The following is a 72,089-nucleotide window of genomic DNA, read 5'->3' on the forward strand; positions in this document are numbered from 1 at the left end:
GTTGTTGAAATGTTAAGGTTAATAGTTTATGAGTAGTAGGGATGACTGCGACATCAGCAGCTGGGATGAAGCGGAAGACGTGTGTAACACACATAGACACACAGCGAACGCACACACATGTACACTCACGCTTTTCATGCATAGGCACATTATACACACTTACATGCGCCCTACACAGACATAAACAGTCAACACACACAATGTTATATGCACACACAGGCCCCATATACATACAAACACTCACACTCAACTCTCTCTCTCTCTCTCTCTCTGACACACACAATGACCCCCCCCCCCCCCCCCCAACACACACACACACCGACACACACTTGTACATACGCTCCCGAGACTCCCTATATACACACAAGCACCGCGCCCAACACACACACGCCCAACACACACACACCCAACACACACACGCCCAACACACACACGCCCAACACACACACACCCAACACAATGTGTGACCTTGCTGATTGTGTTTCATCACACACCTTCATCGTACACACAAGCACACTCGCTCGCTATCAAACATAATTTCTCACTATATACCTTCATCTGACACACATGAACAGTCAATCACTATCAAACTTAATCTCACTACACACCTACATTGTACACCCAACTCACTCACTATCAAACTTAATCTCACTACACACGTACACTGTACACCCAACTCACTCACTATCAAACTTAATCTCACTACACACGTAAACTGTACACCCAACTCACTCACTATCAAACTTAATCTCACTACACACGTAAACTGTACACCCAACTCACTCACTATCAAACTTAATCTCACTACACACGCACACTGTACACCCAACTCACTCACTATCAAACTTAATCTCACTACACACGTAAACTGTACACCCAACTCACTCACTATCAAACTTAATCTCACTACACATGTACACTGTACACCCAACTCACTCACTATCAAACTTAATCTCACTACACACGTACACTGTACACACAAGCACACTCACTATCAAACTTAATCTCACTACACACGTACACTGTACACCCAACTCACTCACTATCAAACTTAATCTCACTACACACGCACACTGTACACCCAACTCACTCACTATCAAACTTAATCTCACTACACACGCACACTGTACACCCAACTCACTCACTATCAAACTTAATCTCACTACACACGTACACTGTACACCCAACTCACTCACTATCAAACTTAATCTCACTACACATGTACACTGTACACCCAACTCAGTCACTCTAAGTCAGATTCAGCTAATTAAGGTAAGCAATTGAACAACTACTTTAATAAGAAATGTATCAACTGTACAATATATTACTAGTTGAACCTTGTTGATGACGAAATGCAGAATGATAATTCCTTCATCGTGGCAGAGAAACGTAAATATATAGTATTACGGTAATGAGAAGGATCCTGTCCACACAGACATCTCAGATGGTGTGCTCTGGTGGGGAAAGCAGGAACAGTTACATACGTCACTTTGGAGAACAGGACTAAACACTAGTACACAATGTGTGAACCGATATGCTGGGGACGTGCAACGCCAAGATTTGTTGTAGTTACAACGACGGCCATGTGAGCGACACCATGATCCATGTCGTATTACAGCAAGCGTGGATTCTTCGCTGAGCGTGTCATTTTGCGACCGTCTACGTCCCCACGACAACACAACGTCTTCAACTTATAGGGACAACTTGTTATTATTATTTACGTAATCTAGAAATTATGATTTAAACTAATAACTATTGCCTTAGAGACTTGTACAAGTCTAACTATCTCTGTACGCACTCGTAATACATCTTTGGCTTTGTCATACAAGAAATATATAAATTTGTGTGTGGTAATGAATTTTAGATGTTTGTCAATAAGCTGGAATCCAGCGGGGAACACAGCTAGTCTAAACGAAATCAAGTATATATAAATATCGACTGAAGACGTCCCGTGTTTGAACGTGGGGGCCGGGCGACTTCAGGTACACGGCGGCAGGCTCAATAGCGTTGTTTTATCGAGATTCTTCTTGGAAATGCATAATCACGACAGACGTTATGCTGTCTTTGTGTAACGTTCCCAAATGTAAAGTGGCTAAATGGGAGAAAAGAAATACACTCGTGTGTGGGATCTCCTATTGTTGCGTTTATATTTCATTAATAGGCTAATACATTAATCATTAAGCCGCTCGTACACTGCAGTGGTATTTGACAATAGCCGTTACAGCGTGGAGGCAGGAGTGGTCGAATGAGCAATCACCAGGGTACAGACATCCATTCATATGTAACAAGTTACCATGGCGATTCGATTTCGGCGTGTTCAGTTCAAATTCAATTCTGTTAAATCACACGACAGCGTAGTCGGCTATGACAGGCCAGCGGATCAAGCAGAAAAGGCGATGTTTCACACGTCTTATATCAACTTTCGTAAAAGTTCAACTCAACATCGATCTCGACTACTAAACCTACTGTGTTTCGTTAAGTTAGCCATTCCGTGTGTCGCAACACGAATACATGTGGCATGCGGTATGGTCGATTTCACTTGTTCGGCTTCTGATTGGCTCTGAACTCCTCAACAGATTAATCAATTTCTCTCAGACACGTGTTCGCTCGCGGTTCTGGTTCTTTAGTTAAGAAGACTTTGTTTTCTGTAGGAGGGTTTGTGCCAGCCCTCCAAGAATGTCATCTCCCACAATAAACACTATCCGCTTAGCATTGGTGAGAAACGCGAAGCGACACAGTTATCGCTGAGCTTCTCAGTGTACGCTGCCAATCCCGTCCCCTGCGATGCGAACGCTCTATTCAAGTCATTTGTGATAGTCTATTGACGGAGTTCAGACACCAGTTAGCTGTGCTCGCCGTGAAATGGGTGTTTGTATGTTTGACCACGTGGTGTTATCGCTTATGGATATTACAGAACTCGCGAAATCTCAAGGAAATTACCGCAGTGGAAAATTGACTTAATCACTGTAGGCATTAAGTGGATACCGGCCCGCAGAAAGAAGGAAAACACCGATAGATTACTAAAGCGATATCAGCCGAGTCGGCGGTGCACGTGAAATAGACAGGCGAGCGGCGTGCAATTGACATGGGGCGATCCAACTTGGAAACCACGTACTATAGGGGTTGTTTGTGAAATGTACACGTGCTGGATCAGCTGTGACTCTGGTATGGAACCTTTATGGTGCTATATTCTGTGAATGTCAATTTCAGACATGGAGTACCGCGTGGATGTACTTCTTCTCATTTCGTTCATATCGGAGACAATTACAGGTAAGAGATGAGTGTTGATAACTGTCATCACTAGTTTGTGTTCATGTCAATGTCCATGTATTCCAGCTACCCGTCGTGTCTGCACTACGCACTGGATCCAACCTATTTCACTTTCAGCGCATGTTTGGTCGTAACTATCACTAGTATCAGACGCCTCGCGTCGACACGCGGTTTCATTCATAAGGCAATAGAGCTCCTCTACACAAAGACACGCAATTTGTTAACTAGAACTGGGCCGTGGGACGACGATTTGAATAATCTTAAAACAATCGAAAATTGACTGTCAGATTGCAAGCATTGCTTGTCTGCTGTTGAGGCTGCCTCGATCGGCTGTGAACGTCTAGAGTTAAGTCCCAACAGGTAGACTTTCTCATGAGACCTAGCTGTGGATATATATGAACTATATTTTTTATCTATTCCCATATATGTATTTACATAAATAATGAACTAGACTGGGAATGATTCTGAGAAAATACATCATATTTCATATCCATGACGTTCTTTTTGACAACATACAAATAGGAATTCGGATAGCTTATTTCGCACAATCAGCTGGACACAGCTGAAACCTTAATATTTATTCGTTATTGCTTTGTTCACATTAATGTCACTTCCCGGAATATTATTAAATGGAAGTCCTGTTGGTTTGTTGCAGACTTTCAATTGTAGCAAGATTACCTATCCCGATGGGGCTCGGCACATTCTAGTATGGTGAACACACGAGGTATGCCCTCGTCGACCCCAAGAAGGGTCATCGACAGAATATCCCCAAAACATATGGCCTTAGTTGTAAAGGCGTGAGAACCATCTCATCTCACAGAAAGCATTCCTTTTCTTATTTAACTAATTACTCAATTTGTAAAATTCCGAGGGTGAAAGGAGTGCTTGTAATTCAAGTATCAGGACCGAAGCGTTTCCGCCCGGACTGTTGACGTTACGTACTGACATTCAGTGATGGGGGGTTGAAGTCTTTGTCTCTAAGATTCGTGTATTTCGATTTGTGTTCGTGTTAGATTTTCTCTAATGTATAACAGAAAGTAACTCGGATAGACTCAGCACTGAAGATCTCTGAACTTTGCCAAAGTATAGAAGGCTTACTTGGGGGATATTGGATGTGTTTGTTTCTAGGTCTGTGTGATGAAGTAACACCCTCAAGGAAGAGGCAACACACGTGATGCTAGTTACTGTGTCCTATCATTATCTATTCAAATAATTAAATATATATCTTAATAATCACTAGAGGTGTTAGTTACAATACGATGTTTCCTAACCGAATTGTTGACGAGCAGCAGGATCCGCTGACGGTAGGATCGAACCCAGATTCTCTCTGTCAGCATTATGGGTTTCATTGTATGAATGTTTTGACGTATTGTAACCTTTTATAATCGCATAATTTTGAGCTTTCCTCCCACGTTAAGCTTACACGCGGTGATTGGAATAGTGTTGAAAGCGGCGTTAAATCCAACCTACTGCTAAAGCCATTTATATGGCTTCTACCATGATCCGAACAGTTTAAATGTCTCTTTTGGCAGCAATATACAGTGTATTTCATAGGTAAGCCGCTGCTCTTATAACGCTAATGTGTCCCACCTAACAAAACCGATTTATTGAACTGGGTATATGAGAAACCGACACCTCGCTGTTGACACACATTACCGTTCCTTTGAACATGGCATTTGGCGACACTTGTCGCCTACAGCGGAGCTAGGCATCCCGGGATATTGATGCCTACATCGTGAATGAAACTCCCAATGTAAATACGCTGCACTACTGCGCGTCTATTGATCTCAATATTGCAATAACAACGCGAGCATAGAAACATAGATAGTTTGTGTATACCAATGCATTGAACGATACGTTTATGTCGATGTACACGCCTTTTCCATGGCCGTTCTTTTTTGCGTCCTCGCATATTTATTACTTATTGCAAGAACGGTTACATTAATTCATACGAAATGCCGACGAAGTAATCTTACGTTATGGCTGCCTTTGATATATGCACATGTATATGTCAGATGGGCGTTGGTTAGAGGTGCTTGACCTGCTTAGGCCGACAACTATGGTGTAACGCGATAATGTCAGAGGGTTTGGATATTATTGTCACGTGTTTAATTGTTGCGAAATGAAAACAGCGATAATTATGTGTGTAAATGTAACTGAATCTGAATGAGGATTGTTTCTGGTTTAGTATGCAAATGACACAGCATGAAGAAAACAGTCCGCATCAGTTACAAATATTCATAACTCAGAGAAGCTGTTTTATTGCCACTCATAATGTCGAGCTGGGTGATATTCATACATCCCATACAGCGATAGTATGCTGCGCAGCGCGTTTATCTAAAAATAACCTGTCGTTTAAGTTCCATTTTCCACTTGAGCTGTTTTCCAACTCACCCAAGGATACACACTGATACACATTGATACATAATGATACATTAGATATAGAATCATTCTGAATGATTCGGTGCTACCTACACCATGCGACAGACACGCTGCGGCTCAGTGCAACACAAAACTATAAATGATACACATTGTTACCCAGTTGTACACAGTGTTATATATTCAGTTGTACACAAAAATATAGTTGTATACAGTTGTACATATACAGAATGTTACACTGTGAAACGCATGATAAACAATGATACACTGTGATACATATGATACACAATGATACACATGATACACAAAGGTAACCATGTTGTACATTGGTTAACAATGATACAAAATGCTACAAAGTGCAGAGTTGCGTCCCTTGGACACGCCAGAAACCTATGATTGTCGGTTTGAATCCCGGTTCACCCCGATTATGTTTCTAGGTTGTAAGGCACTATACCCGTGCTCGTGGGTTTCACCGAAGTGGTTAACGTCTGAGACCTGCATCACTTCGGGCTTTCCTCCCACATTTAGCTGACATGCCATGATATAACTGGAATACCGTTTAAAGCGGCGTTAAACCCAACTCACTCACTCATTCACTCACTATAATGTTTGCTTCACTTGTCGTTTTCAAACATCGTCGAGGACAGTATGTTGTGTGTACTTTGTGGATGTTTGTAAAAAGCACGAAATCCATGCACAGCTATACCAACACACGCAGGAGTTGTACATTGGATGTATTGACCGACCTGGGCAGCAGCTGCAGCAGTGAGAGTGTCTCCGCTCAATCCACACACATACCGTGAACGAGCATCTGATAAGGACACCAATACAAATGATTCTGACATATTACACATTCGCATGCATCTGTCCTTGACCCTGAATGAGATTGGGATGACCTGCGTCTTCACTTTCACCTCATCCATGAAGATTTGACATATTGATGTTCTCAGTGATAGGGTGTACTGAAGCTATTCTACCACCACGTGACCTCACCCTGACACCCGGTGTCGACCCCCTGGTGCCAGCTGCCATGATGGACGGCTCACAGACGTTCCTGTTCCACGCACTACCAGGATACAATCTCTATGGAAATTCCATACATAATTTCGATGAGATGAGCTCCGAATAACCATCGCAAACGTAACAGTGAATGACTTGGCGTGGTCGACTGTCGGTAAACATTGTGTTCTGTAATGAAAAGAGAATGACATAACGTGCACTAAAATTTCTTTAAAACAGTTTTAAAATGAAAATTGTAGATACACGTCAAGGTCTCCTCTTCAAACATGGAACTAATGATAAGCCCCAGTTGTTAAAGACCACATTAATATGATTGTTTGCGGCTCTATCAATGAAATCAATATTTTAACCATGGAAGGTAATGCAGAAGCTTGTAAACACTGGACAAATTCTCATGTTTGTTTGTTTGTTGTTTAACGCCGCATTCAGCAATATTCAAGCTATATGGCGGCTGTCTGTAAATAATCGAGCCTGGGCCAGACATTCCAGTGATTGACATCTCGAGCATCACACAATTGGGATACGATGACACGCATCAACCAATTCAGCGAGCCTGACCACCCGATCCCGTTAGTCGCATCTTATGACAAGCATAGTCGCCTTTTACGGCAAGCATGGGTTGCTGAAGACCATTTTACTCCGGTTCTGAACGGACACCAAATTTTCACAAATTGAAGCATTGAGTTCATGTCCACAAAATCGTAAAGCTCCATTACCAGTTGCCAGTAGCTGCACGTATGATTGGGGGGATGTGACAGCAGTACAAGGCCACTAGAACAGTTGCCAGTAGCTGCACGTATGATTGGGGGGATGTGACAGCAGTACAAGGCCACTAGAACAGTTGCCAGTAGCTGCACGTATGATTGGGGGGATGTGACAGCAGTACAAGGCCACTAGAACAGTTGCCAGTAGCTGCACGTATGACTGGGGGGATGTGACAGCAGTACAAGGCCACTAGAACAGTTGCCAGTAGCTGCACGTATGATTGGGGGGATGTGACAGCAGTACAAGGCCACTAGAACAGTTGCCAGTAGCTGCACGTATGATTGAGGGGATGTGACAGCAGTACAAGGCCACTAGAACAGTTGCCAGTAGCTGCACGTATGACTGGGGGGATGTGACAGCAGTACAAGGCCACCAGAACAGTTGCCAGTAGCTGCACGTATGATTGGGGGATGTGACAGCAGTACAAGGCCACTAGAACAGTTGTCACTGCTCGAGGACCAGGTCGTCCCTGGGTCATCACACAGAGACAGGACAGGTACCTTGTGAACCGACCCGTGGAGATCCGGGGTAGAATAGGTCTTCAGCAACCGATGCTTGCCGTAAACGGCGACTAACGGGATCGGGCGGTCAGACTCGCCGACTTGGTTGATGCATGTCATCGTATGCCAATTGTGTGGATCGATGCTCATGATGCTGCCAATCACTGGATTGTCTGGTCCAGTCTCGATTATGTCCAGTCCGCCGTCATGTAGCTGGAATATTGCTGAGTGCGGCGTTTAACAACAAACAAACAAACAAACATTGTGAAACGTGCCCTACCTGACTGATCTCCGATGTCGCATTACGTAGTTACGTGTATTCATAGTTTAAGTGAGTGTACCTGATGCTGTACTGTATCCACTGAACTGGTTCAACCTATCGATGACCCTATCTGTTGCCTGTATATCTTCTTTTTTTTAATATCCTTGGAAATAATTCATAATACATTCAATTTCAGTCAGTTTGTCTTCATTTGTCATATAAATTAGTTTTTTTTATCCCCGTATTTCAATAGTTGCTTTGAGTACATGGAGGTCTTCAATGAGACAGCTGCACAGTGCAGCACCCACCTCATTACTATGCAATAGAATGCCTCATTTGGTGTAAACGTACCGTTTATATGGTAGCATTTGTAACTGCCGAGGAGATGACAAGGCGTCTGGTACATGTAATGATAAAATATCAACACATGTATATTCCACATGGTATTGTACTGTGTGTTTGTCGGGTAGTGTCGGACGTACGTCAAAGACTATAGGTACATCAAAGATTATAGGTAAGTCAAAGACTATAGGTACGTCAAAGACTATAGGTAGGTCAAAGACTATAGGTATATAGGTACGTCAAAGACTATAGGTACGTCAAAGACTAAAGGTACGTCAAAGACTATAGGTATATAGGTATGTCAAAGACTATAGGTACGTCAAAGACTATAGGTATATAGGTACGTCAAAGACTATAGGTACGTCAAAGACTATAGGTACGTCAAAGACTAAAGGTACATCAAAGACTATAGGTATATAGGTATGTCAAAGACTATAGGTACGTCAAAGACTATAGGTATTTTGATTGTCATTAGACAAGTGCGATATGTATATTCAGATCACATAGCGTTATTTGAGACAGAAACGTATGGACTAAACTCGAGAATGTTAAGCTCCTTTCGCCTTACCTATCTGCTGGTTTGTCCATCAACCATGTTGGCATGCAAGTATCAATGTCCAAACAACACCCAGCACTCAGTCATGTTGCCAAGGATCCTTATCTAAAACATCACCTTACAATCAGTCATGTTGTCAAGGGTTTATATCTCAAACAACACCAAGTACTCAATCATGTTGCCAAGGATCCTTATCTAAACAGCATCTTACAATCAGTCATGTTGTCAAGGGTTTATATCTAAAACAACACCCAGTACTCTGTCATTTTGCCAAGGATCCTTATCTAAAACAACACGTTACAATCAGTCATGTTGTCAAGGATTTATATTTCAAACAACACCCAGCACTGTCATGTTGCCAAGGATTTATATCTAAAACAACGACCTAACAATCAGTCATGGTGTCAAGGGTTTATATCTCAAACAACACCCAGTACTCAGTCATGTTGCCAAGGATCCTTATCTAAAACAAACACCTTACAATCAGTCATGTTGTCAAGGATTTATATTTCAAACAACACCCAGCACTGTCATGTTGCCAAGGATTTATATCAAAACAACACCTAACAATCAGTCATGTTGCCAAGGTTTTTTTATGCAAATAACACCCTACAATCAGTCATATTGCCAAGGGTCGATATGTAAAACAACATCCAAACATCAGTCATTTTATTGTGCCTGTATATCTTTAACAGCACCAAAACATCAGCCATGTTGTCAAGTCCTGATATCTGAGCAATGTTTAAATATAGGTAATGTTTCAATGTCTTTATATATAAACAATATCCAACCTTCAGTAACGTTGCCAAGTATTTATATCTGTTCCAGAAGAGGCGTTAAAGCTAGCGGAGTTGCACTATTTCCATGAAACATAGACACTGCGTGAAATTAACTTGCCCAACGATTCCCCAAGGATGGTTGTCACGTCTTCAATATACAGTCGTGATTTATGTCTTGTGCATCTGCCAGACAGAGTATAACGTCTTCGTGTGTTTATCGAGGAGGAATTGTCCCGACGTGGATGTTAAGTATTCATATCTTATGTAACATGACTGTTGTGGGCACATGTGTGTTTCGTTGCATCATAATCAGGAATGGTTTCAGCCCGTGATCGTTGAAGGCATGTATTTGATATCTGCAGGCAGAACCTCTGACTTGCTGGCTCATGCATATGTATCGTAACACCGGGGCGACAACTCGTTGTATTGTGCCACATTAAGGGGCACATTATTTTGTGATACTAAGGGACATAATTGTGCGACACTGAGGGACAAAGTATTGTGCGATGCTAAAGAACATAGTATTGTGCGATGCTAAAGAACATAGTATTGTGCGACGCTAAGGGAAATAGTATGATGCAACGCTGAGGTACTTATTTTTTTGCGACTCAAAGAGAAATAGCATTGTGCGACTCTAAGAGGCACAGCATTGTGCGACGCGAAAGGCCATAGTATTTGTGCGACATTAAGGGGCACACTATTTTTTAATACCAAGGGACATACTTGTGCAACACTGAGGGACATAGTATTGTGCGACACTAAGGCACATAGTATTGTGCAACACTGAGGGACATAGTATTGTGCGACACTAAGGCACATAGTATTGTGCAACGCTGAGGTACTTAGTATTGTGCGACTCAAAGAGGCAGCATTGTGCGACGCGAAGGGACTTAGTATTCTGCGAAGCTAAGAGACTTAGTATTGTGCGACGCTAAGGGACATACTTGAGCGACTCTACGGGCCATAGTATTGTGCGACGCTAAGGGACTTAGTATTCTGCGAAACTAAGAGACTTAGTATTGTGCGACGCTAAGGGACTTAGTATTGTGCGACGCTGAGGGATGTACGATTGTACGACACCTTTGGACTTGGTATTGTGCGACGCTAAGGGACATAGTATTGTGTAGATGTACCGTGGGATGCAGGGGGACAGACGCAACTAGTAGATGTACCGCATGCATATTGTAACGCGATGCGTGCAGATTCCTCACAAATCACACTGACAAAGAAGTGCCCTGAACAGCTGACCGCATGACGAGGCCCTTGTTGTGCAGGACTCCCTACCGTGGGGACCCAACGGGCTTGTGTGGCACGCTCCACTCGGTCAGCGTGATCCAGTAACCTGCCCGTGTCAGTAACCCGTATACTGTCATCGACCTGTGAACGTCTATCTGAACATTGTGATTGCAGACAACATCAGTGATTAGACGGAGGTGAAAGAGGAAACAACTTTCCCGATTCATTGGGGTCACTCTTGCAATGCTCGTGAGATGCTTTATTCTTGGCTTCAGACATATGTACGAGTTTTTATATGAATCCCTAGTGGTTGACAGTAGGCATTAACTTCGCTGAGTGCAAACTTCAAAGAAACCGGGACATATATGTTTCATCTATATGTATATATGTGTATGGGTCGAGACGTCTAACCTCGTTATCTTGTAGATTTAACCATGAAGAGGTTCGAAAGAATATAGACCCCACACCTGCCTCCCATATATAACCCAATCTGTTTCTGGTCCAGGTTTACTTCATGAAAACTTCACCACTTCACGGTTTTGTGCAGTAGGCATCCACCAACAAGCAAACTTTTCCCTTCAGCTTCCATGAAAGATGAAGTCGTGCCTTTTTACATTACCGTGTGTGTGTGTTTGTGTGTGTGTGTGTGTGTGTGTGTGTGTGTGTCGCCGTGAGCTTTCGCTATATCATCCACAATGCACGCACCGAAGTGGTTCTTTCTGAAAACAGATGGGAACACGACGCGACTAATTACCTGCTTAACGTGATTGAATGGCTCCTAGAAGTAACAGATTACAATTCTTGACAATGAAATCCCGACGTATGTTATCCATTAATAACGTTTGGTATTCTGACTTTTAATAGTTTGACAATTTATACGACAACTCGAGTATCATTACATGATAAATAGATTACGATAGAAGACCTTGCTAGCGTCCCCTCACACGTCCGTCATGGAGTTTAGATAAACAGGGTAATTATCTGCCTTTAAAGTCTGTTCTCTTCAGACACGGGAGTGTCAAATGTTCTCCCGTCTCTTAAGATACCTATCTCATGTTTGTTCTGTAGATTAACCATTCTCTGTCAATCCTAGATCATTCAAACTGTCAATAGCGGCTGTTAGCTGGTCGCTGCAAATTGCACTGTAATCTATGTTGGTAATTTTGCCTGCCATCTAAATTCGTCCACATATTTGTCTTGTAGATAGCACTATTAGTATCTCCTCAGAGCGCAGTGCTGGTGTAGATCTATTTTAAGTGGAATCAAGGCAGATCAGCTGGGCAGGTAGTAAGAGTCAATACGGCACATTCCTCCTGCATAGAGGCTATAATAAGGAGAAGGGTTGAAGTAGGAAGGTAGATAGACCCGTCACCTGCATGTATGTAAGTCGGTAGGCGAATTGTCAATTGAATACCCAACTGCCATAACCTTTCTCCGCCTTACAATCTGTTTTGCTTTCAAGCAAGCTACTTGGTATGCGGGAGAGTGGTCTTACTGATATCACCTTGCACGTGGCCGACTCCGTCGATAACCACGCGGTAAGAAGTTTTCACTCTGTGATTTGGTGCCTATGCCTAGCCATATGATATGTGGATAAGTCGCTCCCAGGTACATCCCCGAATAAGTGGGGAAAGTAATACAGCGCCGTAACTTCATATGCATTATCACGAACAAGCTAATAACGTATGAACAACTTCCACTCTGACCACGTCCTCAGTTACAGCTTATAAGACATGATGTGTGGCGCCGGGAAAACAACTGGAATCTAGCTAGCTATACATATATAGCTACACAACTGTATCGTGAATGTTAACTATGTAATATAACTTTTATCTAGTGTTGACTAATAATTATAACTCTTAATAACTGTATCTTGAATGTTCACAATTATATATAACTATTAATAACTATATCTTCAATGTCCTGTTTCAGATACATAATAACCATATTGGGAATGTTCCCTATTGAATATAACTATTGATAGCTATGTTTCGAATGTTCACTATTAAATATAACTATTAATATCTATACTTTGAATGTTCACTATTACTATTGATATCTATGTCTAAAATGTTCACTATTAAATATAACTATTAATATATTTGCCTTGAATCTTCACTATTAAATATAACTATTAATATCTATACTTTGAATGTTCACTATTAAACATAACTATTAATATCTATGTCTTAAATGTTAACTATTAAATATAACTATTGATATATTTGCCTTGAATTTTCGCTATTGAGCATAACTATTAATATCTATAATATCTATGCCTTCAATGTTCACTATCAATAAACGCTATGTTCGGGATAATTGCTAATCCTAGCTAATTTAATTTCCCTTGAACTGTGAAACTAATTACAAACAAGGTAGAATATGGGCAGCATTCCGTGGACCTCAGTTCCCGCCGTGATCCGTATTGTACAAGTTCAGACAGATCAACGGGGACCTTGGGAGAAAGTATCCCCCCCCCCCCCCCCCCCCCCCCCCCGATATGCCATGCCGGTTAAAGGAGCTGCCTAAACTGGGACATACATACACAGACCCACAGAGACTCGTAGATACATTTAAAATACAAAACATATATTACTTAAAATACCCAAGTATATATATATATATATACATATATATGCACATGCATCATCCATATGGAATCTGCCGGCGCTTAATTGTAATAGCATATCAGATTTGGGCAACGCAAAAGATAAGATCTGGATGTGCTGACATACTGTTTGTCCAGGACATAGCGTTAATTTAAGGTAGAGCCATGGTTCATGTGGGAAGAAGTTTTGCCCTGCTTTTCCTTCTCGATACAGTCTGTACAGTCAAAACGAGATCTTCATAAGGTACATCCTCGTGGCCACCATGTACATGTAGTCAGTGATTCTGTCATTAAGGGGATGTTCCACATAGGGTTCAACGGCATAATTATTTTTTAACAACTTGTATGTCCTCGGGTTATTTCTTCCTTGATTGGTCGTTGGCTGATTAAGTACTGTACCATCGTGCCTTGAAGGCGTGGTGCGGTGCTCATGCTATCAATCACTGGTATGTGATCCGGACTCGGTGATGTAATGGGACAAAGGTGTGATAATGCTTACTACAGCGTTTGTTGAAACAAACATAACTTTGACAATGGGCAGGACCGGTGGAGCCGTATCGCCTGTCAGCGAGACATGTCCCGTCAATGACAGTTTTTTCCGTGCAACTCATCTCCGATTTGAGAAGCGATAAATACCTGGGACTCTCCCGCCCTATTACCGTCACTTTGGTGATCGTTTTGTGAGAAAGCAATTTCTATTATTGTCTGTGATACAATGGATTTTTATCTTCTTCCTATAGTCTTGTAAACACAATATCTAACACACTAACGGTTGTCTGGAAGTATTTATCTTTGTTTGATAAAAACGAAGCAACAAACAAGCCAACAGCAGTGGAACACATGGGTCCATCGTCTCAAGGCCGCACAGAGCAATACCCTAGCTACCCGAAGGCGACCTGTAAATATTCGAGTCTGGACAAGAAACAAAACCATTGAGATCATGAGCACGTCCCGGGATGAAAATACAAGCACTTTTATCAATCACATTAATATTATTTGTCCTTATTATGAGCAATCATAGCCCCGATCAAGGCAAGAGTTAATGTAACGAAAAGCTACTGAATCACATGCACGACTGTTCAAAGTGACGTTAAACCCACTTCACTGATATAAACACGACCTGACAGCAGTTTGCGCAACCCTGTCCAACCTGATTCTTTATAGGCATATAGAGACAACGCCACCAGGGAATACCATCATGCTTTAATCCTACTTCAGCCCAAACACCTCTCGTTCTAAAACAGCGTGCCTTGTCATTGTGAGGCCGCAGCCCACTTAGCGGCCGTTCCTCATGACGTGATGGTGTCAAGTCAGCACCGCTTGTCACGTCTACACGCAGTGAATGTGTCTCACCGACAGACAGGTCAACTCCCCTGCCCCGTCCCACGTGCCCTGTCTGTCGTGTTTGTAAACACAGGGCCTACTACCTGACACGTGCATTAGGGAATGAACAGTCGCTCTTGAAGACAGAACTGTGTCAACACTTCAGGAAGGCTGCTTTGCACACTTGTAAGCTTCTGGTTAAAAACGTATGTTCCGTGACAAATTACAAACGGATGTCATCGTGTGCCTCTGTCTTAGTCGGCATGTCTCTGGGGGTACATGGCAAGGAGTAATGAGGGCACTGTTCAGACAGACAGGGTGTTATGCGGGCACTGTTCAGACAGACAGGATGTTATGCGGGCACTGTTCAGATATACAGGATGTTATCAGGGCACAGTTCAGACAGACAGGATGTCATGCGGGCACTGTTCAGACAGAGAGGGCGTTATGCGGGCACTGTTTAGACAGACAGGATGTTATGCGGGCACTGTTCAGACAGACAGGATGTCATGCGGGCACTGTTCAGACAGACATGATGTCATGCGGGCACTGTTCAGACAGAGAGGGTGTTATGCGGGCACTGTTCAGACAGACATTGTCTTTGCAGGCAGTGTTCAGACAGACAGGATGTTATGCGGGCACTGTTCAGACAGACAGGATGTTATACGGGCACTGTTCAGACAGACATTGTCTTTGCGGGCACTGTTCAGACAGACAGGATGTTATTGCGGGCACAGTTCAGACAGACAGGATGTTATGCGGGCAGTGTTCAGACAGACAGGATGTTATGCGGGCAGTGTTCAGACAGACAGGGTGCTATGCGGGCACTGTTTAGACAGACATTGTCTTTGCGGGCACTGTTCAGACAGACAGGATGTTATGCGGGCACTGTTCAGACAGACAGGAAGTTATGCGGGCACTGTTCAGACAGACAGGATGTTATGCGGGCACTGTTCAGACAGACAAGGTACTATGCGGGCACTGTTTAGACAGACATTGTCTTTGCGGGCGCTGTTCAGACAGACAGGGTGCTATGCGGGCACTGTTTAGACAGACATTGTCTTTGAGGGCAGTGTTCAGACAGACAGGATGTTATGCGGGCACTGTTCAGACAGACAGGATGTTATGCGGGCACTGTTCAGACAGACAGGATGTTATGCGGGCACTGTTCAGACAGACAGGATGTTATGCGGGCACTGTTCGGACAGACATTGTCTTTGCGGGCGCTGTTTAGACAGACAGGGTGTCATGCTGGTGTTGTTCAGACAGGATTTCATGTGGGCACTGTGATTTGTCCACACAGAGGGGTGTTATGAAGACGGAGGGGTTGTTCTCAAAGGATGATAGTGTACATAACCACAGAGACGGGGAAATATACAGACATTGTTCGATACATAAGGTGTTTATGCAATGTTAGGACGCTGTTATGAAGACACATAATGAATACATCTTGTCTCACATTTGGATACTGAATGTTGCCAAACAACCGCTGAATAATATTAAAACCGAGAACATCATATTCAAGGTGCTGGCATTTCTACACCAGAAACCCATTAGTCTTGTCTACGACGAGGTAGACAAGACGTGTCAGTTATGGTGAAATGTGCTGCTGGACGAAAATACAGTCACGAGCTATCACGGTGATGGGAGTGTCATCTTTCCGTGACGTATGTGTGCCGACACATTGACTTGGAACATTGATACCTAATTATTGAAACTATGTGTCTAATATCCAAATCGAAATGCGCACAGATCACATCGTGACGTCACAACTCCCAAAGACACGCACAATGCTTTGCCTTTCATATTCTTCCCTCTTGATTAGTGTGGACACTTTCTTGTGACCAATTCCATTGATTTCCCTCACAAAGCGCCTTAAAGCAATGCAAACACTAGTTAAAATTACCCAGCAAAGAAACTCGTCCCCTTTGATACCCCAACCCATGGTGTTTTTTCTACCCCGTGTAAAGCGCCTCGGTTATCTGATCTTGCAGATTACATGTTTTCGTCAAACTTCTGCCAAAGAAGCCGCTACAGAAACACATGTAGGAACGGCGGCCTGATCACAAGGTTCTAAGTTCCACTGCAGGCCATCCATGTTTTTCTCGTCCTGAAATAGTTGAAATTCCTTTCATGCTAGTACTGAAGTTGCCTGTACTCCTCCAATCGCATGCCACAACTAGCAAATGTCATTCGGAATTATACTTACATGTACCTAACCGTAATATATCAAGGACTGTGTGCTGACAACAGTAAGCGTCGGAATGTCGCTTTATCAACTCTCTGCTTCACTCAATTGGTCGACGGTCGCAATTTACATATTTACACACAGTAACCCATTATCTTCCGTTAATATCATGTATTTATCGTGTCTGTGGAAATGTAAGTCACACAGTCTTCTGAATAATATATAATGACCTTTATAACGCTCCGCGGTTTGAAAGACAAAACGTGTTGTTTAATTCAACCAGATTTAAAATGAAGTCTTTGAATGCCATTAAGATGTGATACAAATATGGACGAGATTTTATGGATGTCATCTTCTTTATTATGAAGAACACAACGTTTAGAATACTTGTTTTTCATCAATTACACCCGATGAAGTAATGGATATATATATATAAATATACATATTATACACTTCGAAACGTTGTGTTCATCAGAATAAAGAAGTTGACATCCATAAATTCTCTTCCTTAAATTTGAAATGGATCAAAACCCAGGCCTATTCTCTATCGCTGTCCTCAATGAAGACGTTGCTGCCCAAGCAGACAGATATATATAAACCTCATTAAATCTTCAAGGTAATAAGGCGATCCATGGCGTCAGTGTTTGTCTCCGGAACTGCCGAGTCGATGCATTCTGCTGGAAGCACTCGGTAAACCTGAACTACAACTAATGAAGCAGTGATGCGGGGCACTGGCTTGGATAACTAGTCAAATGAAGCAATTCCTCTGTGGGAGGGCAAGGTCACAATACGTCACTGACGTCTGTCCGCCATCTTGATTTACGTCGCGTGAGGTCAGGTCGGCCGTTCTGAAGGGCTGTTCTCAGTTTTATACTAAAATTATTATATTTGTCATATGATTGATATAGTTTATCATTTGAGTCACGAATGTGTTATCAGTGTATGATTTATTGCCTGTGTCTTCCTAAATGTAGCCTCCCATCAGTTAATCTTGTTACACCGACAATATTGATCAGCAAACGACGGTTTGGTGATCTTAAGGGGGTAACTGCCTCGAACTGCTGATAAAATTGGATGATATGAGTTGTCTATGTGTATACCGCTAGTTTAGTAGCAGATAACGATTCTCCTTCTAAAAACTGATAAGATACAGCTCTGTTATCAATGCGGACACCTCCCCAATCCACTGCAGGTACTTTGATCGTCATCATCATATGTTTGTCTTAGAATTCAACCACTTTCTGTCCTGGTTCCTACACGTCTCCTTCTGTCCTGGTTCCTACACGTCTCCTTCTGTCCTGGTTCCTACACGTCTCCTTCTGTCCTGGTTCCTACACGTCTCCTTCTGTCCTGGTTCCTACACGTCTCCTTCTGTCCTGGTTCATATATACACGTTTCCTACTGTCCTGGTTCCTACACGTCTCCTTCTGTCCTGGTTCCTACACGGCTCCTTCTGTCCTGGTTCCTACACGTCTCCTTCTGTCCTGGTTCCTACACGTCTCCTTTTGTCCTGGTTCCGACACGGCTCCTTCTGTCCTGGTTCCTACACGTCTCCTTCTGTCCTGGTTCCTACACGTCTCCTTCTGTCCTGGTTCCTACACGTCTCCTTTTGTCCTGGTTCCTACACGTCTCCTTCTGTCCTGGTTCCGACACGGCTCCTTCTGTCCTGGTTCCGACACGTCTCCTTTTGTCCTGGTTCCTACACGTCTCCCTCTGTCCTGGTTCCTACACGGCTCCTTCTGTCCTGGGTGTCGTTGTACAAAACAACCTTAGCGCTACGACTATCGCAAGTCTATGTTAAAGTATGGGAGTTAAGATCACCTTAGCGCTAAGATCGCTTTGTACAATGGCACCCTGGTTCCTACACGTCTCCTTCTGTCCTGGTTCCTACACGTCTCCTTCTGTCCTTCTGTCCTGGCTCTTACACGTCTCCTTCTGTCCTGGTTCCTACACGTCTCCCTCTGTCCTCATGTCTCTCTGTCCTGTTTCCTACACGTCTCCCTTGTGCACACAATGGCGACAGTTTACATAGCCTTGCTCCAAAGTTCCATCGAAAGATCAGTCTGTGGATGTGTAGTAATTCTATCCTCCTTAAAGGCAAGTCTAGATAGGTGGACAGTTTAAGAACTCCAGTCTCTTATGGGGACAATTTGTTCTTATTATTTACATAGTCTAGAAAGTATGATTTAAAATAAAAAATTTTGCCGTAGAGACTACTCTACTCTGCAAGTCTACTCTTTTCATTAAATGTTCCGTGTAAGAGTACGTAGAGTAGTTGCCTGGTTCAAACAAACGTCGTAATCGCATTTTTCTTCTTTGACTCTTCTGTTCAATACCAGGCGTCTTGTATTGGATCAATTATCACTTCATCATCTGTGTTGTCTGGTCGTGTTGACTGCGCGTCACTTGAGACGACAGCGTCGCACACGACACCACACGACGCCGCCATCCGGAGAGACAGTCATGTTTGCTGACCCTCCCTGTGGATAAACAAATTATAACCACTTTCTCCATAAATAGATAATTGGACGGGAATACAAGTTGTATGTCGATCTATAAGCGTAGCATTGGCTGTCAGAGACCGGAGTTACCGAGTTTGTAGGGATGGACTGAAGATGCTGTAACGGCTATTCTCCTGTCGAAAAGATGAAAAAACAGTTCACATTTTAATGGAATCTGTAATCGATGTGTACAAAACAATATTGGAGATGAATTACACTAGCTTTTATGTGTCCAGTATTTGAAACAGGAATACGCATATAGCTCTTAAACCACCATTACCAAAAACACAACTGAAGTATTCTTAAAATGGGTAATTCAACGTGATTACCACTGGAATGCTCAGAATACAATTAAAAATATGCGCTCTTGTTCTGAGTGATTTTTCTCCCCCGCCCAACCCATTAATACTTAATGCGTTCTACTCTTTATATCTGCGTCTGTTTGAAAACCATATTTTATGAATGTGTATACATGCATATTGCTCTACCTATCCATGCTATGGACTTATGCTTTCAATCAATAATTGATTTTCTTCGAAAGAACCGTTCCTCCCCTGCTGTTTTCATATGTGGAATTAAGGAAAGTTGATGGCGCAGGACTATATGCATGCATGAATGCTGTAAATATTATATACCTCTCACAATGCTAGCAATGGTGTAACACGGTTCTGTTCTGTCGATGAGGTGGCTGCACGGTCCTTGGAGTACTGATCTGACCATTGTAATGACCACGCTAATTACCCCATGTCAATATATAGTGTGTAATCTACCTGGCCATACACACGTAATGACAGTGATACAGTCTTACATATTGATACATATTGATGAGTTGCCAAGGGAGCTTGTGGTCAACAATTATGAAGCGACCACGCTTGTCCATTTAATTATCTCTGTTTGTATACAGCTTTACAGTGTTTGCTCACAAAAGCATTCCTTTTTCCAGAAAAATGAACATTGATATTTCAATACCAACGCAGGAACATAATATGATGAAGACCATCTAATTGTATTCCCAGATTAAACATTATTACTTGTATTTGTGATCCTGGGGCGTGTTATTACTGCACCAAAACATTAATTGTATTTTAAGAGGACAGGGGTATGATTGATAACTCGCTACGTTCCGGATCGTTGTCCCCAGGGGCAGACTTTACTCCATGTAACGCCTTCAACCACAAGATAATGTCTATAACAGCGCTCGCCCTGTATATGACACTGATACTCTAGTCAGTCTTTGGGCGGAACTGTTGTGAATTTCTCATCAATATCGGGACATCAAGAACATGGCTGCCACACATAAAACAGTGCTAAACATTGGTGTACACTCCCTGGATTAGTGACATTTCTCGTGATGTATTCTTTATTGTAGTTTATTCATTGTTGATTAATTCAGTTAATTCACACAAGTGCTTTAAGGGTCACACAGTCGACCTACCGTCATGTGAGGTGACAGAACAGTGCTGAAACAAAACTCAGTTGTCATGGATACAGAAAGATGCATCATAGAAGGGATCACATTCGGTCACATTAACTTTTCCTTCTATCAAACAGATAATTGATTTGGGAATGTTTCCTACATTGCTCCCCAAATAATAAGTGACATGCATTGTTTATATTGCAGCGATTTTACGGTTAGGCTTTACCGAATGGGCTTCGCATTGCGAATATATACAATAGAGATTGTCTGAAGCATATTACTTCCCGTGACAATGGTACAAACCACGGTGATCACACCTAAAGAAAACATTTTGTTTAACTTATAAAGTCAGAAATATGCAATAAACGAGCTGTGGCTGAATAACATCCAAGCGCGCCCCTCACACCGAAGCTTGCTCCCTCCAACAGCTCGCCCTCATTTCAGTCCACGCCCTCCAAAATGCAATAATACTGCAGTACAAACTCCACGCAACCAGTAAATCCTGCCTGGCTGCTCGACTTCAAAGTAGTCCTTGAGGTACCAGTTATCACCAACTTGGATATGCATACATGCTGAAAGCGAACTGAGGAGTTTCCAAGGGCATCCCTCTTGAATCTAATTGATGGCATGAGTGACATGGCACCCTGTGTGAAATGCAGTGTTCCCCTTCTGTGTCCCGCGGACTCCTCAAATGCTGCAACTTTGTCACTTGAGCGGATGACGGATTACGTATAACGTTGGCATCAAAGCAAAGGGTAGCGCATGTTGCCTTCAGTGAGATATTTCTGACGGCATTTGCTATAACGAATCTATTCAAGCATTCAAGTGAAGACTATTGAGTGCCAAGTGCCTCAGAAATAATGATGCCTGATTAACGTGATATACACAGACACCCCTTGGCCCATCAGCTCAAACACAGCTATCAAAGAAGCAGAGGGAGCACTCTGTATGGTTCTCTCAGAATTATACCGACATCTGCATGGATAATATATCACAGGATGTTTTCAATTATGTAAGAACAAGCTGCGTTACTTCGCTCCTCTGGAAATCAAACGCTTTTGATAATTGAATAATGTTATTTTACATAGCATATGGCAGTACAAATAATTGCAGCTTGCCTCACATAAATACATGATGCCATTGGTAATATAAATACCTATCAAATAACTGTATTAACAGTTCAATCGATGGTGTCCATTTAATAATCTTAACACTTATATAGCTCCACGACTGGATAACATTATTTCAATCGAGTTTTTATCCCTGGGGAATGTCCTGCTCAAAGATTGGAAGGCTCTGGATAATACTTCGGTAGGAAGGACTTTGAGAGTTGTGTAAGACCCCCCCCCCCCCCCCCCCCCCCATTAGCAAATCCAACTAATCCTAAATCTGTATGTGGAGATTTATTATCAGTTCTTAACAAGTATAACCTACGAAACAACCTTTGTACATATGTAAGCTGTGGTGTACTTCCTACAAAGAGAAACTGGAAGCAAATGGTTAATAAAACCATTCATGAATATGAAGAAATATGTGGCGCAGAAAAGTCTTTCAGGTCTTTCACGCTTCATGCTAATACACACAAAGCTTACTCACCATATATTATGGCAACTAGCATATCTGTACCCAAGTTTAAAGTTGTGTGTTAGAGTTTCATCACGAAACAAAACTTCCAGGGACTGTTTATTGTGTAACAAGCATGCCTTTGATTATGAAAATCACATATTACATTGTGAAGCTCTTCTGCAGGAAAGAAATGAACTGTTTTCAACTTTTATTGATCTGCTTGATGTTGAAACATATGTCCAGTTGGAATTACAAGATGAAGAAGATATGTTGTCATTTTTCTTTGGTGCTGATACTCACTTCTCACAATGTATTGATATAGTTACATGGGAATCTGTTATACTGATATTTTCTGCTTATGTACTTACACTAAAGCCTTACCTTGATTATGTCATTTGATCTAACCTTTTGTACTGTGTGAATGGTATGACACTGGTGCTACTGTCTTGTATTGTATATATGTACAGGTAATATGAGTTTGTGTGAATACGTTTGATTAATTATGCATAATCTTCGGATTAACTTCTGGAGGAAATAAAGAATCTCTCTCTCTCTATAGCTCCACGACTGGATAACATTATTTCAATCGAGTTTTATCCCTGGGGAATGTCCTGCTCAAACATTGGAAGGCTTTGGATTAAACTCTGGTAGGAAGGACTTTAAGATTGTTATTCAGAGTTAGAAAAGCCATCTCCTGCCTCTAAACAGAATTACTCACCAGGACAGATCACCACTGAACATATTGAAAACACGTAATTCATATGAGGTCTGTATTCAACTAATGTTACAAAATCAATAACTGAATATTTTCGACGACAGGGGTGTTGAGATTAAGATGATTGAACGTTAGAACAAAGTCGCTACGTTGGAACCCTCAAACTTTGTCGGTATGGTGGAACAACTATAATCCAGCTTTTGGCCCGTGTTTAGGAACTTGATTATATCTTAATAAGAAGAAGAAGAACGATGGCAATCAAGAAGTTTACACTCAGTGGTGTTATGTTTATAATACAGAATACAAGAGATAGAACGGCAATACATGGCATATATAATGATAATAGTATGAATACATGAAACAGAATAACGATCGAATAATCAGTTTCAGTGGTTATAACACTTAGGTGGGGAAGCCGAAAAGGTAGGGGACATAGCTATAGGTAGAGCACACTTTCATGTCCACAGAGCATTGCATCACGACACGTACATTATGAACTATGACTGCATTTTAAGTAAAATCCGTATAAATACGCTTGGCTTATTTCGTTTGAAGTAAGACACGCAATTTACGAAATGTAGATTATATATATACACGATAAATGATAACAATCATCTCAAAGCAAGTATAATAAAACATGACATAAATGCATAATGGTGAGTAACAATAGTAGCTGTGGGATATGACCGGTACGTATTGGTATTCTTATGATTATCATTTGCATGAAGTTGATTTATCCCGACGGTAGATTTGATTTCTAGGTTCATCAATGCTTCGTCATCGCGTGTATAAAATCTGAGTAGCAGTTTCTGTGATGGCCGATATACAGATTAACTGTATGTGTCTTTATTGTTCAATCTACCGCCCGATTTACGCTACCTTCGTGATATTTGTTTGTTGTATATTGTATTCTAAAACTGTACATTCTGACACTGATGGTGAATAATCATATTCAAATGATAGTGAATAACTTTTCATTAACGCACGTATGTGGTGCTAAACACATTTTAGACAACAAATATAGTTAACATCTATTCACAATACATACAAGTTCTCGTAAAGAAATATCTTAAACATATATTATTGTGTATATTACATACATACATAAGTAATATGAGCACTTCTTTATACAAACACTAGGGTCAAGTCAATATCTATCAAATAACAAAATGTTTCGGAACGATTACACTTAAAGCAGTTGATTGTCAGTGGTGTTGTGTACTGACCAGTGGAGATGCTTGACTTTGGGTGATCCTTAGTCAGTGAATTGTGCATAATATTCATCTAGGTTTTGACCAACGATGGCGTCACCAGGTAATGAAGCTGTATTAAAAGACCCGTGAAGATCCGGGGTAGAATAGGTCTTCAGCAACCCATGCTTGTCGTAAAAGGCGACGATGCTGTTCGTAAGATGCGACTAACGGGATCTGGTGGTCAGGCTCGCTGACTTGGTTGATGCACGTCATCGTATCCCAATCTATGCCGTACACAGAGTGTCTGCTCGTCGATGTTCTCCTGGTGGAGGCGTGTTGCCGCCGAAGAGTCTGATTTGTCTTTTTTTCCGACCCGGAACCACCTCTCACTGAACTACATCGACTCACGCTGTTTCCATTTTTCAGGATGCGTGTTGCAAAATGAAAGTCAATTGAAAGTTACAGTTTGACAATGATACAAACGCTTCTTCTTAAATGTCATTGTGTCGACAATCTTAGTATTTTACTCCGACCAGGAAACACGCAAGCCTTCTAAATGTACTTCTACATTTGTTACGTTCAGTAGTACTGAAATCAAAAGGCGGAAAACAATGAACGTAGAACTATTTCTCACTATGAATTTGAAAGAATACCACCCAGAGAGATTTGTACGCCTGGTATATGCGGAAGTAGCAGCGGTCAGGTCTAGTGAGGTTCTCGTCGGCACCTGTGTTTTAGACCTCCAGGATTAGTCTTGGACGAGTCTTCCGGGTATCTCAAGAACCGTCAGCACGAGGTGCCGTTACCTGCGGGTTCTTGACCATCCACCAAGCACAGTGTTCTCTACCCCCACGTAAAGAGAATTTCAGTCCTAAAATATAACACTGAAGGTTGATTTGGCGAATATCCTTCATTTGTGCATACACAATAATGTTAGGCATTTAATTTTAAATGTCATTTTTACAGCTCTAACGTTTGTTGATAAAACGAAAATGCAAACCAGGAAGTAATATGAGAAACGAATAATATATTGAAATATAATCAAATTTTAATGTCAAAATGGTAGGTTTTGAAACGCATTACAATCATAATTGTAATTCTGATTAGTTTTACCTGATAAGTATAGTTTTCTTTCCAGGATGTTGTGAAGCAAATCGTCGTATAACGCTTCTTTCTCCCACAAATCTTCTTCTCCAAAGCTAATAACTTCTGTCTTTCTTTCTACATGAAGCAACCATCCCGACTGCTCACCTCTCCATAAGATTATCTAAACATTTTCTTGCTTCATTGATATATAGGTCATCAAACAAATTGAACTTCGAATATGCACCCTTCAAAGCAGACGAAAATGAAGCAAATATGCTATCGTTTAAATACTGATCGCGTCCATTCATTTCTTACTTTTGTACTTTCTCCCATTTTGGCCTTTAAAATCTCCTCAGCGAAACTAAAAATCGTCCAAGTCCTTCTCTTTTATAACAGAATTCTGACCGAGACATCTCGGAAATACCGAAGGCCACGTTTTTCTCCAGCGCGTGATGCACGTGCAAACTTTTCTTCCCATGAACCAAACTTCGTTAATGGGACGATGATTGCCGATTAAAGCCGACAAGACATTGCACCCGAACCACGCAAATCTCGGAGACACACAGCTGCAGTAGCAATAAGTCCACGTGCAAATACAAATGCGGCGAATTTTACCTTTTAAAATCTAAATCAGAATATGTGGTCTGTGCATACGTTGTATAAAGCCTCCTCCCTCTGGTTTTCTGTGAATTGAAGGCCCGAGCCTTCGGGAATATCAGCACAGCGCCCTTGGATATTCCCTCCGGTTGGGGCCTTCATCCTCAGAAGAGGGAGGAGGAGGCTATATCCATTACTTGGTTAATCTTATAGTTTATGGAAAGTGAAAGTGGTCCTAGATATGATATGGCTGTACCGAACGAAGGTGTTTACTGTAATATGGCTGTACCCATTGAAAGTGTTTACTATTATATAGTTGTACCGAACAAAGGGTTTTACTTTAATATAGCAGTGCCGAACAAAGGTTTTTACTAAAATATATCAGTACCGAACAAAGATTTTTACTATAATAACGCTGTACCGAACAAAGGTTTTAACTATAATATCGCTGGCCTGAACAAAGGTTTTTACTATAAACTAGCTGTACCGAAGAAAGTTTTTTACCATAATATCGTTGTACCGAACAAAGGTTTTTACTATAATATCTCTGGACAGAACAAAGTTTTTTTTCTATAATATAGCAGTACCGAACAAAGTTTTTTACTATAACATAGCAGTACCGAACAAAAGTTTTTACTATAATATTGCTGGAATGAACAAAGGTTTTTACTATACACTAGCAGTACCGAACAAAAGTTTTTACTATAATATCGCTGGGGGGCGGTCGGGTAGCCTAGTGGTTAAAGCGTTCGCTCGGCACGCCCAAGACCCGGGTTCGATTCTCGACATGGGTACAATGTGTGAAGCCCATTTCTGGTGTCCCCCGCCGTGATATTGCTTGAATATTGCTAAAAGCGGCGTAAAACCATACTCACTCGCTCACTCACTATAATATCGCTGCACCAAACACAGGTTTTTACTATAATATCGCTGGACTGAACAAATGTTTTTACTATAAACTAGCAGTACCGAAGAAAGGTTTTTACTATAAACTAGCAGTACCGAACTAAGGTTTTTGCCATTTTATGGTGACTGTGTTTAGACTTTAAGGGCGACCACTTCCTCAACGACCTCGTCGTCACTGAAGTTTTATAGACATCATACTGGGATGTGCTACTGTCAAACGGAATTATACAAAAAATCGCACTCAAGGGCAAAATGGCAAACAAAAGTATTAAAATTCCCGCATAACCACATATTGGATCTCACGGCGATGTCTCTGAAAGAGATGAGGTATCAAGAAACGCCGACAGGCAATTTGAACTCTCGATGAGATTGTCAACTCGCTGTAAACATCGAGTTATGTAAGTGTCTCCTTGACTTCAGCTGAATAAACACCAGACTCGTGTTGAACAAACCACATTTTCGCTATACATGGGTCATTACGCTGTGTAACAGGCGTACCTGGAGATAAGTCGGATGCTTGACACGCTGTAGGGAATCCGCCTTCGCCAATAACACCCTGATAAACACGCGACTCTAGGGGTCGGAGGAATTGATCTCGGTCCAAACCAAGATTAATTTCGCAGGTCGTGTAATCTCGCAGAATTGGCTATCAATTGAAATTCTTTTGTATGATATACGATTACGAGAGATTCAACCCCCGTGGTTAATGACCATAAACTACATACTGCACGTCCCACACATACATCCTCTGCAACACAGTTGATACCTCAACTGATGTCTCTGTCCACACACAACCTCAACGGGGTAGAAGAGGTTTTCAGCAACCCATGCTAGCCATAACCTAACGAATATGCCTGTAATAGGCGAGTAACGGGATCGGGTGGTCAGACTCGCTCACTTGGTTGATGCATGTCATCCCATTTGCGTGGATCGATGCTCATGATATCCATCACTTACTTTTCTGGTCCAGACACGGTTATTTACCGACCGCCGTCATACAGCTTACTTATTGTGCGGCGTATAACAACAAACAAACAAACAAACAACAAACACCAAGAACTATGCAGCCACTTCAAAAGATCCACATACATCCTCTGAAACACATCTGATACCTCAGCAGATGCTTCTGTCCACATCAGACTCAGCAACAGAAGCAGGCTACAGCTGAATTGAACATTTACAGCTCATAACGCGTGCGTGCAATAAATTACATTAAAGTGGCAGCTCATTTCGACGTATTGATTCTGATTACCACTGTAGGAGCAGCGCAATATGACAGTGATTGTATGAGCTGTATTATTATCATGCATATTGCAATTTGCAATTGTATTGTTACATCCAGTATAGTGAATGCCCAGGCACAACTACGCTACTGTCTGGATATTCAACCAGTCCAAGTAAGCCCTGTCTGTACATGGTATTACGAGAAGGCAATGGCTAAGACGCTCCTGGATGAGCACGACTGGTGATTAACTTTTCCACAGAACTCCGTGTGCCACACGGGATTCATCAACATAACATCAACCCACCAGAGAGAATTTGGTGATATTTATTTAAGTAAAATTTAGACGCGACCTGACGGGTTGGCTGCTTCAGGTTCACCACGGTGCATTCTAACTGGTAATAGATCTATTACTAACGTAATAGCGAGCCCACGGATCTTAATGGAAGATCTCCCAGACCACTTTGAATTTTATTTCGCGTTGACGTTACTACATTGTCTCTCTTGTAAGTCGCGAGTGCTTGGTACTGGCGCATGAGCTAGCCTTGAAATCTCCTCGAACGCGAATAACCTTATCGGAGCAATACTCCCGCCCAGCTCCGTGCTGCCATTCACGGGTCCCATATCGTTACAGATCTGTTTTACATGGCTACAATCAAGTCTATTCGCAGTGAACGAGCGCGTTAATTCACTGATTACAATGGCAAACGCTTTGATCACTTGTGTAACTTTCCCCTACTGTTGCCCGCGACAGAAAAATAGTTAATGGCTAAGAACGTTTCTGAAGGCTATGGACGTTGTGAGCAACGCGGTCGTAAATTCCCCAAACAAAATAACATCGTGTGTAGTTCGGGTGAGCGGCTGTCAATGGCACAAATAGGTCCACCATGGTGCATGGAATCGTACTTCAATAATGGTCTGTTATCACCTTATGGAACACATTCCATGATAATGTCAGTACACGCCGACCAGGGTGCTCTAATGCTTTTATCAAAGGCCCATTTGCCCTTGTTAAGTCTACCCTGTCGGGCAAAATATGGTTGATAAGTCATTTCAGTGTATGAATTATTTTGTTTTGTGTAAAAGTTATCAACCGTTCAATTATGAATACGCATTTAATTCAATGACTGGGCTGCTTTTAGAATACAGACAGTCAGCGTATTACGGGGAGGTATTGCACTGAAAGTTGTAGACTTTACAACCCTGGATGTTGGTTAATTGCAATAGTAGTAACTCTGATTCAATATCGATTTTATGGCACTACGTTTCCCAAAGTTTGATAGTAAATACCGTCAATAACATAACTCACCCAGCCATGGTTTTGTGTCTGTATAGCATGTACACAGGTCCGAGAAGTCACTGAGGGCTAAGGGTCGTTTTGATTTTTTGTTTGTTTGTTTGTTTGTTTGTTTGTTTGTTTGTTGTTTAACGCCGCACTCAGCAATATTCCAGCTATATGACGGCGGTCTGTAAATGATCGAGTCCAAACCAAACAATACAATGATTGACATCATGAGCATTGGTCTACGCTAGGAACGTGGTGGTCCAGTAGGCACGCCCTCTTCCACCTGTTTTCTCTGGTTCGATCCCCAATTTGGATGCATTAAGCGCACATGTGGTGTCCCCATGCCCCCATCATAATAGTACTGTATTACTGGTGCCAATGTAATGATCATATGTATATATGAATATTTCGTGCTGTTTACTGTCAGCTGAGAAAGCAAATTGAATACATTCATATCATCTGCTGTCATTATATCCTTCTTTGACTTTAGTGCACTAAATATTAACGATTTATCTTAATGAGATGTTTGGGCTCTCCGTAATTTCTCTGTTTAGCTTGGAAGGAATATTCCCTTCATATATCGGTGTTTCTTTTAACTTCAACCTTATGAACACGGGTCGACAAAGGAACCACATTCCCCGGGCTTATTGGTGTTATCTGCTTGCTTTACGGATGAATGCTGATGTATTGGATATCAAAAGACACATGGGTGACGTCAAGATACGAGACGTTTTGGCCTTACACGCAATCACATCCTGGTTTGGTATTTTGCGGGGAATTGCGTTTTATTGGTTGGAATAAAATACGAGGAACGACAAGGGCCATTGTATGTCGCCTGGAAACGTCAAATGTCAAAGTTGCGGAAAACTTCAATATTTTTATGAACATTATCAACCTTTTTTTCTTTCTTACGCTTGTAAGTTTGGGACTTCTGATTTTCTCATATTGCATAAGCCTGGCTAAAATAAGTGAAGACAGCTGGTGTTCACATCTTCACGAGACGCTGTCAGCATGAAGCAGTCTGCAACCCCAGATGAATGTTACAACATATGTTTCTCCTGTTCTGCTAGGAAGGTCAACTTGGGTCGAAGATTTGATCTTGTTCGAATACTTGAAAACCGCTCACTGAAACCTCTACAGTTTGCACTTTTGACATTTAGACATACCTGTGCATGTAGGATTGTTTTCCCAAAGTAAGACAGTCATCTCCATCATGATGAGTGAGTGAGTGAGTGAGTGAGTTGGGTTTAACACCGCTTTTAACAGTATTCCAGTTATATCACGGCGTGTCAGCTGAATGTGGGAGGAAAGCCCGAAGTGATGCAGGACTCAGACGTTTACCACTTCGGTGAAACCCACGAGCACGGGTATGGTGCTGACAAACCTAGAAACATAATCGGGGTGAACCGGGTTTCAAACCCACAATCATAGGTTTCTGGCCTGCCAAAGGGACGCAACTCTGCACAGCGAATCGCGGCGCCTTAAACGACTGGGCCACCCGTGCCCCCCCCCCCCCCCCCCCCCATCATGATGAGACATCCATGCCACAGTCCACCGTATGATTCCGACTTTGTCATAAGCATGTGTTTATTAATGACTTTGAATTACTGATGGTAACAGGTGGCACCCATCACAAACACATGGAAAGTTAACTGTTTACTTGAAGAAACAGGGGAACTTATGATACAATTCAAAATAAGGAATTGCAGTTGACATCATTTTGATCACATGATGCGTCAAATTTGGAAATGTCCTAAACATGTCCATTATTTCAGCATATCAGTGACACCAATTATGTCCGATACAATTCCCTATGTTGACTTGTACCATATGTTCCCGTGTTGTTTCAGGTTAACAATAGATTCATACTTGCCTTTGCATGTGTTTGTGACGGGTGCCACCGGTGGGGCAGGATATACTAAACTTTTCTCGAACAACTGGTATCATCACTGTTTGAAAGGGATTCATAAACACATGCATCGTGAATCGTAATTTAATGAATATGGAAATGGTTTTGTCGATTGTATTTAAAAGGCTGTTATAATGTCTTGTTTGTTGAAATGAGTATTTGAGTAAAAACCTGTCGAAAACAGAATCACTTGTGTCAGAATTAAACATTTAGCTGACGTTTGTAACGTTAGTCACCAGTCGTTAGTCGTTTAATGTGGCGTCTGTCTGGTGTGCGCGCCGGTACTGGATTATAGTGACACGTCTTCACTGCGAGGACCACCATCATGTGTTGCTCTACACCCAAGGGCGTAGTTCAACTCTGTTTGTTCTTGCTGTGAATATCACTGATGATTAATCGCACAAAGAGCTTTTCATTCAATAACAAGGGAACTAATTGACTGATGCATATAAATGCGTTTTGGATGTCGAGTAATTTGTTTCAGCTATAATGTGTTCTTGATGCAGGTATTACTCATTATGTGCCACCGTTGTTTACCTTCTGTCACGGACGGGCTTGGTGACACACGTGCCTAACCACTGTTTGACGCGCACGGAGTAGCACGTTTGAAGCGTTTTTCAATACTTTGTGTGCAGGATATTGACTCAGAATAACGCGTGACATCAATGTTTTGAAACATGACAAAAAAACAAAAAACCTTAAAACAGAACCTGAAACTATTCTGTGAGGACAGAGCTAGAACTGAGGATTAGGGCAGCAAATTACCATTGGCAAAGAAACAGAATATATCTTTAGGCAAATTTTGCTGATTAAAATGTTCAGTTTCCACTTCTGATTATTTCCATATCTGCTACGGCCTGGTACATTATGCTACTTAGCAGGGATTCTGTTGGTTTCGCTTCAATCTCTGGTTATAGCTCTAAGGTTTCTACACGTGTCAGTTTCTAAAGGATGCTTTTGATTTTCTTCTCATAGACAGCATGTTCTTCTCATGTTAGTTCAGGTGACTCCTAGGAATAATATAAGTGGTATCGCACTGAGCCGTGGGGTCGAACAATACGCATAGACTGCATGCTTCGGCCTTCACTTCTCTGTGTTGTAGTTGGGTGGTATTACAGCAGCACATGCTGTTTGTTTTCACACAGCAAATCGCAAACTTTGTTATATTCGAGATGTAAACGTTATTTCTGCGAAGCCTCGCGTGTCGCACGGCGTGTATTCACATGTTGATCCCGCCTTCGAATGGCGTATGTTGTTGTTTCTTATCGTCACAATATCCGCATTGATTTCAAGGTTTCTTATTGTGGAGCGATAATGTCGTGCACTGATATATTTAGTTGTTAATTATTCCTATATTTGGAATGGCAAATACCTCTCCAAAATAGCTTACATTGATCACGATAGGAAATGATCAATCACTCTGCGCAGTCATCATTACGCAGTCATTAATGGACGTGTAGAACACCGGCCCGTTTGTCATCACATGCGAGAAGTTCGTGTGTGAGAGACATGATTGCGATACGCTGCCATGGTGTGTTATTTATTAAAGAAGATCTAAATAAACCAGTATCAATGTTAAGCTGCAGGAAGGATGGATGTATCACTGGATGCTGGGGATGTCAGTTGCCGATGATTCCAAGGCTCACCCTCGCGACGTGCGTGACACAGATCGTGACTGGACTAGAACCACGTGACACAGACCATGACTGTACTAGAACCATGTGACACAGTTATAACTGGACTGGACAAAACTCATGTGACACAGGTCATGACTGTACTAGAACCACATGATACAGGTCATGACTGTATGATTAAACGAGAGCACAAGCACGTGAGACCCGTGAAGATCCGGGGTAGACTAGGTCTTCAGCAACCCATGCTTGCCGTAAAAGGCAACTATGCTTGTCCAAATAGGCGACTAACGGGATCGGGTGGTCAGGCTCGCTGACTTGGTTGATGTATATCATCGTAACCCAAATGCGTGGATCGATGCTCCTGGTGGTAATCACTGGATTGTCTGGTCCAGAGTCGATTATTTAGAGACCGCCATCATATAGCTGGAATATTGCTGAGTGCGGCGTTAAACAACAAAACCAACCAACCAACCAACCAACAAGCACGTGACACAAGATCATGACGTTCTACACATGAAAAGACGTAAATATATAAACGTGACTCAGATTATGACGTTCTACGCATCAATAGACGAGATTATAACCACGTGACACAGGTCATGACGTTCTACACATGACATGACGTGCATATAACCACGTGACGCGAGTCATGACGTTCTACAAATGACTAGACGTGAACATAACCACGTGACACAGGTCATGACGTTCTACACATGACTAGACGTGAATATAACCACGTGACACAGGTCATGACGTTCTAAACATGAAAAGACGTGAATATAACCACGTGACACAGGTCATGACCTTCTACACATGACTAGACGTGAATATAATCACGTGACACAGATCATGACGTTCTACACATGACTAGGCGTGAATATAACCACGTGACACAGATCATGACGTTCTACACATGACTAGACGTGAATATAACCACGTGACACAGATCATGACGTTCTACACATGACTAGACGTGAATATAACCACGTGGCACAGGTCATGACGTTCTACACATGACTAGACGTGAATATAACCACGTGACACAGGTCATGACGTTCTACAGAACGCAAAGTATGATATAAATAGATGAACAATATATGTATAACGTCTATCTTATATGTTGGGCATGTAAATTGACAATGCAAGAGAAAAATACAGCCTCGATTTTCTGCCGGAACAGATGCCACTTGGCGTAAAGGGCAAATAGCTGTCGAAAATATATGAATGGACCACTGAAAATGAGTGATGACACTAGGTGATCGAGAAAAGCGTAAGCATATCCTGCCCTACCGGTAGCACCCGCCATCATACAATTTGCACAAAAAAGTATTTATTGCCTGGCGCAGGTGTAACGCGTTATACAGATCCCATATCATGCAGTAAATACCAGGTGATACACATAGAGATAATGGGGGCCTTGGTTTTCAAGAATACATGGGCAATACAGAATAATATAAATCGGTCTCTAAAACTGGTCCCGTATGTCAAGCATTATTTTGTAACTGCTGCACTGGTTCTTTGACCTTCCGCGACGATGTTTGGAATCTGCTCCTATTGCTGATGGTGGGATTAAAGTACTGTGCTACCAGTATAGGATGAAGCGTGATGCCCCATGGTGCCTATATGACACACATGTATCACGTCGTCAATGTTGTAGCTGACTGACTTCGATAAGTGTGATGCGTTCAGGCTAATTGCTCTCCGGTTATCGGAACAATGCACTAATTAGCAGGCATATATCTTTGGATCAAAACAACCAGTTATGATATAAAGAATGCATGACTTGTCGCAGCCTAATAACTGTAGTTAATTAGTCTGACTGTTGAGAGGGTGTCTTGGGATCAGCTACACCGACGGAGGTTGGCGCTCTGTGGGGTACAGAGGGTGAAGCACGGTGAGGACGTGAAGGTGTGGTTGAGGAGTGGGGGTTGTTGAGGACGTGAAGAGACCTGATGGGTGGGGTAGCTGTTTGAGGGCGATGATAGAGGTGGGTTAGCTGTTTGAGAGCGATGATAGGTGTGGGGTAGCTGTTTAAAAGCGATGATAGAGGTGGGTTAGCTGTTTGAGAGCGATGATAGGTGTGGGGTAGCTGTTTAAAAGCGATGATAGAGGTGGGTTAGCTGTTTGAGAGCGATGATATGGGTGGGGTAGCTGTTTGAGAGCGATGATAGAGGTGGGGTAGCTGTTTGAGAGCGATGATAGTAGTGGGGTAGCTGTTTAAAAGCGATGATAGAGGTGGGTTAGCTGTTTGAAAGCGATGATATGGGTGGGGTACCTGTTTGAGAGCGATGATAGGGGTGGGGTGGCTGTTTGAGAGCGATGATAGGGGTGGGGTAGCTGCTCGATAGCGATGATAGGGGTGGGGTAGCTGCCTGAGAGCGATGATATGGGTGGGGTAACTGTTTGAGAGCGATGATAGGCATGAGGTGTGGAAGCCGGTTGAGAGAGCGGCATGAGGTGTGGAAGCTGGTGGAGAGAGTGGCGTGAGATGTGGAAACTAGTAGAGAGAGTTGCATGAGGTGTGGAAGCTGGTGGAGAGAGTGACTTAAAGTGTGGAAGCTGACGGAGAGAGTGGCGTGATGTGTGGAAGCTGGTGGAGAGAGTGGCATGAGATGTGGAAATTGATGGAGAGAACGGCATGATGTGTGGAAGCTGGTGGAGAGAGCGGCATGATGTGTGGAAGCTGGTGGAGAGAGCGGCATAAGGTGTGGAAGCTGGTGGAGAGAGCGGCATGATGTGTGGAAGCTGGTGGAGAGAGCGGCATGATGTGTGGAAGCTGGTGGAGAGAGCGGCATGATGTGTGGAAGCTGGTGGAGAGAGCGGCATGATGTGTGGAAGCTGGTGGAGAGAGCGGCATGATGTGTGGAAGCTAGTGGAGAGAGCGGCATGATGTGTGGAAGCTGGTGGAGAGAGCGGCATGATGTGTGGAAGATGGTGGAGAGAGCGGCATGATGTGTGGAAGCTGATTGAGAGAGCGGCATGATGTGTGGAAGCAGGTGGAGAGAGAGGCATTAGGTGCAGAGGATGGTTTGAGAAAGTGGCATGATGTGTGGAAGATGGTGGAGAGAGCGGCGTGAGGTGTGGAAGCTGTTGGGGAGAGTGGCATAAGGTTAGGAAGATGGTGGAAAGACTGACACAAGCTGTGAAAGATGTTGGAGAGAGTGACATTCTGTTGAAGCTGTTGCAGAGAGTGGCGTGAGGTGTGGAAGATGGCTGAGAGTATGACACGAGGTGCGGAGGCAGGCGGAGAGAGTGGCGTGAGGTGTGAAAGCTGGAGGAGAGAGTGGCATGAGATGCGGAAGCTGGTGGAGAGAGTGGCTGGAGAAGTGGAAGCTGTTGGAAAGAGTGATATGGGGTTGGCACGCGGGGAGGCGCAGTATGGTTGAGTTGAATGAATGAGACTGGGAAAGATCGATGGAGGATGGACATATGACGACATAGGGATGAAAAGAGGACACAAGAATGTTGCGATGCTACTTTTCACTTACAAACCGATTCACTGAAAAAACATCACAAATCATTTTGGCAAAATTTACGTTAAATTGTTTCAAACGAAAAGGTAATTGTCCGTAAAACATGAGATAGCTTCAGTTACTTAACACCCTCATATATACACTTCTGGATATTAATCATATAATGGGTAGGTTTCTCGACAGGATAAAGCCAAAGGATAAAAACTATATCATATATGGGTTCATATGCGGATAGAGATGCAATTACAAATAGGGACTACTTTCAGTGTTTACAAACAAACGGCGTAGCCTTTGTCAATTGACGATCGAGTCAGACTTAACCACCGGAAATCTGGAGAAACTACTGGGATAATTGCAGTTTTATCGAAATAGTAGTCTAAAGTACTGACAATCAGTGACTAACTGTCACGTAGATGAGGCATTTTACAAGTTTTGGTAACTTTGGAAATATAAATTGCGAAACAACTCGGCTAGTCTAGCGGGATCAGTTTCAATATCTGTGCTTGTAAACCCCTGGGGCTTGGAGCGGTTTCCCCAATTAAAACAGCTGGCTTTGGCCGAAAACTGTCGGAATTGTATCCTTGTTTCGTTTTGTCACTGTGTGTCCATTTGACTGCACTTCGTAACTGAACTTCGTTAATAGGAATAAACACTATGTATTTAGCTCGCAAAGGCTCGCGAAATTCAATGTATATTCCTAATACAGGATATTACCATCCCCAGACACTCTCGCGTGATAACCTCTATGTGTAGTGAACACGTCCTCTTACAGGATATCCGACTTTTTCAGCAATTGGCATAGATTACAACTGGTCGACGCCCGTCCCCCTGCCTAGCTTCTTCCCCTCCCCGACAAACTTCACCTACACCGAGGGGGACCTCGCCAGACTGGAGTGCGCCATCAACAATCTCAGTACCAAAAAGGTGAGTGAACAATGTCTTTAACATGATATGATAATGCGTAGTAGTTGCAACAGGTTCATTAAAACGCGGTACCAGATACCGTACACACTATGAGGTAGTAGACAACTGCACCGCTTGTGTTGCTTTCATAGTAATTTTCCGCACTTTTGAAACAAGAGACCAGTACTAATCCCAGTACTAAAAACTGACTGTCATAAAAACAACAACTACACAAGCGAAAAAAGCAATACGAATATCAGGCAAAACAGGAGTATATTTGATAACCAATACAACACAGAAGTGAGTGAGTGAGTATGGCTTTACGCCGCTTTTAGCAATATTCCAGCAATATTACGGCGGGGGACACCAGAAATGGGCTTCACACATTGTACCAATGTGGGGAATCGAACCCGTGTCTTCGGCGTGACGAGCGAACGCTTAAACCACTAGGCTACCCCACCGTCCCACAACACAGAAGCATGACATGATAATAAGGTCACTCGGCAGTTTCAATCGGAAATGATCATGACTCTTACAATAATCCTCATCGTGGGAATTCGTGTGACCTACCCGTGCCTTGGCACACGCATGCGCTCTCTGTTGCATCATGGTCATCAGTTTTCGCATGACGTCATGACGGATGCGTCGCCATTCCCCGTTAAGAGTTTGAATGAGCTCTTGGGGTGCGTGGTCCCACTCCGATTGAGATCATCCCAGAGATGCTCAATGGGCGATATGCCTGGGAAGCTGAGGTAGCAGGTTGAGTTCAGGAAGGGCTTACAGAACGTTCTGTGTGGAGTCTGAAGTGAAGTTATCCTGACACAGCAGGGACCCTGTAAGTCTGTGAACAACCGCCTGCAAACTCCTGGTCACAGTCGGTTCGTCCATAAACCAACGAATTTGCCACTGATGACGTCACTGCGAATAGGAAGTGCTTTACGAAAACGCGGTGTGCTTGATGTAGGTCTTCATCAAGCACAACCTGCACGTGACCTGTCTGATGTCTGACCTGTATTTCGGTACTGTGGAATCGGCATCGAAGGCAACAGAGGTTCTGTCCATCCGTATCCCCTAGCCGGCTCCCTGGTCTCCTGTCCGTCTTGTCACTCCGGCCGAGTCATGAAAGTGTATGCCATGGTGCAATTCAAGCACACACGGGGTATACGCATTTCCGCTCTTCACACACAAATCATGCATCAGAGATATCACGTTCGGTGGACAGTGAGGGCGTGTTGGGGCTGTGGTTCTGCATTTGCTTACAGTCGATTGTGTCAGTTAATGTCTGAGCATCAATCATAATAACTTTTCATCCAGCCATTAGTATAGATCATTAATGTATTTACACAGCACGGGGTGGGGTATCGATTAGGGTTTGCCAGTGTCTGTACCGGGGTCGTACACTATTACTATGTCCGCCACAGAGTACTTGTATCTTATATTTACCGAGATAATGAAAAGTTGATTATTGCTGACCTGAATGGGAGGCTGAAGTAGACTCATGTGGTGACGCATTACAATGGCGCAATCTCTTAGCAATTATATAACACCACCCCAAAGATAGATGCTCGTATGCCCATCGTGAACCATGTCATTGAGAAATAGATATGTATAATGTTATAGGTATTGGATATGCAATTAAATAGCCCACGCATATTTTCTTTGGTACCCACTATAATATTTTACCTTTTCTTACTCCCCTGAATCCAGTTAAGACATGTTTCATCTGGAGCCATCTAGGATGTCTAATTTACATGATGGCCGCTTTGCAACAAGGAATAGGAGATATCTTGTTCACCTACTACTGTTTAGCTCATTACGATGCCCCCGTGTTCGGTATGTAGTGAAACAGGACATTGTAGTGTTAGGTGGTGTTTATTTCATGTTGGACCCAGATCAGTCTGACTTTTGACTCGGGCATGGTAGCTAGTATAACGTACTCGCTTGTTGACGAGCTCCCATCTGTCAAGTACCTTGCCTTCAGGGAGTGGAAGGCTCTTTCAAACTAACCCCAGTTAGCTGGATGTATTTCCGCTTTCACATGCTTGTTTGTGATGCTGAGACGTGTTTGTGCAGCAAATGTCAAAGCAGGGCCCATCTGGGAAATGTAAACTGCCGGCGAAAAAAATAATCACACACTCAAAATTGGATTTGATCAAATAATAACAGACGCTATCAATGCGTTATTAGGCTGAAAAACTCGCCCAAACACTGCAAACTTAAGGTCCCAAAATACAACTATGATGCCCGTAACATGCATCACTATCGAATAGCTATTTCTCGTTTGTTCCATTCTTAGCAACCATTAAACATGGGTTTATAGGTTAATAACATGGGTGTATAGGGTGTAGAGGGTAATAACATGGATGTATAGGGTGTAGAGGGTAATAACATGGGTGTATAGGGTGGAGAGGATAATAACATGGGTGTATAGGGTGGAGAGGGTAATAACATGGGTGTATAGGGTGTAGAGGGTAATAACATGGATGTATAGGGTGTAGAGGGTAATAACATGGGTGTATAGGGTGTGGAGGGAAATAACATGGATGTATAGGGTGTGGAGGGTAATAACATGGGTGTATAGGGTGTAGAGGGTAATAACATGGGTGTATAGGGTGTAGAGGGTAATAACATGGGTGTATAGGGTGTAGAGGGTAATAACGTGGTTGTATAGGGTGTAGAGGGTAATAACATGGGTGTATAGGGTGTAGAGGGTAATAGCATGAATGTATAGGGTGTAGAGGGTAATAACATGGGTGTATAGGGTGTAGAGGGTAATAACATGGGTGTATAGGGTGGAGAGGGTAATAACATGGGTGTATAGGGTGTAGAGGGTAATAACATGGGTGTATAGGGTGTGGAGGGAAATAACATGGATGTATAGGGTGTGGAGGGTAATAACATGGGTGTATAGGGTGTAGAGGGTAATAACATGGGTGTATAGGGTGTAGAGGGTAATAACATGGGTGTATAGGGTGTAGAGGGTAATAACATGGGTGTATAGGGTGGAGAGGGTAATAACGTGGTTGTATAGGGTGTAGAGGGTAATAACATGGGTGTATAGGGTGTAGAGGGTAATAACATGGGTGTATAGGGTGTAGAGGGTAATACCATGGGTGTATAGGGTGTAGAGGGTAATAACATGGGTGTTTGGGTGTAGAGGGTAATAACATGGGTGTATAGGGTGTAGAGGGTAATAACATGGGTGTATAGGGTGTAGAGGGTAATAACATGGGTGTATAGGGTGGAGAGGGTAATAACATGGGTGTATAGGGTGTAGAGGGTAATAACATGGGTGTATAGGGTGTAGAGGGTAATAACATGGGTGTATAGGGTGGAGAGGGTAATGACGTGGTTGTATAGGGTGTAGAGGGTAATAACATGGGTGTATAGGGTGTGGAGGTAAATAACATGGGTGTGTAGGGTGTAGAGGGTAATAACATGGGTGTATAGGGTGTAGAGGGTAATAACATGGGTGTATAGGGTGTAGAGGGTAATAACATGGGTGTATAGGGTGTAGAGGTTAATAACATGGGTGTATAGGGTGTGGAGGGTAATAACATGGGTGTATAGGGTGTAGAGGGTAATAACGACTGAACTGCCTGGACGTCCTCCTGTAAAACATTAGTCTATCACCAACTGAATGGATGTTGATTAAAGACACCACCGCCACCATGAAGATGTTCTTGGTATGTGTGATCCTGCATCATGCTCACTAAACAGATCATTCACAATGGTAATACGTAATGCCTAGGACTGTTGATAGCAGAGTCTATTGTACTATTCCGACTATATCATAAGTATGTGCAATGAATCACCATGAAATAGGTGTATTAAATAAGGTGTCTACGAAAAGGCAGCGTATCCTGCCCGACCGGTGGCATTCGTCTCTGTGTCTCTCTGTCTCTCTCTCTCTCTCTCTCTCTCTCTCTCTCTCTCTCGCTCTCTCTCTCTCTCTCTCTCTCTCTCTCTCTCTCTCTCTCTGTATATATATATATATATATATATATATACATGTGATGTCAACAAATTGTGGTACTTGGTTTTCAAGAAGTGAAAAGCTATTCAAACATATACATTCTTGCCTATAGAGTCAAAGTGCCTATAGAGTTTCGCTATGTATTGCAGATTGGTTTTTGAAAATAATTACATGACATTATCTTTGTAGCATTGTAATAACTAATTATCTCATGCTGTATTTGTTCAAAATGTGTTCAAAATGTTTTGTTATGAAAAGTCCAATATTCAATGGGTTGTTAGTTTGCCTTTTCTCTGTTCAAATCAATGGTTCCTTCCACAACTGTATTTTGTCCAAATGTACAGTTTCTCCCCAAACTTTCTTACATATTCACACTCATATAACGTTTAGATTTAAGGTTGATTTGTACAGAAAGTACACAAAGGATAATCCAATTTGATATAAATATTTGTTAGTTTTAAGAACTTAATGAATAATCTTAAACTGAAACCATCTAATATCTTCACTTTGAGTACATCTTTTTGACAGTTCGTTTGACTAATTTATTTAGTAAACCTTCACATTTTGCAATGCCATGAAATTTAACAAACTTCGCTGCTGATAAAGGCTTGTAAAATTCTTTACTACCTATATTTTGTTTTAGCCGATGTGAGTTATTTAATGGCATGGTTAGTCGAGGAGATATAGATTTGAAAACATTAATTTGTCAAAAATTGGCCATTTGCTGGTTATTGATATGAGTATTGATTTTTCATATAGCTGAGGCTTACGGCAAACCTCTTGGCCAAATCCAAACAGAAATGACATGTGTAGTTCAATCAGGTTCAATTAATGCTTAACGCGGTGATGATGATGGAAGAAAACAATTACCCCACTGACACAGTCACAAATACCCGACTGACACACCTACAAATACCTCACTGGCACACCTAAAAATACCCCACTGACACAGCTACACATGCTCCACTGACACAGCTACAAATACCCCACTCACACAGCTACAAATACCCTACTGACACAGCTACAAATACCCCACTGACACAGCTACAAATACCCCAATGACACAGCTACAAATACCTCACTGACACAGCTACAAATACCCCACTGACACAGCTACAAATACCTCACTGATACAGCTACAAATACCCCACTGATACAGCTACAAATACCCCACTGATACAGCTACAAATACCCCACTGACACAGCTACAAATACCTCACTGACACAGCTACAAATACCCCACTGACACAGCTACAAATACCCCACTGACACAGCTACAAATACCCCACTGACACAGCTACAAATACCCCACTGACACAGCTACAAATACCCCACTGACACAGCTATAAATACCCCACTGACACAGCTACAAATACCTTACTGACACATCTACAAATACCTCACTGACACAACTACAAATACCCCACTGAAACAGCTACAAATACCCCACTGACACAGCTACAAGTACCCCACTGACACCACATCAACAGTACCGTTAACCCAATCGCCACCATATCTTCGTCATCTGTTCACTTCGTTATGAACAATACCGTGGACCCACTCGCCACCATATCTTCGTCATCTGTCCACTTCGTTATGAACAGTACCGTGGACCTATTCGCCAACACATCTTCGTCATCTGTCCACTTCGTTATGAACAATACCGTGGACCCACTCGCCACCATATCTTCGTCCTCCATGTCTCATATCACAAACTCAACACACAAATATCTCTGACTCATGAGCTTGAAATCAACAACAATCACACTGTCTAATGTTCGGCATAGATGTGCATCACACATCGCGTTCTCATCCCATCCAGTCCTCGATATCTTCAATCGAATAAAGAGCCTCCACGAACGATATTTAAGCTGGAAAGACGTTTTCCTGAATACACAAGGGTTATTTTAAAATACTTGAGGTTGTACTTGAAACTACGGGTCGAGTCGTGAGCTTGTCATATCCTGCTTGTTTCCGACAGTATAACTCCAAACTGAAACAAAGTTAAAGGGTGAAAGGGTCGAGCGTATTTATTTTAATAGAGTGGAGATACACTGGATACTCGAGGATGGTGCTGATATTTCTCAACATCTTCACTCATTCCTACATTCACGCTTACACACATGCATCCACCCTCACAGTCGTGCAAGCATCACCCTAGCCTTGCGCCAAGGCTGAACTGACAGAAAAGTCCATGGATGTGGAGTAATTCTATTCTCCTAATAGGCAAGTCTAGATATGTGGATAGTCTAAGGACTCCAGTCTCTTATAGGGACAACTTGTTCTTATTATTTACATAATTCTAGAAATTATGATTTAAGATAATGTTTATTGCCTGAGAGACTTGTGCGAGTCTAGCATCACCCAACTGCTGTATTTGCCATCAGGTCTTGCTCATGATGTTTGGACCCCCACATCACCAGACAAGATTAAAATACCCGATAAAAATAATACTGTCGAATCTTAAGCCCAGTTTTTGAGACGGTGATTAAGAATGCAGAATATGATACTTATATCGATTTGACAAACCCATATGCTCCTCCTGAATGGCTCCCAAAATGCCAGTCTGTTCAAGCTTCTATTCTAAGGCTTTCAGTTCAACTGCTCTCAAAATCTTCTTGCCACATGAGCGTTTTAGAAATAGCGCTTAAAAATGAATTTTGCACGAACAAACACCTCCTTTTAGAAAAGCATCGCTGAATGTTGTTTTTTTGTGGTAGTTTACATTGATAAGGGAAAACTTTGCCAGTGTATTGAAAATAAAGCTGTATTTTTCTACTTGGTCATAATCAGCATCATTAGTAATAATGCACCACTGTGACGACATAGTCTTACCATACCGCATTGCTGCTGACTGTTTGTGTGTTGTTAAAGCTGCACGCCAGCTAAATGACGACGGTCTGTAAATAATCGAGTCTGGACAAAACAATCCAGTGATTGACATTAAGAGCATCGATCCATGCAACAATTCGGATACGATGACATGCGTCAGTTAAGTGCCTCTCCACACGATCTTGTTAGTCGCCTCTAATGAAAATGGAAACGGTTTTGTCGTTTTAGTGCACGGATACATGCCTTACAAACATACATGATTCACATTTACACATGTTTTTCTTCGATACATACTTCACATCCTCCATGCTCCAAATCGACTCAAGCTTCATATGAACACACACACACACAACGATATATGCTGCTCAGGGTGCTAATTGATATCGATACATGATTCGCGTTGATATACGACCAGACTGATACATGATTCATGATTCACGTTGATACATGACTCAATTTGATGCATGATTCACATTGATATATGATTCGCGTTGATACATGATTCGCATTGATACATGATTCACGTTGATACATGACTCACTTTGATGCATGATTCACGTTGACACATGATTCACGCTGATACATGATTCACGTTCATACATGATTCACGCTGATACATGATTCGCGTTGATACATGATTCGCGTTGATACATGATACACGTTCATACATGACTCACTTTGATGCACGATTCACGTTGATACATGATTCGCGTTGATGCACGATTCACGTTGATACATGATTCGCGCTAATTCACGTTAATACATAATTCGCGTTGATACATGATTCACGTTGATACATGGTTCACGTTGATACATTATTCACGTTGATACATTATTCACGTTGATACATGATTCACGTTCATACATGATTCACGTTGATGCACGATTCACATTGATACATGATTCGCGTTGATTCACATTGATACATGATTCGCGTTGATTCACGTTGATACATGATTTGCGTTGATTCACGTTGATGCATAATTCGCGTTGATACATGATTCACGTTGATACATGATTCACGTTGATACATGATTCACGTTGATGCACGATTCACGTTGATACACGATTCATGTTGATACATGATTCGCGTTGATTCACGTTAATGCATAATTCGCGTTGATACATGATTCACGTTGATACATGATTCACGTTGATACATAATTCACGTTGATACATGATTCACGTTGATGCACGATTCACGTTGATACATGATTCGCGTTGAATCACGCTGATACATAATTCGCGTTGATAGATGATTCACGTTGATACATGACTCACTTTGATGCACGATTCACGTTGATACATGATTCGCGTTGAATCACGTTGATACATAATTCGCGTTGATAATTGATTCACGTTGATACATGATTCACTTGGATGCACGATTCACGTTGATACATGATTCGCGTTGATTCACGTTGATTCATAATTCGCGTTGGTAATGATTCACGTTGATACATGGTTCACGTTGCTACATTATTCACGTTGATGCATGATTCGCGTTGATACATGATTCGCGTTGATACATGGTTCACGTTGATACATGAGTCAAGTTGATACATGATTCGCGTTGATACATGATTCGCGTTGATACATGATTCACGTTGATACATGATTCATTTTGGTGCATGATTCACGTTGATACATGATTCGCGTTGATACATGATTCACGTTGTTACATGATTCGCGTTGATACATGATTCGCTTTGATACATTATTCACGTTGATACATGATTCACTTTGAGATGTGATTGACGTCGATACATGATTCATGCTGATACTTTATCCAGGTAGATACATGATTCACGTTGATACATGATTCACTTTGAGATGTGGTTCACGTTGATGCATGATTCACGGGATACATGATTCGCGGTGATGCACTTAAACTAAGACAAAAATGTTGGCCTCTCCTAATGTAGTAAGTTAATACTTTAGCAACGAAAATAGATAGGTTTAAAATTTATCATACAGAACGATATCATGTTTAATGTTACAATTTCGCTGGTTAACACATGACCTTTATATTGAGCGATATATTGACAACCCTACTGTTAATGTCAAAGTTACACTATGTAAACGTTCACACAGTAGAACAAGGAGTATCACTCTTTTCTTATCTACCCATACCTTCAAGAAAGCTGAAACCATCAGATCTGTCGCTATTTCAATGAATAACAAAGCACAGAAATATGTTATTTGTCGCTCCAGTGTAACTTTGTTCTTTTCTGTGTCGAATGAAAAGACCACCACAGGGAAGTAGAGTGGGTATATCAGTCAAGCTTTATTATCCCCCGCCGCGCGAAAGCGCGAAGCGGGGGATATAGTATTCACGACCGTCCGTACGTCCGTCCGTACGTCCCACCTGTTTGTTGCCGCGATATCTCAAGAACTAAACACTGGATTGTCTTCATATTTGGAACTATGGTGTATATACAGACTCCGCAGACACCAGTCGGTTTTGGTGACCTTGATCCCATTTTCAAGGTCACAGCAGACAAATCTGCTTTTAGAGTTGGAAAACGGTGTTGCCGCGATATCTCAAGAACTAATCACTGGATTGTCTTCATATTTGGAACTATGGTGTATATACAGACTCCGCAGACACCGGTCGGTTTTGGTGACCTTGATCCCATTTTCAAGGTCACAGCAGGCAAATCTGCCTTTGGAGTTGGAAAACGGTGTTGCCGCGATATCTCAAGAACTAAACACTGGATTGTCTTCATATTTGGAACTATGGTGTATATACAGACTCCGCAGACACCAGTCGGTTTTGGTGACCTTGATCCCATTTTCAAGGTCACAGCAGGCAAATCTGCTTTTAGAGTTGGAAAACGGTGTTGCCGCGATATCTCAAGAACTAAACCTCTCGATTGTCTTCATATTTGGAACTATGGTGTATATACAGACACCGCAGACACCAGTCGGTTTTGGTGACCTTGACCCCATTTTCAAGGTCACAGCAGGCAAATCTGCTTTTGGAGTTAGAAAACGGTGTTGCCGCGATATCTCAAGAACTAATCGCTGGATTGTCTTCATATTTGGAACTATAGTGTATATACAGACACCGCATACACCTGTCAGATTTGGTGACCTTGACCCCATTTTCAAGGTCACAGCAGGCAAATCTGTTTTTGGAGTTGGAAAACGGTGTTGCCACAATATCTCAAGAACTAATCGCTGGATTGTCTTCATATTTGGTACTATGGTGTATATGGCGGGGGATATTTCGTCACTCTGTGACAAATACTTGTTTCTAAATGAGACGGCCACAGGCCTAAAGTACATGTATACAAAATAGTTGAGGGTACATTTATACAAAAGAATAAACATCAATTATCAGGATAACTGTAAAATGACATAAAGTCGTTGAGTATGTGCATGCTTTCTACGATTCGTGTAATGGAAAATTAACATTGACAGATTTCTAATTGTGACAGTATGTGACAGCCTTCATAAGTCCGTGAAAAAATCATTATTAATGAATTGGATTCTAATGTCAACATAAAATGGACAAACAAGTAAAAAGTGAAATTCATCTTCCATATTATTAAAACTAAACAGTTGACAGATTCTGTCTACTCTTTGAATGATGCAGTGTCCACCTGATTCAATAAGGGGATCGTGAGAGCTGTATCTTAATCGGGCTAACGCCACCCGGAATATTTTTTTAATTTATTTCAAACAAATATTAATCTCTATTCAATTTTGTTTTGATATCAGAATAATGATTTAATTTATTGGACAGATGCATCTTAATCGGGCTAACGCCACCCGGAATATTTCTTAAATTTATTTCAAACAAGTAGTAGTCTCTATTCAATTTTGTTTTGATATCAGAATAATGATTTAATTTATTGGACAAATGTAGAGACTATACCTTGTTTGGAAGTACATGTCTTTTAAAGTTCGGATGAAGTCAACAATAAATCGCTGTGACATAGCTACATTTTGTTCAGTCCACATAAAATCATACCCATAATTAACTTCTTCAATGTTGATTTCGTTAAATACAATCCTGATAGTCTAAAGACCTTGAATGCAATTCCCTTTTAACCAATATCTGTAAGTAGTAGACACACAAGATCGCTTGTATCTGATTCTTTGTATTTTATTGGTTGGTGAACAATATCATTGATTTCCGAGCCATTACTCGTTTCTCCCCTGGGAAGGAAATAATCTCTCTTACCACGAGGCTAGGACAATGTTTTTGTCCGGGTTTGTAAACATCACATATTTACTGTTATGACAATTGAATATTATCATCTCGAATGAAATTAAACCAATTAATTTTTATGAACGGATACATATAGATAATCATTTTTTGAATAAACAAGCTTGCGTTCGAGTTGAGGCTGTGTGACTGGGACAAGCCGTCGTCAGCTGCTACTGCCTTATGGCACTGAAGTCATGCTAATCTCACTGGAAACCATTCTGTCACATACATACACTTACCGATGTCCACGGTAGCAATACTTACTACATCAATCGGGGCTAGTAAGAGGTACAGGTCTAGACAGATTGTATGGGTAGCGTCAAGTCGAGCATAGCATATACAAAGCAGTCGTGAAGACCGGGGAACCTGACGTATTATTCATACACGTACACAACGAAAAGGATTCTAATTACTAGAGGAGGCCTATAAATGAAAGTCGTGATGTCATTGTTGAACGAGCACTCAACGCGAAAGAAATCCCGAGTCGACTGAAAGTGTGGTAATTAAAATCGATTTGCTTTAATCGGATACAAACAATATATGCTCCCTAGGAGAGGTTTTGTTCTTTGTTTTATGTGAACCTGAAGCCAATCAGCTGCTCGAGTGCAAGGCAGCGGCAATACGTCTGAACCATGTCTGTACTCCACCAATAGACACCCATCTGAATGTCAATAAGTACAGTGGTTTCTTCACGCTTGAATTACATTGACTTGACCAAGTGCACTGCACATGAAAAACGTTTCATAACCATCTGGATTTCCAAAAGATCTTTGGGTGGGGGTTTCGCTTGTTACAAACAACATCGCGTTTTCCCCCTATCGTGGGGCGGCTGTGCCACGTCCCTTCCAAGAAAAACACGCAATAACACTGTTAATCCATCCTGATTTATTTATTGAATTGCATGCGGTAACTGAATGATACTAGATTCAAGGTAACGGAACTCTTATCCGGGTCGTCAATGATTGAATGGAGTCGGGTTTAACTGTCATCACTGTGAACACGATGGGGGGAGGCACACAGTACCTGGAGAACCTGCACTGGGAGAATCGTGAACGTTGAATCAGTTACAACATCAGATGTTTTGGGTTTTTTTTAGCCTCAAGCAAACAATACTTACTTTTTTATGCACATTGTATGAATGTCGGGTGCTTCCGATAGGGCAGGACAAGCTTACCCTTTTCGGGAACACCTGGGTTTTAGTGGTCCATCCATATAATTTCCACAGCTATTTGCACTTTACGCCAAGTGGAATCTGTTTCAGCCGAAAATATTGGATGGTTATTCTCTTGCATTGACAATTTATATTGAGATAAATGTATTCGATTCAATTGTGAATTGTGAGTGTACCAATCGCGCCATATCATAGGAATATGCTGCCATCATGTACAGCGTACAGAGCACATCGTACACATATGCAACTGTTGCTACCGACCTGAAAACGCAGTCAGATACAAGGTTTCTAGAGATGTCATAGTTTACAGGCTAGGACCTAGGGAGTGCGATGACGCGCGAGCTGTTAATCGCCGCCGCTGAAGCCAGCGTGGATGTCATCCTCCGGTAATCTCCTTGTGTTTGATGTGAATGGATGCAGGAGTGACCCTCGCCATGCTTCATTGTCTACAAACGGCAGCATTGCTTTATGATGTTTGTATTCATGCCCAATGTTGTGTACCTGACCAGGCGGGAGATGTACTTAGCCAAGATTTATCCCGAAATAAGCACGGCACACAGGCATTGGCAGCGTCGGAAAATGGTGAAATCGATTGAAATGAACATCACTTCCTCAATTGCCGATGGCGGGTAGCATTACTTTCTGTGAATGAATGTTTGCTCTGGGAATGAGATATAGCCATTGAACACTAACAATAAGCTATTTATCAATCTGGGATCTAATATCACGTGCAACGTTATGTACTCTTGTGTTCTTATATTGCCAGATGCGTCAGAAAATGTTGATTGTAAACTTGATATATGTGCTGTCAGCATTAATATATTCTTTTGAAATGGTTCATGCCATGCATATCTGCAACATACAACTGTGGGCAACCATATGTAATTGATTATCGAAAGAAACAGCAGAGGCCTAATTTATCATACCAGGCTGTTGTCAGGGAAGATGCTTGGGGTGAATCAAATCAAATAACAATTCAACTTTTCCCCAATGCGACATTATTTATTTCAGAAGTGAGGTATTGGTGGGCGATTTCTTCTTCAAAAACATTTCTTGAAATGTAAGGGTTTCTTATGGCATGGTATCTCTATCATTTGATCGTCTCGTAAACATACATAAATATGTACACCACATGTTGTTCAGCAACAAATAATCAAATTGTTGCTGAATTTGTTCGAATACTGGGATAATTTGTTATCCCGACCATCGTAGTTCCGAAATATCCATTTTTACACCATGGATTTCATTCTGTCCGGATGAATGGGTGGACATCAGGTGCCATCACTGATTTCACTCCATCATATAATGTTCACAGCTAGTTGCCCTCTACGCCAAAATGTGTTCTGTTTCGGGGTATTATCTTGACTGGTTTTTCTCTTGCATTGACAATTTATATTTCTTAACTAGTATGAAACATGTTTAATTAAAACATTACTTTGATAATCTACCATTACGTCATCAGGTCATTTGGAGGAAAGGCTCAGATCCGAACCCGCTCACCATAGGAAAGAGGACATTTGTAGACGACAAGAGAGTTATCATAGAACACACGCCTCTTCATCGGAACTGGAACTTATTGATCAAGCGAATTCAGCTGGATGACGAAGGCATGTACGAGTGCCAGGTTAGCTCCAAAGCGAGACACTTGAGGCACCACGTGTATCTAACAGTATTACGTGAGTGGTTTTTAACCGTTATTTCATTATTAGCCCTTTAACATCTCTGGAACAAACCGTTTGCTGATTTTTGTATTTCGAAGGAGTATATTGTCAAAGTACATTCATCTCTTTGAAGTTTGAAATAAAACATTTGGGGTTCTGCATTGTAACTATTCTTGGCATTTGTAGTCATTGAAAGAAATATGGTACAAAGTTGGGGAACTTAAGGTGTTATAGATTGAGATATAGGAACAGTATTTGGATTCATTACCTTGTGTATCGAGTGTTCTTTGTAAACCACTTGAAGAGCAGTCTCTAAGTTTATTGTGCCTCTTCATCCTCTCTGATAAGAACAACTCAAAGCAATAAATAGTCTCGATGTCTAGATAGAACGCCTCTGACGTGCAGCTTCATCTGCAGATGAAGTAATTATAATTACTGGGGCGTCAGCGGATCCAAGATTTTCTTACATTTTTCTCAGTTAATGTCCCTTGTAATAAACTCTGATAATATCTTTCTGTTTTTTACAGCAAGTGAAACTCCGATCAAACACAAACCAGGTAGGTGCATATTTCGCATTGTCGGCAGAAACCACGACCAAACGCACTTTCGACGGAAAGAATGCTCGATGATTGCTTTCACTTTTCATCTTGCATCCAACAAACGTTAATACAAGCGAACAAATTGACCATAGTAGAATTCATATTTGCCTCAAATCATCCACTGACTTGGATATGCCTATATGTATGACGAATAATCAGTGTGTACAAAAGGATGCAGATTCTGTTTTGCAATCCATTGATAAAGGGGGGCAAAATTCTATGCTAAAAAACAGAACTCTATCCGAAGCATCTATCACTACAGTGATGATACCAGGTGTCCAATGAGCGGTACCCTCACAGTTGCAAAGGCATGTCCATTCGTCACCTGAAAAAACACGGGAACAGATGGTACAATTCAAAATAGGCAATTGCATAATGCGTCATTTTGGTCACTGATTCGTCAAATTTGGAAATGTCCTCAACATATCTATCATACAACTTTTTGAAAGCTTACTAAAGTCTTGAATGTTATAACCCTGATTAAAAACTTCATCATACTGATATATACTTACAGAAATAGTTTTCAGTTGTATCCCCCTTTCATACATTCATTTTTTTTTAAGATCTTTAAATCTCGAATCAACATAGAAATTTATGTTTTCCAGATATATTTGGCAAAATATAGCATAACTCTTGAACAGTTTTTATGTAGTTTGCTAAATTATTGATTTAACCCGGGAGACGTAGGATCGACCTGGAGAAATGATGATTTGTGAACAATGAACAATGAAGGAGGAACTCCACTTCATAATAGTTTGTGATATAGAGGCCTGACTATTTATGACGAAACTGTAGAAAACGGAAATTTGGTGTATGCCTCCCAAAGACACATTGACATCCATTACCCCATCTCAATCGCTGTACACAAAATTTGTCATGTTACCATTCCATGTTAACAACCACGTGCTGTAATACTTAAATTCTTCCTTCATTTACTGCATTTTATGATGTGATAACTTGCCACAAGGAGAAACCTGAATTTGAAACGAGCTGACGGGATCAATTGGTTATCTATTCTGTCTGTGTGAATCAATAACCTGTTTCCGTTTGAAACAGAAAGATAACTGTGTTTGCTCTAAAGGTACACTTCACATCTGGTTGACGTCACAAACAATACTTCATATGCCATTTCCACAATGCAACAGTATTGCGCTGTATTACTTCAACTAACCAACCAGCCTGGATCATGGCGGAATATACATGTTCACTTTCGCAAAGCTCGGACACTCAACAGTTCAATCCTTAAAAGTAAAAATAACAATAAAATAGTTTTTATTTGAGGATGTACGAACACCTGCACCACGCTAGAGTCATTATCGCAATCATATTTAATTTCAGATGACGTTCCCAAAACACACAATGGCTCTGGTTTGATATATGGTAATCTATGTGTTCATTGTAGACCTCCCCTTCATCTCTGACTGCCTTGGGTTTGACGCCCTCTCACGGCTTCTTGTCTTTTGTTTGCATTTTTACGTATATACCACGCTCGTTGAAAGAGTAAAATAGCTCATACCTTTGATATTTCAAAAGGGCTATTGGAGACGTATATTATACACTGCATGATTGCTTCTATACCCAAAATAAAGAAAATCGTTCATTTTTTGTTTGCAATTCTCGATAGATTAGATTCTAACTATTTATTTTTTTCTCAAACTTTGCGAATATCTGTTTTTTTATAATTTAACTGTAATCGTTATTTGCTCCGGTTACGTTGATTTTTGTCTGAAGTTGGAACCATTATTGTTGTTCTCCATCGTGAAACAGATATAAACACGGTGACCTTTACTGTATGTGTCAGCAAGTATCTCCATTGTCAGGCGTCATCTGTCACTGGCTTACATCTCCCTCAGCTGGGATTCAGAAAATCAGAATCAGATTTAAAAATATGAAACTTACATCTTTGCGGAATGTTTCATAGTCATATATAGTCTGTTCCAAATCGAGTGAATCGTAATTTACCTGTGATGTAATAATCTACATGTCCAGTTCAGTTTTCCCAAGGTACACATGCATAGTGTTGTGAAATATCTTAACAACGTTTACACTGTAGGAATTGTACTACAGGTGTAAAACTACTGTATAGAATAGCAGAGGAAGCTACTAACTCAAGCATGAAACGTGTATGCAAGCATATCTGGTTTAACAGTTCTGCCCAAACTAATGTGCCAAGGAATAACCAATACGTAAGAGGACATAGTTCAAATCAATCATTCACAATAAGACGTGATATGTACTGGCATATGCATTCTTCATCGATATTGGTATTGTTGTGTTTTAGACATCCGAATCAGCGGGGAGAAGTATGTTGAGAAAGGCCAGATGATAAACCTCACGTGCAACGCCACTGGAGAAGAGCATCCCCCCGATGACCTCGACTGGTTCAAAAACGGGGATAAACTTTCTTCTAGCATCACGGATCAGATTGCTATACAGAAACGTGTGTCCCTCACAACACGGACAATTGTGAGCATTCTGCAAATCAGCAATGCGGGTATGAACGATGCTGGAGTATATATATGTCGGACCTCGGACCTACAAATCACCAGCGCTAGAGTTAATGTATTAAATGGTATGTTGACGTGTTGTTACACATAAGATTACCAGGAACTAGTCTGGGGTGGTTCCAGTGTTAGCATTAAATATTACAGTGCAAATAGTACATTTTGTGAATCGAACCATGTTCTAAGTCTTGTTTAACTGGGGATATGTTACTTGAGTGATCTAGGCCAGGAAACAGATGTCAACAGACGAGTATTGTTCCTCTCGAAATAATGATTCTAACAAGGAATGCTATTTATCCCGGGCCTTGTCGTCATACTATGCATTGTACATACAGGATGAATACTTTAGACCCGTGAAGATCCGGGGTAGAATAGGTATTGAGCAGCCTATGCTTGCAATAAAAGGCGACTATGCTTGTCGAAAGAGGCGACAAACGGGATCGGGTGGTCAGGCTCGCTCATTTGGTAGATGCATGTCATCGTATTCCAATTACGTGGATAGATGCTCATGATGTCAATGACTGGATTGTCTGGTCCAGACTCGATTACAGACTCACGTTATATAGCTGGAATATTGCTGAGTGTGGCGTTAAACAACAAACAAACAAAACAAAACATGTCACTTTGTTATGGATAGCACCTTCTTTTATTCTTTGTACGACGCTTAAGCAGTCACCTGATGAAAGGGCAAGAAGTAGCTCTGAAACGGTATACAAAGATAATAGAAGCTGCCATCCATAAAAAAACTCTCCTGTATTCAAGTTCTCTCAACTTCTAAATGTCTATCAAAGACTACATGCAGGAGCTGACCAGTTTGTTTTTATAATTAATGGTGGTTATGTTATATTTTTTTTATAATATAACCACCAGAAACACGCTGACAAGAAAACAAAGTTTTGTATGGTCATGTCTTAGTCCACAGGATCATATCCTTATGATTGTATGTCTGTGATGCCTAACGGTGGGCATGAAATGTTAATCGTTTCACAAAATTTACAATTCCTCATTTCATTTCAGCTCACACGTACAATGTGAAAAGACGTAAGTTGATTTTTTTTTTAAATACAGCAGGCAGTGCTTTAAATGTGACATACTGAGTATCATGCTCAAGCGATGTAGCGTTTCGTGAAAAAGGATTTTAGTTCCTATTTTTAACGCACGAGGTTGTATTAGTAATGCTTGTAACGTGGGTATACGTGTTGTTAACGATTTAATGGTTACTAGCATTGGAAACATCGATTATGTTGTTACTATACAAGGAGAGAAAATGAGTAATTGTTACCGTACATTTTCACAGAAATTGAGTGGCTGTTACCGTACATATAAACAGACATTAAGTGGTTGTTACCGTGCATATACACAAAATTTGTGTAACCGTACATATACACAGACATTGAGTGGTTGTTACCGTACATATACACGGATATTGATAGGTTGTTACCGTACTTATACACCGAAGTTGTGTGGTTGTTACCGTAGATATACACAGAAGTTGAGTTGTTGTTATCGTACATATACAAAGAAATTGAGTTGTTGTTAACATACATATACACAGAAGTTGGGTGGTTGTTTCCGTACATATACACAGACATTGACTTTCAAGAAAAACTATTTGTTGTTTTACAGATGAAAAGGACAAGAACAAGGCGACGTCAGCCGCCTCTGGTGGTTCCCAACTTGACAATGGGGCGCGACCTAACACTGCCCACTCTGTAAGCGTTGTGTTAACAAGTGCAATTTTCATGTTTCTCAACAATGTCACGTGAACATTCACTCCAACTATAAACCAATGGTTGTATATCTTCGTCATACTTTCATGAACACTCAGCATTGCTCACACGCAACGGAGACGGATTGGTCGATGTTCCCATGTTCAGACAACACTGTTATAACGACTGTTGTGATTGACAGTGAGATTGACGAACAAAGCTTAACTCAGGGGAAATGTGATGATGATCAAGAATTACATCTTGATTTGTTGATTTCGTCAACATTGACGTATTCACATGCGGGACATGTACTGTCGGGACAGATAATTCAAGGACATTTAAGCTGGGATATAATGACACTCTCCCGACTTTTATAAGCACGATTTGTTTCTAAAGTGCAATCAATGTATATTTTAGATAAGAAACAAATATCTGATATTTTTAACGACTGATTATCCCATCGGTAGAACTAAACAAAACAGGAGGTTGGTTTCTGGTTCTTGAGCTTTCATGTTAAATGTGCTGACTTGACGCCCCTGTCCTCGTGAACATATGGCATGCCATACACCAGGAACACTGACACACCGTGTGTTACAGACTGCACATCAGCATATCATCAGATGCATGTCCAACTCACACAGCGGCACAGGACCAGGATTATAGTGCACATGATGTTTGGATCGAAAATGCAGGAATTCAACACGAACGGAAAAGAATCAGCTGTTATCATAACGGTTAACAATCAAACCTCCGGTACGTGTCATGTTTTAGGTGAACCTCATATCATGTCATTTGAGTATATGTGATAAACCATCAAGCCAGTGAAGACAAGCCACCGCGATGAACAAACCACCAACGATGACAAGCCACGGAAGTACCCGTGGAGGGAGAACAGTGTATTTCCCGGAGCAGCCTTTGTGGTGGCGCTTACACGACATCCACAGACGTATGTGTACATATTATTGAAGGGTGGGCCTGCCCATCATTGTCAGAAAGAGATGTACATATGATTACTGCTTATTTATGACCGACGATGTCTCATCCACGAAGGTTCTGATGTATGTATATACTAGTAAGTAAACGGGATGTCGAGATGCATAATCATATTTCAGACACCTTTTTAACAAATTAGGTCTATCTCATTTTACACAGTGTGAAATCCCACTATTTATGTAAGTTTGTATATACATGTATATCACGCATATACTGTCAGATGTTGTCTTTACGTAACACGTGCAAGATTGTGAAAAGGTCATGTTTTTATAATCTATCCAACCGTTCCATAGTTTACTTTCTGATTAATTGTACCTGACTTTGCTGAACCTAACTTCATGATTCCTAATCACTTTCATCTGTCATATCCAGGTGAAAATGTGAAGACCCTTGGTCTGCGCAGTCCGTGTTTCGAGCATTTCGTTACAGATAAGGGTACATTTCGATCGTGGTATGTGTGGAAATGTAGGTCTTAAATTGTACATGTTGGACTTGAAGGGTGTGTTATGTACAATAGAGCTGTCCTAGAAGTACGACCAAGTCAGGTGTCCTGCGTGAAAAATTGAGAAATGATAAGATATGACATTCACATTACAGCGATCGTGGTGAGAGGTACGGTAAACATGATCAATTAAACGACGACTCCTGACTGTTATTAAACAGGTTTAACTCCGTTCATTTAGCATCTTGTGATGTATCTGCTTATAAGGTTGCCGATACTGTTAATTACAGTGTCACACAAGACGTCATCATTTCCGATATACCACTACAGGATCAGATAGAGACATCTCGTGCACGCTGCTCAGTTCTCAGTTCCGTCGCTGCATTGTTGTCAAATTACAGTCAACTTTAAGTATAACTCAAAACTTTACCCTGCTTCGTTTTAACTTATAATCTATAGCCACGCTTTGGAAAGTGGCGCATTCATAGAAGTATTTTCTTTACCCGTCTTGATAATATCAGGATGTGAAAGAACCGAATATTCAGACTGCTGTCACTTTCTGACACTTCTGAAAGAAGCTCACGTTAGACATCACACAAACCAGGCTGCACCTGGACTAGAATGGAGTCATTATATGTATATACATATTTATATTATGTTGATATTTAATAAATATTAGAAATAAAAAAATGAGCATCTACGTGTTTATCTTGCTTTGTTGTATATCAAATGGAACACAATGTTTTGCAATTTCCTTTAATATAACAACTGGAACACAATGTGTTGTAATGTCCTGTAATATAACTACTTCAACACAATGTGTTGTAATGTCCTGTAATATAACTTCTTCAACACAATGTGTCGTAATGCCCTGTAAAACAACTACTGAACACAATGTGTTGTTGTGCCCTGTAATATTACTACTTCAACACAATGAGTTGTAATTTCTTGTACTATAACTACTGGAACACAATGTGTCGTGATGCCCTGAAATACAACTACTGAAACACAATGTGTTGTAGTGCCCTGTAATATAACTACTTCAACACAATATGTTGTAATGTCCTGTAATACATCTACTGAAACACAATGTGTTGTAGTGCCCTGTAATATAACTACTTCAACACAATATGTTGTAATGTCCTGTAATACATCTACTGAAACACAATGTATTGTAATGCCCTGTAAAACTCCTACATCGCTTTGTTACATTGAAACTTCCCAGATGACACGAAATCTTCGTCCTCTACCTCGCTGTATATACTTAAAGATCAATCGATCCTGAATGAATATTCCATTCTTGTTATATGTTTATTATAACGTTAAAACAATTCACAGGAATTCAACATCATAGAACAACTTTTCACATTCTGTATTCCTCGTTGCCAAGGTAGTGATGCGGCACTGGATTGTCTTCAGAAGCGTTTCAGAGAACTCCTTTTTCTTCCCCCATTAATGCATATCCCTGACAATAGATGGAATGTGCCCCTCATCGCCCCCTCGCCCCTGCCCCCAGTATTATCTCAGCAGCTGGCTACACCTGTGTTGCATCACTCTATCCTGACAGTAAAAACACACTAGGGAAATGCTGCCTGTTTCGATTTATTTTACTTGTAGGATACGGAATGAGTCAAGGGTCCATCTTATCGCTTTACACTCGCTCGTATACCTAGCTGTCGCTGTAACGCTTCAACACCCTTCTTTACCGTACAAGCTGTAAAAACGTCAATAGATTTGCTGTTGATAAGTATTCGTGTTTATCTTCATCAAGCCATTGCGGGCGTGCGTGGGTGGGTGACTTCAAAGGAACTTCAAGAAACGCAAGTGTGTTGGAATCATTTCCATTGGCGTCGTGGAAATGGTAGGTTTGTATGGTACGATTACTGAAGTAAACACGTTGGTGTATGATCAGTGTAAACATATATCAGTAGCAAGAAAAAGGATTGTGCACCTGTTATTGTTCTAATAAAGAAGTAAAGAGAGTTTAAAGTTTACCAAAACGCGACAAACTAAAAGAAGCCTTTGAGCTATATTCGAGAACAGATAAAGTTATACATCACCAAAATACTGTTGATAGTCAAATAGGACCTTGGAATGTGGTTATGTTGGAGAGATCCGATACAACGTAAGCACTGTGAAACGAGTGAGGAATGATGTAGACAGTCAAATACTTGGTGATGATGTACACAAACAAATACTTGGTGATGGTGTAGACAGTCAAATACATGGTGATGGTGTAGACAGTCCAATACTTGGTGATGGTGTAGACAGTCCAATACTTGGTGATGGTGTAGACAGTCAAATACTTGGTGATGGTGTAGACAGTCCAATACTTGGTGATGGTGTAGACAGTCCAATACTTGGTGATGGTGTAGACAGTCAAATACTTGGTGATGGTGTAGACAGTCCAATACTTGGTGATGGTGTAGACAGTCAAATTCATTAGAATGGTGTAGACTGTCCAATACTTGGTGATGGTGTACACAAACAAATACTTAGTGATGGTGTAGACAGTCAAATACTTGGTGATGGTGTAGGCAGTTAAATGCATGATAATTGTGTAGACAGTCCAATACTTGGTGATGGTGTAGACAGTCAAATACTTGGTGATGGTGTAGACAGTCCAATACTTGGTGATGGTGTAGTCAGTCAAATACTTGGTGATGGTGTAGACAGTCAAATTCGTGATAATATTGTAGACAGTCCAATACTTGGTGATGGTGTACACAAACAAATATTTGGTGATGGTGTAGACAGTCAAATACTTGGTGATGGTGTAGACAGTCCAATACTTGGTGATGGTGTAGACAGTCCGATACTTGGTGATGGTGTAGACAGTCAAATACTTGGTGATGGTGTAGACAGTCCAATACTTGGTGATGGTGTAGACAGTCCAATACTTGGTGATGGTGTAGACAGTCCAATACTTGGTGATGGTGTAGACAGTCCAATACTTGGTGATGGTGTAGACAGTCAAATTCATGATAATGGTGTAGACAGTCCAATACTTGGTGATGGTGTACACAAACAAATACTTAGTGATGGTGTAGACAGTCAAATACTTGGTGATGGTGTAGTTGGTCAAATTCATGATAATAGTGTAGACAGTCCGATACTTGGTGATGGTGTACACAAACAAATACTTGGTGATGGTGTAGACAGTCAAATACTTGGTGATGGTGTAGACAGTCAAATACTTGGTGATAGTGTAGGCAGTTAAATGCATGATAATTGTGTAGACAGTCCAATACTTGGTGATGGTGTAGACAGTCCAATACTGGGTGATGGTGTAGACAGTCAAATACTTGGTGATGGTGTAGACAGTCAAATTCGTGATAATGGTGTAGACAGTCCAATACTTGGTGATGGTGTACACAAACAAATATTTGGTGATGGTGTAGACAGTCAAATACTTGGTGATGGTGTAGACAGTCAAATTTATGATAATAGTGTAGACAGTCCAATACTTGGTGATGGTGTACACAAACAAATACTTGATGATGGTGTAGACAGTCAAATACTTGGTGATGGTGTAGACAGTCAAATTCATGATAATGGTGTAGACAGTCCAATACTTGGTGATGGTGTACACAAACAAATACTAAGTGAGAGTCCAATACTTGGTTATGGCGTTGAGAGTCCAATACTTCTTTTATGGTTTTGAGAGTCCAATACTTCTTTGATGGTGTTGAGAGTCGAATACTTGGTGTTGCTGTTGAGAGTAAAATATTTGGTGATGGCGTTGAGTGTCAAATACTTGGTGATGGCGTTGAGAGTCCAATGCTTAGTGACGGTGTTGAGAGTCAAGTATTTGGGAAGGGTGTTGAGAGTCCAATACTTCGTGAATGTGTTGAGAGTCCAATACTTTGTGAGGATGCTAAAAGTCAAGTACGCGTCTCTGGGTTAGCAGATCAGCATAGATGATGCAGTCCATGTTCCGAGTCAATCTTACTGACTGTATTTTTGTTCCGAAGACAAGCATCAAGAAATTAAACTTCCCGACCTGCCTCTGGTTATTTATCTAATTTCAAGGCTACATGATCCGCCCGTGTTTTATGGTGGAGTGCAGTGAAACAAAAAAAAAAGGTTTTAGCTTTTGTTTGCGAAGGGGGAATTCATTTGTTTGAATTGCAGAGTAGGGGACGTGTTGTAACACAGCTATGTGTTTATGTAAGCATTGTAACATACTTATAGGAACGTTTTAATCATTGTGATGCAACGAGTGAGTGAGTGAGTGAGTTACCACGGAAAAGCAGATGTACATCGTATGGTTTAGCTTGAACCGTCTTCCACATGACGAGGGAACCCATCAATCACTGAACAAATAACCCCTTTGTGGAACTGTAATACCGATATAATATGTGGTTTGAGATTTTAGGGTGTGAGTGAATATGCGATGCCCATGCATGTAGTACCGGCCGGAGATTTCAAGATCAAATGTCCTAGGTATAGAATAGATCTACTTAATAACACCCACACTTTAACACCACATTATGTTTATCGCCTTTGAAAATGCAAACTCAAGTTGTGAAACAGACGTGATGACATTGTTATGTGTCGCTTCTCAAATTGTAACAGTTTGTTAAGCCAGAAATCAGTACGTAAAAGAACCTGGTGAGAAACAAACAAACAAAAACAAGTGGCATGCAATCAACAAATAAATTACGAACTTAATTAAGTTTGCAAATCAATATAAATTACTGCACAGCAAATACAACGGCAGTACACAATAGAGTGGAAGTACAGTATTCAATGGCAGTATATAATATGATGGAAGAGGTCAGAATCAAATACAAGAAACCAGTGTCTGAAACTCAACAGAGTATACTGAGAGCACTGAGGGCAAGCACAGTTCACATACTGGAGGTCCATGGGGAACAAATCTGTAGGCCAAACATTTTAGCTGATGCAGGGAGACACACTCATGCATTATACATTAGAAACCACAACCAGTCAACCAGAAGCATTGACTACTATCACACCAGGTACCCAGAGAATCTGTGGTGATAGATGAAGCCTACATTTAGCAAGGAAATTATAAGCTTGTAAAACAGCGTTGCTGCTACATGCCATATCACATTTGAGAGGTCTAATCCTAGTATTTTTAAATATGAAAGTTATCTTTTCCACATTATTTAAATGATGTATTTATAACTTTATTAAGTTCGTTTTTATTAAAAAATAATATAGCTAATAAAATCATAACATCCATATTAGGCACCAAGGAAGAGAAAATTATGGCGATTTTCGGGAATGTTAAGATTTCATAAAAGCTGTCCACTAATTTATTTCTTCTTCTTTTGTCATTGTTAACGTAATCAGAAAATGTTAACAAAAATAAATTTAAGTACAATCCATCATCACATATTTACCGATAATAGTGGCTTTCTGTTCAGTGACATGAGTATACCGGGGAATACCTCCGTTTTCGAAGTTTTGTATACAAAAACACATCGTTCGATGTTTAGTATCGTTAGAAAGCTCTGAACACCAATAAGGCTACAGTAACCAGTAAACGTTTTCAGCAGGAAATTGCGACCTATGTTTACATTTGGAACCTTATGGACATATCGTGCTGGGTTACGACCTGTGACAGATTCAACTACTGAACTCAATGTGTTGTAATTTCTTGTACTATAACTACTGAACACAATGTATTGTAATGCCCTGTAATACTCCTACATCGCTTTGTTACATTGAAACTTGCCAGATGACACGAAATCTTCGTCCTCTACCTCGCTGTATATACTTAAAGACCAATCGATCCTGAATGAATATTTCATTCTTGTTATATGTTTATTATAACGTTAAAACAATTCACAGGAATTCAACATCATAGAACAACTTTTCACATTCTGTATTCCTCGTTGCCAAGGTAGTGATGCGGCACTGGATGGTCTTCAGAAGCGTTTCAGAGAACTCCTTTTTCTTTCCCCATTAATGCATATCCCTGACAATAGATGGAATGTGACCCTCATCGCCCCCTCACCCCTGCCCCCAGTATTATCTCAGCAGCTGGCAACACCTGTGTTGCATCACTCTATCCTGACAGTAAAAACACACTAGGGAAATGCTGCCTGTTTCGATTTATTTTACTTGTAGGATACGGAATGAGTCAAGGGTCCATCGTATCGCTTTACACTCGCTCGTATACCTAGCTGTCGCTGTAACGCTTCAACACCCTTCTTTACCGTACAAGCTGTAAAAACGTCAATAGATTTGCTGTTGATAAGTATTCGTGTTTATCTTCATCAAGCCATTGCGGGCGTGCGTGGGTGGGTGACTTCAAAGGAACTTCAAGAAACGCAAGTGTGTTGAAATCATTTCCATTGGCGTCGTGGAAATGGTAGGTTTGTATGGTATGATTACTGAAGTAAACACGTTGGTGTATGATCAGTGTAAACATATATCAGTAGCAAGAAAAAGGATTGTGCACCTGTTATTGTTCTAATAAAGAAGTAAAGAGAGTTTAAAGTTTACCAAAACGCGACAAACTAAAAGAAGTCTTTGAGCTATATTCTAGAACAGATAAAGTTACACATCACCAAAATACTTAACAATGGAATTCCTCTTTGACAGTAAAGACAAGTGTCTAGAATGCAATAGCGGGATAACGCAAGCCCTGTGTTGTGTATAAGCATTGCTTGTAATGAATGCTTGAAGATTATATTTGAGGATGAAGGTGATATATCTTGTAGATGTTTACTATTTTGTTAAAATCAAAGAAAATGAGAATAGGTCTGATAAATTCTTGGCAAATTTAGCTTTCACATCAGTGATGAGCAGACACTGGTACCATTCAGACTATTTGACCGACCCGTGCTTATATTGCAGTATAACATCGACACGGAGCATCCTCGTATAACGGAATAGATACGAGTGGGAAGGCAAACACGATAGGCAGATAAGCTCAGGCGCCCTAGTCTTGTTTAATCGTCTTGAGATGTAATGTCATGCTTTGTTAAATATAGTTGATGTTGGCAATTACCACACATCATAAACGGGATTGAGCGGCCATTTACCTGTTTTTCAATAGTCTTTCAGTTTATGGTGCAGGCGAATAAGACACATTTTAGCAGCAACATATTCAAGTTATCGTGCTTCACGGAGAACGATAATGGAGATTTGCATTCACTTGATGAGATGGAGAACGAGTAGAAAATATTCCAATCAACCCATCCCAGAAACCTTCAATTAATGCATTTCTCTCATCAAACATGGTTATAAAATCACAGCAAGAAATGATCGGATATATGGAATGGCCACCAATCAGTGACTGCAGATATTGCGGGAAAATCGAACACGGAACCCACTGGACTATCCAACCGCCCTTTATTCAGGACGTGTTGTCTATCTCGTTATTCGTACCCACTGCCAGTTGTTCTGCATTCAGAACATTGTGAGCGTGACGTTAAAAGTATAAATCATGTGACATTTACAGGATCTCATTTTCATGTTGCATTTAAAAGAAACCTGAACTCTGGATATTAACGAATTTTACTGTCGATTGAGTTTGAATTGGACTCTTTTCAAAGCTTCTGATGTAAGCCACATTAACTATGCAAATGTTTCAAGAACGTGTCCTGAATTCAAGGGAATGAATAGAACAACGTTTGAGGAAATCTGTTAGGAGTTATGACTGTATTTGCAGATGGCATATTCCCAATCAGAGAAGGGAGGGTAATCTAGTTGACAGCAGCTAGTTTGGACATTAGCTAAATTGACCGATAACAGTAAGAAGTCGCAGAAATGCCACGCAGCTCGCAAATATGAAACATTATTATATCAATATTCAGGAGATTTCAGAACCGCCTAGAATGCCTTTTACATAGGCGGACTACCCGAACATGTGGACGTTGTAATGCCACAAGACGTTCGAACATTTCTGTTAAGCAATCACAAATGCAACTTAAGCTGTATGCGCTTTGGCTTTTGGTGATGGTGGAGATAGTAACATGTAAGGTATGCAATGTGCGCCTTGAACGTTCATAATGGTGTTGATAGTCAAATAGGACCTTGAGATTTGGTTATGTTGGAGAGATCCGATACAACGTAAGCACTGTGAAACGTAGGAGGAATGGTGTAGACAGTCAAATTCATGATAATGGTGTAGACAGTCCAATACTTGGTGATGGTGTACACAAACAAATACTTGGTGATGGTGTACACAAACAAATACTTGGTGATGGTGTAGACATTTAAATACTTGGTGATAGTGTAGGCAGTTAAATGCATGATGACGGTGTAGACAGTCAAATACTTGTTGATAGTGTAGGCAGTTAAATACATGATGATGGTGTAGACAGTCAAATACTTGGTGATGGTGTACACAAACAAATACTTGGTGATGGTGTAGACAGTCAAAGACTTGGTGATGGTGTAGACAGTCAAATACTTGGTGATAGTGTAGGCAGTTAAATGCATGGTAATGGTGTGTCCACTCAAATACTTGGTGATGGTGTTGAGAGTCAATTATTTACTACGTGATGGTGTAGACAGTCAAATTCATAATGATGGTGTATTGGTGTGCCCACTCAAATACTTGGTGATGGTGTTGAGAGTCAATTACTTACTACGTCATGGTGTAGACAGACAAAATAATGGTGATAGTGTTGAGACTTCAATACTTGGTGATGGTGTTGAGAGTCCAATACTTCTTTGATGGTGTTGAGAGTCAAGTATTTGGGAAGGGTGTTGCGAGTCCAATACTTCGTGAATGTGTTGAGAGTCCAATACTTTGTTAGGATGCTAAAAGTCAAGTACGCGTCTCTGGGTTAGCAGATCAGCATAGATGATGCAGTCCATGTTCCGAGTCAATCTTACTGACTGTATTTTTGTTCCCAAGACAAGCATCAAGAAATTAAACTTCCCGACCTGCCTCTGGTTATTTGTCTAACTTCAAGGCTACATGATCCGCCCGTGTTTTATGGTGGAGTGCAGTGAAACACTAAAAAAGAGGTTTTAGCTTTTGTTTGCGAAGGGGGAATTCATTTGTTTGAATTGCAGAGAAGGGGACGTGTTGTAACACAGCTATGTATTTATGTAAGCATTGTAACATACTTATAGGAACGTTTTAATCATTGTGATGCAACGAGTAAGTGAGTGAGTGAGTTGCCACGGAAAAGCAGATGTACATCGTATGGCTTAGCTTGAACCGTCTTCCACATGACGAGGGAACCCATCAATCAAAGAACAAATAACCCCTTTGTGGAACTGTAATACCGATATAATATGTGGTGGAGATTTTAGGGTGTGAGTGAATATGCGATGCCCATGCATGTAGTACCGGCCGGAGATTTCAAGATCAAATGTCCTAGGTATAGAATAGATCTACTTAATAACACCCACACTTTAACACCACATTATGTTTATCGCCTTTGAAAATGCAAACTCAAGTTGTGAAACAGACGTGATGACATTGTTATGTGTCGTTTCTCAAATTGTAACAGTTTGTTAAGCCAGAAATCAGTACGTAAAAGAACCTGGTGAGAAACAAACAAACAAAAACAAGTGGCATGCAATCAACAAATGAATTACGAACTTAATTAAGTTTGCAAATCAATACAAATTACTGCACAGCAAATACAACGGCAGTACACAATAGAGTGGAAGTACAGTATTCAATGGCAGTATATAATATGATGGAAGAGGTCAGAATCATATACAAGAAACCAGTGTCTGAAACTCAACAGAATATACTGAAAGCACTGAGGGCCTGCACAGTTCAAAAACTGGAGGTCCATGGGGAACAAATCTGTAGGCCAAACATTTAAGCTGATGCAGGGAGACACACTCATGCATTATACATCAGAAACCACAACCAGTCAACCAGAAGCATTGACTACTATCACACCAGGTACCCAGAGAATCTGTGGTGATAGATGAAGCCTACATTTAGCAAGGAAATTATAAGCTTGTAAAACAGCGTTGCTGCTACATGCCATATCACATTTGAGAGGTCTAATCCTAGTATTTTTAAATATGAAAGTTATCTTTTCCACATTATTTAAATGATGTATTTATAACTTGATTAAGTTCGTTTTTATTAAAAAATAATATAGCTAATACAATCATAACATCCAGATTAGGCACCAAGGAAGAGAAAATTATGGCGATTTTCGGGAATGTTAAGATTTCATAAAAGCTGTCCACTAACTTGTTTCTTCTTCTTTTGTCATTGTTAACGTAATCAGAAAATGTTAACAAAAATAAATTTAAGTACAATCTATCATCACATATTTACCGATAATAGTGGCTTTCTGTTCAGTGACATGAGAATACCGGGGAATACCTCCGTTTTCGAAGTTTTGTATACAAAAACACATCGTTCGATGTTTAGTATCGTTAGAAAGCTCTGAACACCAATAAGGCTACAGTAACCAGTAAAGGTTTTCAGCAGGAAATTGCGACCTATGTTTACATTTGGAACCTTATGGACATATCGTGCTGGGTTACGACCTGTGCCAGATTCAACTACTGAACACAATGTGTTGTAATGCTCTGTAATATAACTGCTGGAACACAATGTGTTGTAATGTCCTGTAATATAACTCCTGGAACACAATGTGTTGTAATGTCCTGTTATATGACTACTTCAACTCAATGTGTTGTAAAGCCCTTTAATATAACTTCTTCAACAAAATGTGTCGTAATGCCCTTTAAAACAACTACTGAACACAATGTGTTGTAGTGCCCTATAATATTACTTCTTCAACACAATGAGTTGTCATTTATTGTACTATAACTACTGGAACTCAATGTGTCGTAATGCCCTGTAATACAAACTACTGGAACACAATGTGTTGTAATGCCCGGTAATATAACTACTGAACACAATGTGTTGTAATGCCCTGTAATAAAAATACTGAACACAATGTGTTGTAATGCCTTGTAATATAACTACTTCAACATTATGAGTTGTAATTTATTGTACTATAACTACTGGAACACAATGTGTCGTAATGCCCTGTAATACAAACTACTGAACACAATGTGTTGTCATGCCCTGTAATACAACTACTGAACACAATGTGTCGTAATGCCCTGTAATACTCCTACATCGCTTTGTTACATTGAAACTTCCCAGATGACACGAAATCTTTCGTCCTCTACCTCGCTGTATATACTTAAAGACCAATCGATCCTGAATGAATATTTCATTCTTGTTATATGTTTATCATAACATTAAAACAATTCACAGGAATTCAACATCATAGAACAACTTTTCACATTCTGTATTCCTCGTTGCCAAGGTAGTAATGCGGCACTGGATTGTCTTCAGAAGCGTTTCAGAGAACTCCTTTTTCTTTCCCCATTAATGCATATCCCTGACAATAGATGGAATGTACCCCTCATCGCCCCCTCACCCCTGCCCCCAGTATTATCTCAGCAGCTGGCTACACCTGTGTTGCATCACTCTATCCTGACAGTAAAAAACACACTAGGGAAATGCTGCCTGTTTCGATTTATTTTACTTGTAGGATACGGAATGAGTCAAGGGTCCATCGTATCGCTTTACATTGGCTCGTATACCTAGCTGTCGCTGTAACGCTTCAACACCCTTCTTTACCGTACAAGCTGTAAAAACGTCAATAGATTTGCTGTTGATAAGTATTCGTGTTTAACTTCATCAAGCCATTGCGGGCGTGCGTGGGTGGGTGACTTCAAAGGAGCTTCAAGAAACGCAAGTGTGTTGAAATCATTTCCATTGGCGTCGTGGAAATTGTAGGTTTGTATGGTACGATTACTGAAGTAAACACGTTGGTGTATGATCAGTGTAAACATATATCAGTAGCAAGAAAAAGGATTGTGCACCTGTTATTGTTCTAATAAAGAAGTAAAGAGAGTTTAAAGTTTACCAAAACGCGACAAACTAAAAGAAGTCTTTGAGCTATATTCTAGAACAGATAAAGTTACACATCACCAAAATACTTAACAATGGAATTCCTCTTTGACAGTAAAGACAAGTGTCTAGAATGCAATAGCGGGATAACGCAAGCCCTGTGTTGTGTATAAGCATTGCTTGTGATGAATGCTGGAAGGCTATATTTGAGGATGAAGGACTGAGGTGATATATCTTGTAGATGTTTACTATTTTGTTAAAATCAAAGAAAATGAGAATAGGTCTGATAATTTCTTGGCAAATTTAGCTTTCACATCAGTGATGAGCAGACACTGGTACCATTCAGAATATTTGACCGACCCGTGCTTATATTGTAGTATAACATCGACACGGAGCATCCTCGTATAACGGATTAGAGCGCGATACGAGTGGGAAGGCAAACACGATAAGCAGATAGGCTCAGGCGCCCTAGTCTTGTTTAATCGTCTTGAGATGTAATGTCATACTTTGTTAAATATAGTTGGCAATTACCACACATCATAAACGGGATTGAGCGGCCATTTACCTGTTTTTCAATGGTCTTTTAGTTTATGGTGCAGGCGAATAAGACACATTTTAGCAGCAACATATTCAAGTTATCTTGCTTCACGGAGAACGATAATGGAGATTTACATTCACTTGATGAGATGGAGAACGAGTAGAAAATATTCCAATCAACCCATCCCAGAAACCTTCAATTAATGCATTTCTCTCATCAAACATGGTTATAAAATCACAGCAAGAAATGATCGGATATATGAAATGGCCACCAATCAGTGACTGCAGATATTGCGGGGAATCGAACACGGAACCCACTGTACAATCCAACCGCCCTTTATTCAGGACGTGTTGTCTATCTCGTTATTCGTACTCACTGCCACGTGTTCTGCATTTAGAACATTGTGAGCGTGACGTTAAAAGTATAAATCATGTAACATTTACAGGATCTCATTTTCATGTTGCATTTAAAAGAAACCTGAACTCTGGATATTAACGAATTTTACTGTCGATTGAGTTTGAATTGGACTCTTTTCAAAGCTTCTGACGTAAGCCACATTAACTATGCAAATGTTTCAAGAACGTGTCCTGAATTCAAGGGAATGAATAGAACAACGTTTGAGGAAATCTGTTAGGAGTTATAACTGTATTTGCAGATGACATATTACCAACCAGAGAAGGCAGGGTAATCTGGTGGACAGCAGCTAGTTTGGACATTAGCTAAATTGACCGATAACAGTAAGAAGTCGCAGAAATGCCACGCAGCTCGCAAATATGAAACATTATTTTATCAATATTCAGGAGATTTCAGAAACGCCTAGAATTTTTTTCACATAGGCGGACTACCCGAACATGTGGACGTTGTAATGCCACAAGACGTTCGAACATTTCTGTTAAGCACTCACAAATGCAACTTAAACTGTATGCGCCTTGGCTTTTGGTGATGGTGGAGATAGTAACATGTAAGGTATGCAATGTGCGCCTTGAACGTTCATAATGGTGTTGATAGTCAAATAGGGCCTTGGAATTTGGTTATGTTGGAGAGATCCAATACAACGTAAGCACTGTGAAACGTATGAGGAATGGTGTAGACAGTCCAATACTTGGTGATGGTGTACACAAACAAATACTTGGTGATGGTGTAGACAGTCAAATACTTGGTGATGGTGTAGGTGGTCAAATTCATGATAATGGTGTAGACAGTCCAATAATTGGTGATGGTGTACACAAACAAATACTTGGTGATGGTGTAGACAGTCAAATACTTGGTGATAGTGTAGACAGTCAAATACTTGGTGATAGTGTAGGCAGTTAAATGCATGATAATTGTGTAGTCAGCCCAATACTTGGTGATGGTGTAGACAGTCCAATACTTGGTGATGGTGTAGACAGTCAAATACTTGGTGATGGTGTAGACAGTCAAATACTTGGTGATGGTATAGACAGTCAAATTCATGATAATGGTGTAGACAGTCCAATACTTGGTGATGGTGTACACAAACAAATACTTGGTGATGGTGTAGACAGTCCAATACTTGGTGATGGTGTAGACAGTCAAATTTATGATATTGGTGTAGACAGTCCAATACTTGGTGATGGTGTACACCAACAAATACTTGGTGATAGTGTTGACAGTCAAATACTTGCTGATGGTGTAGACAGTCAAATACTTGGTGATAGTGTAGGCAGTTAAATGCATGATAATGGTGTGTCCACTCAAATACTTGGTGATGGTGTTGAGAGTCAATTACTTACTACGTGATGGTGTAGACAGTCAAATTCATAATGATGGTGTATTGGTGCGTCCACTCAAATACTTGGTGATGGTGTTGAGAGTCAATTACTTACTACGTCATGGTGTAGACAGACAAATTAATGGTGATAGTGTTGATATTTCAATACTTGGTGATGGTGTTGAGAGTCCAATACTTCTTTGATGGTGTTGAGAGTCCAATACTTGGTTATGGCG

At 41.0% G+C, this 72,089-nt stretch overlaps 1 protein-coding gene across 2 annotated transcripts; it reads left to right on the top strand.

Moving 5' to 3' along the window:
* The first annotated feature begins 2,595 nt into the window (after positions 1–2,595).
* On the top strand, positions 2,596–58,439 carry LOC124134158 (kin of IRRE-like protein 2). Of its 2 annotated transcripts, XM_046498837.2 has the most exons (8): positions 2,598–3,270; positions 37,523–37,656; positions 51,296–51,509; positions 52,022–52,051; positions 53,432–53,473; positions 54,375–54,665; positions 55,615–55,638; positions 56,224–58,439. In XM_046498837.2, exons 1-8 carry the CDS (start codon positions 3,198–3,200, stop codon positions 56,361–56,363), a joined length of 948 nt encoding a protein of 315 aa, XP_046354793.2. In that variant the 5' UTR covers positions 2,598–3,197; the 3' UTR covers positions 56,364–58,439. The 2 variants fall into 2 exon arrangements, with proteins under 2 accessions (XP_046354794.2, XP_046354793.2); XM_046498838.2 differs by lacking the exon at positions 53,432–53,473 and having other exon boundaries at positions 2,596–3,270.
* Positions 58,440–72,089: the final 13,650 nt, after the last annotated feature.

This window comes from Haliotis rufescens, unplaced genomic scaffold, assembly GCF_023055435.1.
Source record: "Haliotis rufescens isolate VD_foot unplaced genomic scaffold, xgHalRufe1.0.p SCAF_1, whole genome shotgun sequence".
Taxonomy (NCBI): domain Eukaryota; kingdom Metazoa; phylum Mollusca; class Gastropoda; order Lepetellida; family Haliotidae; genus Haliotis; species Haliotis rufescens.

What these genes read in the sequence shown, in the direction of transcription:
- LOC124134158 (XM_046498837.2), top strand. Translation starts at nt 3,198, where the DNA reads ATGTCAATTTCAGACATGGAGTACCGCGTGGATGTACTTCTTCTCATT. An exon ending in CATATCGGAGACAATTACAG is followed by an intron (nt 3,271 to 37,522) that starts GTAAGAGATGAG and finishes CGACTTTTTCAG; the next exon opens with CAATTGGCATAGATTACAAC. An exon ending in TAGAGTTAATGTATTAAATG is followed by an intron (nt 54,666 to 55,614) that starts GTATGTTGACGT and finishes ATTTCATTTCAG; the next exon opens with CTCACACGTACAATGTGAAA.